This window comes from Hypomesus nipponensis, chromosome 7 (assembly GCF_054491055.1).
Source record: "Hypomesus nipponensis isolate SF chromosome 7, ASM5449105v1, whole genome shotgun sequence".
Classification (NCBI taxonomy): domain Eukaryota; kingdom Metazoa; phylum Chordata; class Actinopteri; order Osmeriformes; family Osmeridae; genus Hypomesus; species Hypomesus nipponensis.
Window position 1 is genome coordinate 9,545,885 of NC_140367.1, and position 71,015 is coordinate 9,616,899.

Here is a 71,015-nt window from a genome sequence, read left to right on the forward strand (position 1 = left end):
ATTGCATATGTTAGCCTACATTGATTATGCATTGATAAAATACATCTCGAAAAGGATTTTGTTAGGCTATATCTTCCCATAATATATCCACTATTTCGGTCTAAAAGTATAACCTGTGAAGGCTATGTGATAGCCTCGAAAAGAACAATTTGTTATATATATATACTAATTATAGGCCTATTATTTATACGACTATAATTGTATGATTCTGCATATGAATCCCAAAACATTCTAACTTGCCATCATTACATAATTAGATAAATCAAGCCATGCAGTGCAAAATCCTACAAAAATATTATTGTAGTTCATAAACTCAATAAATTACGAGCTCAAATCACAATTGTAGGCGCATTCTCCTGCAGTCTATTATGAAATGCGCGCTTTCCACTCTGTCTCTTTAAAGTCACTGGATTGTAGCCAGTAACATGAATGGTGCTGGACACGTGAGTTTGTCTCAATGTGGTCTCTCCTCTTAGCGCCGCAGAATTTCTCATGTTTTCTCTGGCGGCGGTCCAGTTTTTTTCTGTCTTGCTCCCCCCCCACCCCCCACCCTTGTGTTATCCACCCACGGGAGAGGTGATTTTTTTTTTTACCTCATCCTCATTCAGAGTAGACTGGTTTCGTGTGGGCTGTAGAGATGCATTTATAATGCACACCGTGTTTTAGCCGTGAAAAAATCGTGCCCGGGTATAGCTTAATCGGGAAACGTAGTCCTTGCGATTTGTCAGTCAATCGCGGCGCGTGGATTTGACAGTGCACTGTCACTGTTCTCTTCAATGGTGTCCTGCTCATTTGTACCGACAACACCGAATTTCAATTGATCACTGGCTTATTTGACCACTAAAGCCACCCCCACCCACTTCGACAGAGGAGGCATTTTTCTGAACCAAAACTAAAGAGGACAACAGTGCATCTCTTAATAGACTACAGTCAAACATCACCGTTTCTTCCTTTTTTCCCCCCCCTTTTCATTTCTGAGCATCACTAATTTTACTTTGAGAAAAGCCGATCCTTGCATTACAACAGAGGATCCCCCCTCTCGTGATCCGCACCAGGACGTCCGGACTGTGATCTATACTAGAAGGTGCAGGAGATTACATTTTGGTACAAGTAACAATGAGTGCACGCGGTGAAGAAGCCGGTGAAACTTCAGGGACCCAGGAGCCACCAGCAACATCAGAAGCAACAGAGCCTCCGAAGCGGAAACCGGGCAGACCGAGGAAGCCTCAGAAAGTCAGTCTTACTGTTTTTCTTTACCCGATATGCATAACCTGCCTTGCAGCGTATATCCAGTTGACAATCTTGTTCTAAATGCGCTTTGGCTATAAGTGTCCAAGCGCAGAACGCTACCCAACTGGCCGAATCCAATATCTGTAGGTTAAATCAACACTGGCAGTAGATGTGCAGCATGCAGTTTAGCTGTTTTTGGTGATAAGGTTCCGTTTGTATTGAAATGTAAAGCTTGCGCAATGCATGTAAGGAGAGAGAGGTAGCTTTATGTCTTGAAGAGAGACGACTCACAAGTAGAGATAAACAAACCATTTGTGCTGCGCTTCATAACCGATAGACATCCGCTGGGAGACTTATTTTGTTTTGAGAAAATGACTTAATTGGGGAAGTATTGTTAAAATATAGGAGAACGTTTTTCCTTCAACAACGTCAAAAAACTAGATTTTTGTCGTATGCAATTGCACAGGCAAATGCAAAGCTGCACAGCGTTTCATATAACCAAGTTGTTTTAGGCTACTTTTCTCTACATGGACAACTAGGTTTATGCCGTCAACAATAACAATGTTCAAATGCCATAATATCGCTGTTATCAAGGTAGTGCAGCTGGATGAGACAATGTACATTTTATGCTTTATGCTATTCTGCTTTTACTAGTTTAGTATCCTATGTGGTCGAGGATGTGATACAGTATGACTAAAGTGTAAAATATGCTGGAGAGTTTAATTACAGATATACTATACATTGAGTCATTCATCCTGTGACAATCTTTTAAAAGCCTTCATGTGGATGTGTTTATGGATATGATTCACTGCACAAAGGAAGTCATTGATGAGTCACAGTCATTCATAAAACGTGTTCACTGCAAGAATGCAAACAAGAGTACTATCCCATTTCAAGTCAGGACTTCACATTGTGATAAGTTTAGCTCCCTTGAAAATCACAAACAAAATCACTGAAGCAGTTCAAACCCTAAACATATCACATGACAATCACACTGACTGGCAGACCTGAAGTCTGATTCACTCGCAGTACAATTCTACAAGAGTCATCAGATGACACTGGTTCCTGAACTTCATACTAATAATATATCAGTAACTTTGAATAAGAAAATGTCAAGTGCTTAAACCTATTAACAGTCTGAATTTCTTCAGATTAAATGGAAATTAAGATCAGGCCACTGAGTCATCAAGGTATCTTGAATATTCCCAAGAACACATACTGCTTCAGAAAACCCTCCCTCTCTTTCTCTCAGTTGCTTGCTCACTCTCAAAGACACACACAAGCACACACACAGACACACACACGCGCACCCCCCCCCCCCCACACACACACACACACACACACACAACCTTTGTCCCTCTTTTCGTCTTGACTCATAAAGCACCAACCAAATGGGAGACCACCAGTAAATGAGCGCATTGTTGAAAGGGACCCTGTCTCCCCCCACCCCCCACCCCCCCCAAGCAGGGAAGGGGTGGGAGGCTGTGGGGGCTCGGTGGGGTGGGGTTGAGGGGAGGGGGGCGATGTGGGGGGGGGGGGCAGTGGGGGCACAGCTTTGTTTCCTGTCCTTGACGCCCATGTTCATGTTCACCTCCCTCCTTCCCCAGGAGCCCACCGGAGAGCCTGTCCCCAAACGACCGAGGGGGCGCCCAAAAGGAAGCAAGAACAAGGGTCCTTCCAAGGCGGTGCAGAAGGTGAGAACCAGACCGCTGCTGTGTGGCCCAACAGCACTCTGACACCTCAGCATCACCTCAACACCCTGCCATTCATCACCAGTGGAACGCTCGCACGACACACAGGCGCGCACCGTGGCACACACACGCACACGCACGCACGCACTTCTGCAATATCACACGTTGTGTCATTTTTAAGACATCATAATACACAGTGTATACGTAGGTATATCTACATACAAAGTCTTACCCATGGATTTAAGGCATTAGACAGTATTCAAGGTGTGGGTGTGGGGGGGGGGCTTCCAATCTCAGCTTCGTTTTCGACAAAACTCCGATATACTTTCTTTTCGGGCTACGACCAAAACATGACCGACTTCCATTTTTAAGTAGGCGGGAAGTGTCTGTGAAATGTTGACAGTTGCAGGGAGTGTTGTGTGTGGGACTGGCTGCCTGATGTCTTTATTGCGAGCGGGCCGTGTTGTGCCTCTGAACGGTCAGACGGAGGGAGAAGCCAAACCGCAGTGGGCTGAGGCCCGAGCGGACACGTTTCAGCACCACAATAAACAGCTCTCGTCCAAAACAGGGGAGTGTGTATCTCTTTGCTTCTCACTTTTATGACTCTCGCCTCGGAGATTCTCACGTACCCACGCTCACTGTCGAGGTCAAACCCAACGCCCTCGTGGGATCGTGTGCTGCGCGAACGAGAGACAGACACACAGAAGGTGGTCTACCGGGAACAGCATTTACTACAGTGCCCTCGCTCATTCAGAATGACACTGCGTTTACAGTATCTACAGTACGGTGTGGTAGACGACATTTGGTTGCCGGGCGAGATCCTGACGTCTTCATTTATTTCCGCGGATTAAAATGTGTGAAAGACTCGGTGACAGCGCCGTCGACACTCCTTCGCCACCAGGAACCAAACATTGTAAACAAAGTGGATTTCTCTGAAAAAACGGAACCACCGCTACGCTCTCCCGATAATCCGGTCCCGTCACATATGGCTCCGCTATGATAAACAGAGGAGAGATCCGTCTTCCAAGATAAAAGGAGGCGTCGGTATTCAGGCACCGTGGCGATGCTTCTACGGTTGTTCTGAAATCAATCATTGTCACGATCAGATTAGGTTGTGGCTTGGAGTTGAGTTATAAACAAGCTATTAACTTACGTGTGACGAATGTACGCAGGGCTGAGCTCAATGAGGCAGGGAATTCAAATGTATCTCTCGCCGTGATAAATCATTTTATAGGTGTCGATGAGATTCACTCTAAATACTTTGAAAAATGTAAATGGGAAAAACTTGTTGTCAGTTGAGTGAAACACAGAGTCTGGTTATAAAATCCAACCATCTCATTAGGGCTCCCATTATCAAAAACCCAAGCCTCTTGACCGGTCCCATCATGCCCTTTAATATCCCCTCCTGGGGATCGACACACATAGTTTCCATGGAGCAGTCATTGTTGGAACCCGATACAATGGTCCACTCTGCTAATTTTAAATGCTCCTTCCACCAACCCCGTTTGGTATGATGAGGCCGGCCCTGGCTAATAAGCACTGGCCTTGATCATCGCCTTGCCTGCTCACTCACACACACACACACACACATACACACACACGCGTGTGCGCGCACAGACGGCCATACACGCATAAGCGGACACACAGATAGTGAGAGAGACACACACACACCGAGGTGTTCCTGTGTGGCTATAGTGTGAGTGGCCTCACAGGCCTGTCCAAGCCTGGAGGTATGAGTCCTACTGCTGCAGACATGCATCTCTTCCACCCGAGGCCCAGTCGAGACAGGCAAACACACTGATGATTAATTGAACAGGGTGTTGTCTTACAGACCATTAAATCCCCTGATTAAAAATGCAGCTTCCCAAACAGAGAACTGGGATTAAAGTACACAGATTGGCTTGAGGTTGAGGGTTGATCATTGGCCCTTTACTGCCACACCTTTTTACACATGAAAGCAAATCATTCTGGGTGTTCTAGAATCGTCAAAACAATCATGCTTACGTAAGGTAAAACAAGCACACTTTAAAAGGAAGATGTTGCTCCATGTTTGGCGTGTTGCATTCCACCAACTGTCAACTTGTTAGCTATTTTTAAATCCTAGCGTCACAATACATGTTAAATGCCCTCTGGCCTCTGCACTCTAAACATGCTATGAGTCATAGCTCTAGTATGGGTGAGAGGTCACCGTGGCGGGCTAAACTGAGGAATGACATGACAAACACATGAGCCATGGTAAGAGATCCTGAGAGAGGGATGGGGCAGGGATGAGTGTACAATAGTGGAAGGCTGGGCAAAGATGGGGCCCTGCGATTGGGATGTCCGTTCCGTCTTCTGTGGTAAATGATGGTTGCTTTGGTGAGAGGTGGCTTTCACTTCCACTGTTGCTGTTGTCGCGAGCCCGAACGCAAACGCACAGGCACTCACAGACACGTGCAAACACAGCCACACACACGTACAAACACAGCCACACACACACACACACACACGCGTACAAACACAGCCGCGCACACACTCTGTCGGTCATGCAGCGTGATGATGTCTACAGCTTCGTCCTGAGGGCGTCCGGGATCGGCTCTGTGCGGGGAGAGAGGTGTAACGTGAGCCGTGTGCGCACACAGAGAGCATGAGGGGGAACAGGGCTCAGCAGATCCCCCGTCATCGTCCCACATTGTTCTGGAAGAAAGAGAGCAAACAAAACACCGTCCGAGGGGACCTCACTCGTCTCTCTGCGTTCGCGCCGCGGGAATAAGGGTGGAATGTACGAAATGTGCGCACCTCTTCAAACGTTCCGCCGGAAGAAGCGGCCGACGGGAGGGGGGGGGGCCTGGGGGGGAGGCAGGGCCGCGCAAATGGGCTTTCGAGGCGAATCGGTCTCGCTTTGAGCAGGGTTCGTCGACTGATAGTCGCTAGCCTTGTCTGCGCTCGCAGGGGGTAGGTGAAGGAAGCCTCTGCTTGATTGTCTCTCCTAAAAAAAGGCCCGAGTCTCGGGGTGTGTGGATGTTTGGCAGCTCTGGGATTCGGAGGAGAGCGGGCCGCAACGCACACCACCTGTAGGGGATAGCTGACCTGCAGTGCCAGTGACCTGAGACGGTCACATGTTCAGGGTTGGGGTTAAGAGAGGTGGTGTCCTTTACCCAACCTGAGAAGCGGCAGAGAAGCACACTGACCGCAACTGGACCTGTGATACCTGCTATTTGCAGGTCATCTGCAAAATTCATCGTGGCCTTGCGATTCAGGGTCAGGTTTCATTTGGGCCCTTGAGTGACAAAGCCCTTGGGTCTGGGTACTACTTAATATCCGATGAATTATTAAAACACGTCGTGTCTTGTTAATTATCTCTCAATGGTGGAGAAGGGCTTCTTCTCATGGGTATATGAGTCAGCCTGCCGGGCCAAAGCTCTCCTGCTTCCCACAAACGTCAAATTATTTTGTTGTCTTGGAATCAGATAAGAGTGGCAGTACCTTCCCTAAAAGCCAAGAGCCAGGGGCATTCCAAAGCAGGTATCAATTTCACAACAATAAAGGAATGCTCAGTAAATACACTTTGGCTTTGAAATGATAACCGAGTCAGTCGGTCTGGGGCTATGACTGGGTGGAAAGTTATTTGGCGATCATCGCCTAGGCATTGATGTACGGCCAACGCAATTAAAAACGATGCCTCGCAGAACGTGGGGAATTCTCCTAAATCCTTACACACGGCCTTTTAAATCAAAGGGCACTTGTTGAGGCTTGCGGCTGACCAGTAGACGTAGTGAGGGTGAGTTCAATGCGGCTCGGACCATAACTGTCCATCAAGGGTCTTATCTGTGAGGGGACTCCGTCGATAGCGGCCTGCTCATTTCCACTTGAATGGCATAAAATTCTACCCGGTGAAATATTACTCTGCGCTGTCTGGAGAAACTTTTGTTGTGTTGAAATGGAGATTTGTTTTAGGATGGGGGGCAGGGGGGAAGAGGAGGGGGTGGAGGTGTAATGTATGAGAGAGAAAAGAGAAGCCCAAAACAGCGAGGCTCTCCACACACACACGCACACACATACACACACGCACACGCACACACGCACACACACACACACACACACACACATGCACATGCACACGCACACACATGCACACGCATGCCCTAAACTGCAGGTGAAATGCCACACAGAAAAAAATGGCTCGGGGAGGAGATTTACCATAATGATCTTTGATCATTATCTCCATCTGCATGGAGATGAACTCAAGTGCATAATGATTCTTTTCTGTTGACATTGTAAATAGTGGAGACTGTTCTTAATCTTTGTCTGTGGCTGTTTGCTTCCTAGACGGCTGAGGCTACTGGGGAGAAGAGACCTCGAGGGCGACCGAGGAAATGGGTAAGTCCTCTTTACCTCCACCTCCTTTCACATGGCTTCCCGCTACAGAGAACAGAAGGTTCACATGCACATCCAGCCTCTCAACAAACTATTCTGCAATATAACCTCATGCGCATTTAAGGGATTTTCGAAAGAACGATTTTATCCATCCAAGAACAGCCCCGACCCTTGAATTTCTGTTTTTAGCTAACTCACTTTGGTCAGTTCACGGCCAAAACACAAAACAAACAATCCTGTGTCAAAATGTTGTGGTGTTGTGTTTTGCTGGTTGCTTTAATGATGTGGTTTGAATACATAAAACCAAAACACCAGTATATGGTTTTTGCTTGTTGCTTGCTTGTCGATTTGTGTGTTTGTGTGTGTGAGAGTTTGGGGTTGATAGCTCCAAATGTGCGTTATCAGTCAAAGAAAATGTTTATGCCTCACACTAACCACAGGAATACTTCAATAATTCCTCAGACAGCTTGAAGCCCTCAGTCTTTATCAGTTCAGAGGCCACATGTCTGATTGATCGTTGGCGTGGCGTGGGGGTGGGGGGCTAGCCACAGGCAGTTAAAAGTGTCACCGGGAATACTGGAGAGATACCGGGAAATGTGAACTCTCTTCTCCATACACGTCAAGTGTACATTTGCGTGTGTCAAATAGCTACTGGCCCGCTTGTATAGACTAGACGTGGATTGTGGAGTGTGTGTGTGTTTCTCCATTTGAAGCAGTTTGAAGCTGAGGAGAAAGAAGGCATATATTGGACTGAGGGTTGCAGTAAAAAAACAAACAATTATTACGTAAAAAAACCCCAAAATAAAACGTACATCCACAGTATTTTCCGGTTATTTCTATAGTGCCAGTATCCTTATTTGCCATTGCTGTGTATGGGAGTGAACTGGGAGCTGTAGCTTTGTTTGAAGAGAATGTGAAGCAGGCCAAAAGGCCGTTCTGGTATGTCGTCGTAGAGGTATGGGCAATGAACAACTTCCGACTCCGCCTCAAGTTTCTCTTGAAGTACCGTGCCTTCATGGCCTCTGAACACGCATGCCCCAGCTACCATACACAGGACAACACTGCTCGCATTGTCTGAAGTATCAGCTCCATTAAGTAAGGCGCATATTTCCGAGCTACTGGCATGCAATGGGCATGTTTGGAACTTTGAATTGGAATCCGGCAAAGTGAATTCCAGCCATGTACACCGCGAGGGACGTGAGCAGAAGAGGGGCGAGCAAGAGAGAGAGAGAGAGAGAGAGAGAGAGAGAGAGAGAGAGAGAGAGAGAGAGAGAGAGAGAGAGAGAGAGAGAGAGAGAGAGAGAGAGAGAGAGAGAGAGAGAGAGAGAGAGAGAGAGAGAGAGAGAGAGAGAGAGAGAGAGAGAGAGAGAGAGAGAGAGAGAGAGAGAGAGAGAGAGAGAGAGAGAGAGAGAGAGAGAGAGAGAGAGAGAGAGGAAGGGGAAGCATTCCTCCACACTGCATATCAGCGGTTGGCATCTGGCTTGATAGGCGCACTGTCAAAGCAACAGCCGCCGGGCTAAAATCCCCTTTTCTCAACTCTGCTCCGGGACAGCCTCTGAACCCTTGGACTGAACTGATAAAAGCGGTTCAAATGGACTGCCATATCTCCTTTGTAGCGGTGCCGGCGCAGCAGAGTGGCCATGCCCTCGGCGTCTGGAAGGCCCCCAGGTCCACAAGCCTACCGCCCACGTGTACACACATCCACCCACACAGGGGCCCTCGCGGGGCGACGGGCAGCACCGCTGTGGCTCGCGCACTCAGACGGACGGTGACGTGCTCCGGTGACCTTTTTTGTTGTCGCGCCGAACGCACGCGCAACAGCAGCCACGCGTGTGGCGGGGCAGGGTTGTTCCGTTGCGGGAACGGGATCCGATTGGATGATTCCCTCGCCAGCACGGGACTGATCCCCGATGGGACTCTGGCAACATTTTGAAGGGAGGGCGGAAGCGAATGCGTGCACGCCCAGCCCAACGGTAGTCAATATTTGAAAGTGTTCAGAGAGCCATTAGACGCCTGCACGTCAAAACAAACCAGTGCCTGGTGAGTCAGACAGCTTTATTGAGTAAATCGCTCAGTGTGTCAAGGAAGCGTTCAGGAAAGTAACTATGTGATGATGAACTCCCACACAGCATCTTAGAGAGAGAGAGAGAGAGACAAGAGAGAGAGAGAGAGAGAGAGACGCAGAGCGAGACACGGAGAGAGACAGAGAGGGAGAGTGTGAGAGAGAGAGATGAGGGGGCATGGTAAGTCATCCTAAAAGGGGCCTGCTTGTGCAGGCGTGTGCCAGCTACCCAGAGGACATGACACACACTAAGAAGGGCTCATTAACTCACGGACTGCGGTCAGGAGGAGTGAGGTCCGCTCTGTGGTTTTTTCTTTTTATGAATGGGACTTGGAGACCGCGTCTTTCCAGGGCTCCCCCCTCATGTATGGCAGACTTTGTGTGGCTTTGTGAAAGGCGCGGGTTATGATCTGTTTGGTAGCGCTGGTGTGTCACAGATGAAATGTCCAAGGCCCCCAGAGGTCCTCCCAGCCACATGGCCCTCTCTCCACGTACAGGGCCGACTTGTCATGGGCCTCGCTGGCCCTCTCCAGAACAAACAAGTCCGCTTTCTTCCTTCAGCTACCGCTCGCCCTCCTGCAACTAATTATAGCATATCCTTTTTGGCTACAAGGGGCTGATGGAATGTTTTTCTTAGCCTCAACCCCCCACCCTTCAACCCCCCCCCCCCCTCCCCCTAAATGGTTAATAGAAGAAGGTGGCCATGGCCACCAGGAGGGAAAGAAAGAAGTGTTTAACCATATCTGGCCCTGCAGGGAACCAGAGAAAGCACTGCCCTACGAAGTATTGCCAGTAGCAGCAGAGAGAGAGAGACAGAGAGAGACAGAGAGAGACAGAGAGAGAGAGAGAGAGAGAGAGAGAGAGAGAGAGAGAGAAGAAGAAATGAAGAAATGCCACCCTCTGGGCATTTTCGTTTGGTGTTTGCCAAACAACCAGGAAATTTTCTCTGGGAATGGCATGTCTCCCGTCCGCGTTGTGGAAGAGACCGAGTTTCTTGACAATGGTGTCTTGGCAGCTCTGCTTTACACGGACGAGTCCATTTGAAACTGAAGCCGGTGATGTTTTTGGAAGGTTTGGTTGCCAGGTTGGGTCAATTGTTTTCCTCTCTGTATCAGTTTGATAAAGCAATGCAGGTGCATTCCAGCGCAACATGAAACCAAAACAGCTTCTTATGATTGGCAGGCCTCAGGGACAGATGTGTGGAGCTTTTTACTTAACAACACTTCTCATAACATGGGGGTTCAGGTGAGCGCTTCAGGACTGGAACCGTGAACTGGCAATATCGTCAGTTTACAAACGTGGCTTTTTCGTTACAGACACTGTAGGTACTTGCTTTGTTCTACGCTGAGAGGTGACCAAGAGAGAGAGAGAGAGAGAGAGACCGACAGAGAGAGAGAGTGAGAGAGACAGAAAGGAGGTCAACGGGAAGACTTCCTCACCTGGCAAGGGGAAATCAAGCTGGGCCAGTTAGAAAGCCGTTGTGACACCCTACCTACTTGGCACAACTGGCACCTCCACCTCCTGGTGCCCAGAGTTCCATTGTCCTCCTTTTGGTCTGATAAGAACAAGCTGAAGCTTTCTGCTCCCTCTCTTTTAGGCCTTGGGAAGTTGAGAGGGCGCGGAATGTTGACATAACACAGGGGGAGATTTGCCCTCCCCAAACAGCTCTCCCTGCAACTCCCTTACCTTCTGTACTGAGCATGCTGTACATTGGCAAGTGTCGGTTCGTGGGCTGCGTTTCCACACACACACACACACACACACACACCACACACATACACACACGGATACACAACCATGCTCACACGTACACACAGTATGTGTCTGCATCGTGCGTCGACGCAGGGAAAGGTCTGTGAAAGTCTGCGTCTGTTTCAGATATTCCTCAGGAGAAACACAGTATTGTGCATACTAGGGGTGTGGACGACTGGGCTTGTCTCTTATCACACTGAGTCAATATGAGGGCAGTAAGAACAGGACAAGCACATTCTTTTCACGCCAATTTCGGAATTCATTATGAGAGTGCGGTTCCAAATTGTATTGGCTTCTTGGTAGTGAGAAATATGTGAAAGTGACACAGGGTTTTTTCCCTATTGTGGTGGGGCGATGGCATTTCAATTGTTTGTGTATAGATACGCGAGCTGTGCTTCAGGTGAAGCGCTTTGGTTCTGTTTCCATTCTGGTTTAACAGCGGCACTTCCGCATCCCCTGTCCCATGCTTCCCCCCCCCCCCTCGTCTGGCCATACAGCTGGCAGGAACTGCCAAGGTCAGGCTGACCAGCGCTGACCCCCCCCCCCCCCCCTTTCCCCCTGCGCTCATTCCCTCATCCTGCCTCTTGAACCACTCTGCTTGACCGCGTCCTCGCCCAGCCTTCTGTCTCCACGCCCTCCCTACACCCTGCCCTGCCCCCCGCCCTCCCTCCGCCCTGCCCCCCCCGCCCTCCCTCCCTCCGCCCTGCCTCCCTCCCTCCCTCCGCCCTGCCCCCCTCCGCCCTGCCCCCCGCCCTCCCTCCGCCCTGCCCCGCGCCACAGCAGCGCAGGTGCCGGTCGGACCGTGCCGAGCGGAAGAGCTTCCCCGGCTGTCTGAACGGGGGAGTGGGGTGGTGGTGGTGGTGGTGGTGGGGGGGGACTCTGGCCCTGCGTCCAGCTCGCATTAATCAGGGGAGCAGGTCCACTTATATGCTGCCAACTGGCCACCCTCCACAGGATTTTATGTGTTTGGTCCTTCGACAAGCAGACAGGACCACAGTGAAGAGAGCAAAGGACCCTTTTTTTCCTTGCGCGTCCTTCTGTAACAATCGTGAGTTGGCGTCCTGTTCCTTGCCCACTTGGCACCTTATGAGACAGGCCGGCCTAACTCGTTGGCGACACCAGGAAGGACAAAGGATTTATTGACCGTAGGGGTGTCCCATTGATTTCGCCGGCGAGGAACGTCGTAGAGAGATCGCGGCGGACAAAGACGATTCAGAGGTCCCAAAGGATCGAGCCGGAGATTGCCGAAGTCATTTCCAGGCGAGGCCATTTGGCGTTTCATTGATACGGGCCAGACGAGGGAGAAGAGAGGAAAGGCTTCAGAGCGGGATGTCCTTTTTCCTTCCTTCGGTGGTTCCCCTCTCTCCTTCCAGAAGCCGTCCGGCTCCTGGCGTTTTGGAAGGGGACCAGCTCAGCTGCCCTTGAGCTGTCCTGCTTCTCTCCACACAGCTGCCCCTTTGTCCCCGTCCTTCCCCGGGCCACATCCGAGATCCACTCGCGCCCAGAGCACGCTCATTCCCATCTCCTCCTTTTTTTGGACACCCACGCAAAACAGAAAAAAAGAAGAAGACAAGCCACCCGCTAGCTGTGTTCAAGGCTGGCTACAGAGCCCTAACCACTGTGACCCTGCCCGGCGCGACATACGTGCGGAAACGAGGGCGCAAACGGGCGATGATGCACAAGCGCCCTGCGGTTTTGTGTGTGTGTGTGTGTTTGGTTTGGGGAGGGGGGGGGGCCGGGGTGGAGGGGAGAGGAAGTACTCCCATCTCACACAAGGCTTTTCTGCATTTGGCTTTGGGACAGACCCTGCAGGCAGGTGCCAGGGAGCGGGAATCAGAGAGCAGGGAAACGGGGAAAGGGGGTTTGGGGGGAGGAGAAGGGGTTTGGGGGGAGGGGGGGGGGTCTGGCAGAAGGGATGAGCAGCACGATTGGGAGTCGTCCAACAGTCTCGAAGAGGAGGGAGGGAGGGAGGGAGGGAGGGAGGGAGGGGGGAGGGAGGGAGGGAGGGAGGGAGGGAGGGAGGGAGGGAGGGAGGGAGGGAGGGAGGGAGGGAGAAAGAGGGAGCCTGGAAATCCCTCAGTTGCTGCCAATGTGGGATTTTTTTGTTTTTTTGTTGAATGTGTGCACATGTACGGATGGGGGGACAGGGTGATTGTGCTGGGAATTCAGTGTCAAACATTAAAAACCTTTTTATAGCCTCAGCATGCCTCACAGAGAAAATATTGAACTTGGCCTCTTAGGCTTTCTGGGTGAGAGATCCTTTACAGTCGACAGGAGTTCCTCTCTGGGCCTGTGTGTGTGTGTTAGACAGAAAACGTGAGTCAAAAGATGAAACTGTGCAGTGATATGTGTGTGTGTGTGTGTGTGTGTGTGTGTGTGTGTGTGTGGAAGCACCATGCTCTTAGCCCTCAGCATGCGGTAACTGCCACCTCTGCAATTAGATGACGGTTCAAGCCTCATTTACAAACATAAACAAATACAAACGGTGTGTGTAACGAAGCCCTTCGAGGTCAGGGTTGTTCCCTTGCGTTGTGATTAATAGGCACTGATATCAGATATATGGCTACATCTACATGGAACGTGTATTTGTATGCATGGTACACAATAAAAAGTAAGTCAATCCTTGTGGAAAGACTTTCCTCATTAGCCAGCCTAAAATTGGGTTTTCTAATGAGAAACAGCAGAATGAAATACAGGAACATACTTGGGTGAAGTAAAGGACTTTTTTTTTTCTCAGACCTGCAACTATGCACTGCTTGTAGACTGAGGTTTATTTTGTGGCTATGACAGGGCTGGCTGTGAAGGAGAGGGAGAGAAGAGAGAGAGAGAGAGAGAGAGAGAGAGAGAGAGAGAGAGAGAGAGAGAGAGAGAGCGAGAAAGAGAGAGAGAAGGAGAGAGAAGGAGAGAGGGAGCGAGAGAGAGGGAGGGAGCGAGAGAGAGAGAGAGAGAAAGAGAAGCTGGACAGCTCTGCCTCATTCCCTACATTCTCAACCCTTCCCCCTCTCCTCTCCTCTCCTCTCTCCCTCTCTACCCTGGATCTGGCCTGAGAGGCTGAATTCCTGCCAACAGGGGCGTGTGTCCGAGCAGGGAATCCACACACACACGCAAACACACACACACACACACAGGGAGTTTGCTGGGACCACCTCAACGGATTTCCACTGGTGACCTCTGTGGCCCCCCTCCCCTCTCCCCACTTGCCCCCCAGTCCTCCCACTACAACCCCTCCACCCCCGCCTCCACCCTCCTCCCTTTCCTGCTGCAGCCTCTGGAAGCGCTTTAATCATTTCGCTCTGAGCCAGTGGCTAAAACAGCAGACCTGGTAGGTGCTCCGGAGATGAGAATGTAAAAGGCAATGAAGTTCAGAGCCACTCGGGTGAGAGAGGGAGAGAGAGTGAGAGAGAGGGAGGGAGGGAGGGAAGAAGGGAGGGAGAGAGAGAGAGAGAAAGAAGGAGAGAGAGAGAGAGAAAGAGAGAGAGAGGGAGGGAGGACAGATAGAGGGGCCATGAGAAAAGGAAGGATAAGGGGGGAAAGGGCGCAGAAAACACGGAGCCCATACTTGCATTTACTGCTCTCTCACTGACGGATATGCGAGAGAGGTGGAGCATAATGATATGAAGAAGGCTCCTATGCACACTGTCAACTGATAAACTAGAAATATACTGTATGATGGATTCACTGACACTGGCTAGTATTGAATCAAGTTCCTTTAATCATCTTCAAATTGCCTGTATGGGTAAATAAAAGTACACCAAACTGCTGTTGGTGAGAGTGCCCTAGAGTTCGGGAGTGTTTTCTGCAAGCACGGAAAGGTATGTGACATGTGTTATTGATGGTTCGCCCGCCCCACATCCCAGAGCCTTCATCCTGCTCTGGCACCACATGCCCCATTCCCATTTCCTGTTTAAGGTGAGACAAGGCGGCCACAGAAGAGTCTGGGACTCCATGTGAACTCACACACTGACAGGAAGATTCCCTTTCAGGGGGTTTCAACTGAAACATGCGTGCAACTGCCAGACGATTTCCCCTCTCAAATGGTCTAGTCTCATTTCATGCATGGCTTCTGGGTAACAGTGCTTGCGAGTGGTTTCAAGGGGGGGGGGGGGGGGCTGCTTCACCCTAACCGCAATAAAGTTCTCGATCCATCGAAAACATCCTAATTGTTTTGATTTGCTTCCGAGCAAATCTCAGGGGAATTCCTTCAGTGGGATGGGAGGTCATCGCCGATCTGTCGAAACACACTGGAAGTTTGTGCTCGATTTCACACTCTCTTACGGAAGACATTAAATGGGGATTTTTTTTCCTCTCCCTCCCCAGTTGCGAATGGATACACAGATGCCCTCACATGAGGGCGGTCGATTTGCCACAGTTAACTGCCGTGATTAATGTGTGGAAAGATCAAGTTCACATTCATTACATTTCTGAAGCCCAGACAGTAATCATGCAAACAAAGCAGGGGTCTCTACAAATAGACAGGAACACCAACAGAAGGAGCCTGTACCTATCAAGAACATTGTGAAAATATCAACAAAGTGCCCTAATGCTATACAGACACCCTCAGGTGTAAAAGGCCTGAGCAGGCCGGATGAGGAGGCAGCTAAATCAGAGAGAACCAGCTCATGTTCTCGTCTTCACTGTGGTAGCCTGTGGGTATATGCGTGCATCGGATCTCAGGAAAAATTCTCATCAGCAAACGGAGCTTTTTGGGTGGGATTCCTAAAATAGACCCCAACATTCGTGTCATTTCAGTGTATTTCTTGTGCTCCCATTAGGAGACGGGAAGTAAGCTGTTTGAAGGAAGACAGGTTAATCCATAACATGTGCATCGCTCTCTCCGCCTGTAATGAAAGAGAGAACTGACTGCCATGCATGGCTTCTCTCTCACTGAACTCTGCAGCTTTTGAAAAGGACCGCGGATTCATCACATTTGCATCAAATGGCTCCAAGACACACAACATGCTTTGCGCAACTTTCCCATGTATTATGCATCCCAGCACCAGTCTGGAACTCCCACTTGGGGATTGAGATCAGAGAACAAAAAAAAACACAGAGGCAATAAAGTTTGTCTGCTTTCATCAGTTACATGTAACATTTGGTTCAGGTAACAGAAAACAGACCTTTGGCGCAGAGAATTGGAACTGTAAATGTAGAGCGTCCAACTGATCTCAGCAGAGCGACGGTTCAGTTCTGGACGCAGTTCACTGTGAGAGAAAAAAACAACACTTTTAACACTAGGAAAACTAAAAACCTGGAAACTTGCATGGAGGAAAAGTAAAACCTGAATTATTGCGTTCCCCCCCCACTCCCCCCCCCCGCCCCCCTTCACATCGCTCCCTTTCTCCTTTGAGAAACTCTGGGAACTGATTTCACTTCAAACAGCAGAGGCTCCTAAACGGAGCAGATCCAATTTGTCTGCGCCTTTCTTTCCTTCCAGAACACCCCCCAAAACCCTCCTAACAAAAGGCTGCTTGTCCTGCCAGGAATTTTCCACATTCCTCGCTGTGGCAGACATTTTTCTCCTCTACAAAGGGCCCTTCGGCAAATTCCCCCTAATCGCAGGGTTTAGCTGGACCCTGATAGGTGCCGTTCATAGCTCTGTTTGGTAGGGTAGGGAGACTGCTGGTGGTGAGGGTGGTGGTGGTGGTGTGGGGGACAGGGAAAGAGGGCGGGGGGGTGGGGGGGGTTGGTTGGGAATCTTTTCATGATCAACTATTAGTGGATGCATTCCGGGCAGATCACAAAGCCAGCGCTGTGCCCAGCACCCGAGAGAATCCAGGCTTGTTTCCCCCCCCCCCCATTTCCACCTCCAGTTGAACAGAACATGTGGCCTTTATTCTGGGGGAATGATGGGAGGTGGGGGAGGGGAAGTTACTGGGTGGCTCCGCTGTGGGGTCTGCTCACAGAGAGAGAGAGAGAGAGAGAGAGAGAGAGAGAGAGAGAGAGAGAGAGAGAGAGGGGGAGAGAGAGAGAGAGAGAGGGAGTTCTTGGTTACGTTTGCCTCTGCAAATTCTGCGTTTTTGTTGTTGTTAGTCTTCCCCTGTTTCTTGTCTTGATTTTGGTGAGTGCTGATTAAGTTATTGATGACCCAATGATTAAAAGAGTTTTAAATAGGGGCTCAAAGTGCTCCATATTTTTATATCTCTGTTAGCTTGCCCAGTCAAACACTTTGATGCATGTTAAAGCAAAGATCCCATTAACTCCAAGCCCTGCAGAGAAAAAAAACCCCTGTATCCATCGTCTTATGTCAAGCCATTGTCAGCAGAACAGTTGAGAATGGCATGTTCCTACATGGGAGACTGTCTAATTTGGAGACACCCGGAGAATACCAGGCCCCATGCATAGAGAACCTGTAATAAGACTCTCGCACAGAAGGCAATGTGAGTGACATTGACTCCTGAGGTGTTGCCTGATTCCAGATCATGTTTAATAATCCCTCCTTTTCAGTCCAGGCCGTGGGCTGTGAACCCAGCAGCCTGCTCACGTAGGGAAGCAGCCCATGGGGTCAAGTTTAATGACAGAGAGGAGGCAAAGCTTGTCCGACTCGGGGCGGCACACAAGTGCAGAATCCTTCTGGGGTCAGGAACAAGGTCACACCCCGTCAAAAGCAGCCCCAGACCCTCCCGCAGATTGATTTTCTTGTTACTTCCACAGAATTGGGTCCCTGAAGAGCTGTAAAAGTAACAGTTCCCCCCCCCCCAAAAAAAAGCTAGTGGCTGAAAAAAGGAAAGAGCTCTGCCCTCCCCCACCCTCCCTTAAGGAAGGGAGAGAGTGGTTCCAGGGGGCGGGGGGGGGGGGCGCCCCAGTGGCTTGCGGGGTAGAACGTGTACCGCTACACCACGCGGGGGCCTGGGTTCCATTCGGGCTCGTGTCATTTCCTGCACGTATTCCACTCTCTCCCTCCCTTCTTTCCTGGCTCTCTCTCCAACTGTGGTTGTCAAACGAAACGAAACGAAACAAAAAAAACACGGAGAAGAAAAAGAGGGCGGTTCCAGTTGTGTGAGAGGGTGTCAGAGTTCCGACAGTCTGGTGTTCCTGACTCCTGGATACCCCACCCCAGGAGGGACCCCCTCATGGAGGCTGGCTCAGTGACAAACGACAACAGGCCACAGAGTCGCCGGCCTTCAAAACAACAATGGGGGGACGCAAAAGATGACTCGGTGGGCCCAGGTGGAACTGCATGACCATAAACACTCCTGACACAGGGTGGGGAGTTGGCAAGGCACGCCAAATAGCAAGTGTGATTATTTAGCACGTACAGTATGTATCTTGGCTTAGCGCTGCCCCAGCACGCTCCCCGGTCTGCCACTGCCTTGACTTGCAGCTGCTCTCTGGGAGCTCTCTGCCCAGACTACCTGTGCCAGGAGTTGACGGAGCCTTACATCATCCGCTTGGCATCGTCTGCTGCTGCACACAACACACACTCAAGTTGAAACAATGCAATGTGTCAACGATGAGAACTCCCCTTTGGAGGGTTACAGCAGGAGATGGATCTCCAGATTTTCTTTTTTATGGATTCTGTCTTCACACTGCATATCCAGATCTGTGTGGGTTTTGGACGGTACGTGGAAACAGGGTGGCCGAGAGCGGGAGACAGGCTGTGTACAAAAATGATGGATGTCTGGTTTTTCTTTTGCCGGGTTGTTGCTCTGCAAATGGGAGGACGTGAAGGGGGGGAGGCAGACCTCTCCCTCCTGGGCTCCCTACTCTCAGCATCCTGGCCAGGAGGGATGAGAGATGTCCAGCGAGACGGCCCGCGTTCATCCTCCACTCCCACCACCCCCCCCCCCCCCCCCCCCGTCTGGAGAGAGATGCTAACACCCACACAGCAACACACTTGGAATGGGTTCTAAAGCTTGCGTGGGGGTGGACTCAGCGATTACTTGGAAGCTGTTAGGGTTAGGAAAACTTGAAAGGGTCCGATGGCGGAACAAGATTTAACTGCCTGTCAGAGGGGGAGGGGGGGTGCTTATCTGTCTGCGTCTCCCCCTGTCTGAAATGTTTGATAAAGCGCAGGGAGGTACTGTACAAGGAAGCTGGATGCGTAGAACTGTGGCATCTTCTCCACGGTTCGGTGTTCCAGTAGGCGCAGACCGTAGTTCGTTCAGATGGGAAGGCCGTTGTCGAGATGCTTTGATTTAGATGTCTCTCTGTCATTTCCAATTGTGACGTGTTATCATTCCGAAAGAAGTTGGTCTCTCTCTCTCTTTTGCCTCTGGAGAAAATACCACGGTGCAAATCCCAAACCGTAGCGGTTGTATTCCCTCGGAGGCAAGCAACCGGGATCCACGCTTCTCTTGAGAGCAAAGTGGCAAATTGACCATGTCTTCTCTCTCTCTCTCTCTGAAAGTCCTTGTCAGTTGTAAATTCAGAAAGTATCTGAAAAAACATCTCTATGGTTGTAAGACCTCCCTTCCCCCTCCCCCCCTCCACCATTTCCCCTAGGGAATCAGCCTTTGATTTGACCATGGAGGTTGTATGGATTTCTATGTGTATCTTCCACCTTAAAGGCCCATTTTGGAATGCATGTCTAAACTACAAAGGCCTGTATAAATGCACACAGGGCCCAGGGCGGATTAGTTGATGGGGGTCTCCGACGAGGCGATGCCTCATTCCTCAACACTGAACTGCCACTTCCTGCTTTGCTCCCATAAATCTTCAATCATTCCCCCCACTTCTGCCCAGGCGATGGCTGGACGACCACTAACAAGCATATTGTCGGGGTGCAGGGGCCGGCCGGGCGTGTTCAGAGGGCGAACGAGGACCCACACATCGTCTCTCTCCTAGTGTTTTTCTCTTTCTTTGTCTTTGCCCGCAGGATGAGTTCGTAGACATAAAAACCCAAATCCAGAACTACAAATGTGCTTCTCAGGGGTCCACCGCTGAGTAGACAAAGAATCACCACCCCCAAATGATCTCCGTGCCCAAATTGACAGACCTAAACTGAATGCGTTTCCAAACTACTAGAGGCCTGGACCTCAGACAAGTGAAATATTCACCTACTGAAAGTGCTCTATTAGGCAAAGTTGTTAAAATTTTACGGTGTAAATGGTAGGCATTCCGGGTTTTTAACAGGCCCCATATTTTACACAGGATTTAATCGAAAACATATTCTAATTAAATATTTGGTGGGCACTGTACCTGTAAACTCACGTGCTCATTTGAAAAGGTAACATTTGCATTGAGTGAGGAATTGAAAATTCACAAATTCAGAGATTTCTTTTATGAATATTTGTTGTGTTTGGAATAATTCCTCTGATGTTCTTCTCTTTCAATATAACATTATTAAGGGATTTGTTATTGCCTAAATACCCTCAAAAAGTATAAGCTACTGTAAGCATAAACAGCAGGCTGAGCCAGACGTGCTTCAGTATGTCATACTTCCTACAAAAGTAGTTTTCTATCCTGCTGTCTTGTTTATACGTCCATGGAGGTTTTGCTTAGCCATCATGACTAGAAATGACAAATCTGAAAATTCCAAGCGGTCTTAATCCTTGGGCCTGTTGAAGAACTGAACATATGGATTTTTAACGGCTGTGTAGCTCTCCGTACTGCGCTGTTCGTACAACGCACAGAACTGCTGAAAAACGTTGAGGCGTCACAGTTGACCAAGTTCTCGTCCCACATTCCATCCGAGAATGTCCGACACATCCACCTATACAGTCGGTGTTTGTGAATGGTTGAACTGGCTTGGCAAAATGACACCGGCTCCCTTCAAAAGGGGGTCCAAAGGCCACAGACTGCAGTAACGGTTAACTCAGGGCAAACATCAGGAGCACGTTTCTCACATGATAATTTGCACTTATCCCCTGCCCATTAAAGACACTTTGATCTAATGTGCATGACCACCACCATCTTACCAGACAGAGCGCACTACCCCATTAACGGTAAGAAGCAATGAAAATGGAATTGTGGGTCCTTATTTTCACCCTGAAGGTGACACTCTGACAACTGGTCATAAGTAGAAGTGATGGCGGGGACATGGCCACACACACTAAAGTTAATGCATGTATGCTTGAGACAGTTCCACTGTAAGCTGGAGTTGAATAAAGGGGCTCCACTCCCAGGACACATGATAACCAAAACCAGCCCTGTCTAGTCAAAGAAAACCGCAAGCAGAGGAGAGAATATTTACAATTCACTGTTGATCGTGCGGTGGCGGAGTGTGCGTCCGGGTACTATCTTTCCCAGGCTACATGTCATAACATTGCCAATGATCACATTGCAGGGGCCGTACTCAAGTTGGACAAAAAGACATGGTAAAAGGAATCCAGTCCAGGGTATTCCAGGCACAGTGGATGAGGATGAGCATGAGGACAGCTACTGTGCTGGTTAGCAGCAGCAGCAGCAGACCAGAAGGCAGAGGTCAATATGGGTTTGGATGAGGTGGGTTAAAAGTGTGGAGTCATCTCTGATTGGATCAGGGGGTGACTTGTAGATGGGGCGGCGGGTGCTTGTGGAGCTGAGGTGAGAGCGCCGGCGTTCTCGGCGTGGCGGTGTCGTGTTACGGAGGTGATGGGAGGGGCCTGTCATTGGGGGAGGGGGGGACTCCCGGGGCTTCTAACTCTGTGAGACGGGGGGGGGGGGGGGGGGGTGAGCCAGAAGTGGGGCTATCGCACCTTTGTTGGGGTTGCACCACCGCCGCCAGCCCTTTCCCCCTGCATCGGTCTGGCTCAGCCTGCAGGCAGAACAGGCCTTTCCCCCCTGTCGTAGGTCCCAGCAGCTGCCGGACCTAAAAGTGATTCATAGTGTCAGGCCGAGACTACATCAAAGAGTGGGTGCTGCCTTGTGAAAGACAATGCGGTGATTTCCCTTTTGTGTTAAAGGGAGAGGGGTTCGGATTTGGGCACAGGGGAGAGAGGGGGCTCGGCAGTGAGAGGGGCTTCTGTACTTAAGGGGGTAGGGTTTCAACGCCAGCTATTTTGGAAGGGTTCATCTCACATGTACGGCGGAAGGGAAATGAGTTTGTTTCTTTGACGTTTCGAGGAAGAGTATTATTAGCGTGATAGTCAAAGTTCAGGTTGCGCCACATTTTGACAGCACAATGACAAATTAGGACTTGTTTATGAAGTCGGATGCACTGACTTAGAGGTTAGACGACGCATCATCTCTTCCTTCGCCAGGATATGGAAGCTTTTAATTATTGATATACTTAAGCTAATGTGCATTTAATGATTGATATACTTAAGCTAATGCACATTACATACAGCAGCATCTCTGAAAGGACGTTTTGATTCGTTAACGTCTGCATGTAATCCTCTGTATTGTCTAATTCAGCGGAGCAGATATCCTTTGGTAGATGACGCAGGATGTGAGACGGTTTGACGAAAAGAGTGATGAGGTCTGAATAGTTTCTGAACAGCTCGGGCTCCTTTAAAGGTCATGCATTGTGCGCCTCAGTGAGTGGGTGTCTCGTGACGTCGATTGTTCGAGCGGTGGCACGCAGCTCACAACGCCTCGCTTTCTGGAAGATTGAAAAGAACAGACGAGTGCAATGCGTCTTAGTGTTAACAAGTGAGCTGTTTGACACTGAAGATGGATTTACTGTAGGTATAGTCTGTTTCACAAAAGCCTTGTTTACCCAATCAATAAAGGCCTATTGAAGGCAACCATGAACGACTGCTGCCAAATAGTCTCAAAGGTAATTACGTTCTGGCTGATAATTTTAGTTTTTTTTTTACAAAAAAGAGGCAACAGTATCCAGCTGCTAGATATCATGTGGCCTTGCAGACTAATGTGATAAGTAGGTAACAAGATAGGTGTTTTTATCTAGTTTTGAAAGCATCTTGTTTTTTGTTTTTTTATGGTTCCCAGAGTATATTTTTTGGTTGTTCCAGTCCATTTGGAATGTGTGCATCATCTTCCCAATGTTCCTTTATCGCCGCTGACATTCCTTGCCCGAGACTCATCCGGTGTTGACACTGACTCTGTTACTGTGTTACAGCCTGCTGCCATTCCGGCAAGAGCTGGCACAGAGAGCACCAGCTGTTCAGAACAATCCTATGAAGGAGTGACGGTGGTGGCGGTAGTGGGGTGGGGGGTGGTAGGGGGGATAGGCACAGTGGCTGGCTGTGGTTCCAAACACAAGGGACTCTTAATTTCTTTCTCTCTCTTTTTTTTTTCTTTCCTCGATTCCGCGTCCTCAGCTGTCAAGGGCCGGCCTTAGAGCTACTTCCTGTGTGACGGAAGGCCTGGGTGGTTGTGATGTCATGTGAAGGCACAATCCGAGCTTTGTATAAGTGCCTGCTTCCTCACTCGAAAACACACAACTGTGTCACACTTGCTCGTTGTTACACTGTCCTCCGCGTAACTGCTGTCTGGCTGTTTTTGTGACAGAGAAGATAGGGCTGGTATTGACATTATTATGTTGTGGACAGGTTCCAGGGAGGTTTTGGTTACTGTTCAAGAGGATTGTGTCTTTGGCCCTATAAGAGAATAGACAGATATGTGTATGGCCAGACTAGACTGGACAAGGCAAACATGATCTCAGTAGAGCCCCATTCAAATAGGTACATTTGTGCGTACGGTAATTATTTAAGAAAAAAACTGGGGGGAAACGTGTTTTGTACAGGATATGTATATGATAAACCGAGTTGTAACCTGTCTTCTCTCTTTTCTTACAGCCACAGCAAGTGGTCCAGAAAAAGCCTGCTCAGGTATGTGTTCCAATGAGTGCATCTAACCCCTTCACATCATGTACAATACAGCCTTCATTTGACAAGCCAGTCCATAACTCACTTGTTTGTTCTGCAATCAACACATGTAGCTACTGACCTTCAACTGTAAAATGTTGCAAAAGAGTATTGACCAAATTCAAGCTTCAAACTGGGCCAGTAGGATTGTCCATGTTTGGACGTGTGGTACTGTAACGAGCAAAGCCCAATAGAGGATTCTTTACAATAACGGACAAAACCTATTCAGATGTTTTCTTGCTATCATGTGGATAGGAGCGTGTTCATGGGGGGAAGGTTGTGTGTTGGAGAGTGATCACTCAGGGGATGTGAAGAGGCTCAGGGTGTGTGTGGGGCACAGCAGTACCAGTGGTGGCTAGGGCAGTGTTTCAAGGTTCCTAAGAGCCTGGGTGAATGAGAAGAGGGATTCATCCCTGACTGAAGACCTGCATGGACGATCCACCCATCCATGCATGCATGGGCAATCATCACGGATGATGAAAAACTTACTCTGTTACGTGAGGAATCCCTGGCTTCCCCATTTTTCCACAAACGCCCTCCTCACAGGTGGATTTGCAATTTGGTCAAACAGAATAGGTTCTAATGATTTTCCTTTCTTTTTTTTCAAGATTGTAAGATTGAATTGGCAGTGTTTACATTGCGTTGGTGAGAACAGTGTATCTTTTAAGAGACTCCATTGGCACATTTGACAAAAAGGTAGAGGTTCACGCACCTGTTGTGCTTCTCCTGTGCCTGTAAACATCTGTGTAGCCACTGGAACAAGATCCCTCGGTATCAGAAGCTCACAGTGAAGCTGTTTATTCCTCGAAGAAAGCGTTGAGCCAGATGGGAACAGTGAACACAACATGTGAACAGCTCTTTGATTTTGACAGTATTTCATAAGAAGGGTTTTCTTTACGTTTTGCCAACGGGGAAAAAAACATGAATGATTTCTTAGCCCCTTAAGGGGGAAATTCCAAAAGGTAGCTTGTGGCTTTTCGGTTCCCCTCGCACTACCATTTAAATTTCCCCCCGCCATGTTTGACTAGCGCCATTACAAACTGTTAACTTCTTACAGATAATTAAGTATTGTTGTGAATAGCATGCGAGAGCACTTAGATCAATGGGTGGACAAAGCCAAGTAGGTAATGAGTGAGCGAAAAGACATGGCGGTACAGAGGCCCCCCCCCCCACCTCTTTCCCCTCACACTCCAGGAATCCACACACCTCCCTCTGTTCGCTGGTGCGGACCACTTTTCGGTGTGAATGCATAACTGGGCTCTGATTTGTTGCTATGTGGGAACAGGGCTGAGGTGGCTTTGAGCCGCTGAGGGGCTCGGAGGCCCTGGGAGCTGCAACCCATAAAAATGTCACTGAGCGCTCCCACTTTGATAGGCTGTTTTAACTCAGCCCACAACCCCCCCCCCCCCCCCCCCTCCTCTTCAACTCCCCCTCCCCCCAGACAAGTTCCACCACCACCATCATCACCCTCCCTGTACAAAATAAAATGGAACCCTCTTTCATAGCGAAGGGTTCGGGGGGAAGGTGGGGTGGGGGGCATGTGGGACCCGGAAGCTACAGGCTGACCTCTCTACAGAGCCCACGACCCTAATGAGGTTTGTGCTACTGCTAGTTACCAGTTTTCCCAGCCTCCTTCTTATTTACTTCAAAGGGGCAGGGGGAGGCATGCACACAGCCATGCACAATGAACCTGCGGCAGCCTCTTTAAATTACTATTGTTGTTTAACAATATGCCCGTCTCTCCACTTCGGAGGCTCAGGCAAGCTGCGCTTAATGAACATAATGATGGCAGAAACGTTCTTCTTTGACAAATTCCCCCATCTCCGTTTTTTTTTTTTTTTGCGTGTTTTTTTTTTTCTTTTACAACCTCTGAATTCCACCCTCGTGTTGGAACCTGAAGAAGGAGGCAGTTGTGATCCTTGGTTTTATTACCAGGAAATCTGAAGTGTAGATCTCAGTCCTGCATCTCTCAGTGCCATAAGGTAGTCAGAAGGAGCAGACCGCTGTCAGCTCAGAAGCTCTCATCCTGAGCTGGATTATGAAACCAAGCTGCAGTTAGGAAAACATTATATAGAGATGGATCCTGAAGATATTTTCTCACTCTTGATACCTTGCAATATTCGCTTTAGAGAGACAACCACATAGTCCCACCCCGGGACGTAATGGTTGAAAAGAGATTCGATTATTTCAATTTCTTTTGGAAGAACGTGGAGCCTTTTTTAATCGGGGGGTGGGAATGGTCCAATATGATTAAAGCCTTTTTTTGTCTACCCCCCCCCCCTCTCACTCGCCGCTCTCATTCGCCCATGTCACACATGGTAGCGTTTAGCTGGTCCTTCACAGCTGAAGTGTCTGCTGCACTAATGAATGGAGGTTGGGTCGTATAATGCAGACAAGGTTTCGGCGCGGACCTCGTCTGAATGGGTGCACCGCCACGGCCTGGGAAAGGAAGAGGGTTATAAATTGTGTCAGTTAGCCTCCCTGAATAAAATGAAGCCATGTGGAAAATGAAATCCATTTCATTCTGAAAAGCCAGTAGGGGTGTGTTTCTCCCCCCCCCTCCCCCCTCCCCCCTCCCCCCTCCCCTGTTTTCCACGGTGGTCATCCCGGTGGAGTCGGGAAAAGCCTGTTGTTTGTAGAGGCATCCTCTGGAATGGGATTAGGGAAGCTACAGTAAGTCATCACAGCACACAAGTCTGCATGGTAGGAAGACCTGGATTCTGTTAGGGCCGTTCCCCCCCAATGTCACTCCATCCATGGACTACAGTACATTTAGCTTGTCGCCATCCATTGTATCACAAAAAAACATCGCCCCCATTTGCTAATCTTGTGATGTTGTTACCCGAATGGTATTCAGTAAGTCGATCCAGCAGTTGACAACTTAATGCTCTTATATAGCACCGAAGCTCTGGATATGAAAAGCTGGTCCGGGGATCCAAAAGACATGTGTGAGATTTGAGAATAACTGCTCTAAGACGCGTAATGACACTGCCAACGTCTGTCTTGCAGGAAGAAGAAGAAGAGGAGGAGGTGGAGGAGTCGGAAGATGATGACTAACCGACCACAGCATAGAACCTCTACCTCATTCACCTGTCAGGTCTTTCCAAGGGAAAAGACTGCCTTGACCACTTATTTTTGGACTTTTATGGCCTTTCCACATATATTTCATTGGGTTTCATTTACGATCATTTCATCCTTGTACACGATGTTTTCGCCGTTTCGATACCGGGAACCACCCGTATTCCACATGGGCGTGAGCCCCCAAAAAGAAAAGAGGAAAGCTATGACACTGCACCGTTGTTACGACAACATGTTTTTTCACACCGCTGTAAGCACAGAGGTGCAGTGGTTTAACACACAAATAGTACAACTGCGGTTGATCCCTCCCAACCTAACCCTCATGATTGCCTGAGTCGACTGATTCTCCAGGCATCGACGGCGAAAAAAGCAACCTAAACAGTCTGGTTTTGTCGTTCAGAAATTCACTACGAAGGGCTGCAGCTTCTATGTACCAGGCATAGGATCCAAAACAGATACAGTCACCCACACACCCCCTCCCTGTCCACACACATCCATTCACTATCCCAAAAGTCCCATATCAGACCACCAAAGACATGGAGACAGAAAGCTCTCGCCTCAGGTCATTGTTTTATCCATCAGGTCTTGTCGATAATTGGCTTTTGGCATAGCCAAGTCCAGATTTCAATTAAATTCAGTTGAGATTCGTGTGCTTTGCTATGATATAATTTCCCTAGTTTAGATTTGCTATGATATGAGTTTCTCAGACAACCATTTGTAGATAACCATTATCAAATGTAAGCATTGCTTTTGACATTAGCAAGACTTTTACGGTGTTGAATCACCGGTATGAATCACCATGCATATGACAACTAAGCTTTAATGTTTGCTATTGTTCACCTCATATGATATAAGAATCTTATCAGAGGTAATATAAGATTGGTTTTACAATTCTCTTACAAATGTTGTACCTAATGTTCTTTTTTCTCAATTAGGTGAATGATAGATAACAGGGGTAAAAAACACCCATTGATCAACTTGAATTTCCAGTTGATGCCTTAAGTAAGCATTTCAAGGACAGCTTTAATCCTAATGTGCTTAAAGCCAAATTGCCTGAGTTGTGGTAGGTTTCGAGTGATGTAATAACTGTATTTTATATAACAGTTGGATAGCATGACTGCTGGCTTCTCCTCCCTGTCTTTGGTGAACAAACAAACCAACCATTGTGGATGTAGAGATAATCACAACATATTTTATATCCTTATATATTATACAACCAATACTGTCACACTGCAGCAAACTACTGTATTCCACATTCGTATGGATGGCATCAGACTAGCCGACTCATTTGTTTGTACATAATTCTGTCATTTTGTGTCTATTTTTTTCTTCTTTTTCTTTTACAACAAAGCTTTAAATCATGAATCCCGTCATTGACCCTATTACAAAGGAAATACTGTATGTCACCTTGGTATGTCTTACAAAACAAACCTCAAGAACAAAACCACAAGAACAAACCACACTTTACCTCAGAATACACTTGATACCTGAACGTCAGTGTGAGATAGGAAGACTTGCCTCGCACTGTAACCCCAGGGATCCTCGTTGAAGGGGTTCTAAGAATCATGATGATATGCAGGCACTTTTTCAGTCACTCATGCAATATCTCCTCACCATTTCAAACTACCTCTGATTTCTGCAACCAGCTAACCAGCTCATGAAATTCACGCTGCTACACACAAGACAATGCATGGGGATAGCAGTGTGTACTGATGGGTAAAATGTCAATACCGTATCTTATAACTCATAACAATATTCTTGTCAAGGTGAAACAGCTATTTTCTGCAAAATGTTTTGTGTGAGTTGGGCAGGCAATTTCCTGAAATCAGCAGTCTGTTTTGTTTTTCCTATGTAATACTCAAACGCAGCTAAGGGAATAAGTACTGTTTTGTCTTCTTCACATTAACATTAGAGTGTATCTAACAATTGTAACAGAACACTTTCAATCTGTACAACTGGGACTCTTGTTAAAACAAAAAACGGTTAACTTGAATATATATTTGTACTGATTTACTCAATGGTTTATTAAGGATCAAGTGCTTGTATGACACGACATGATATTATTACGAATGTTTTTTTTGTTTGTTTTGTTTTTGCTCTGAATTGTAGATTAGTTTTTTTTTTCCTGAACTATGTACTAACTATATATGTACCTCAAACAGACTGATGAAAATGGACTAATAATCAATTGACAAATACCTACCTCCAGTCTTGAAAAGGAATGATTTTGCCGGGTTACTTTCATTATGATTTTTGATGATAATGTATGATGAAATGAAATCTTTATTAGGACTGCAAAAGATCCATACTCAAAAGTATTTTTGTAACAGTTTTCACTTCTGAACTAAGAACATTTAGATTTCACCCTGGGGAAGAAATAGTCTTGAAAAAATCTTGAAGACTTTCAGGTTTTGAAATAGATACATGTATGTTTGAGTTTTGTATATCGTATTCATGGGTTTGTTTTTTTGGAAAAATTAGTAGATATTGATATACTTGATTAGCTATTTTGTGTACTTTACACAAATGTGATTTTCTTTTCTTGTTGAATGGTTAAAACCAGATGTATGAGAAAAACTTCTTACGTAGTGATGGAATACACCATTTTCCGCTTCTCTCCATGGCAAACTTAACATGGTATCCTCAACTGGGCCTGAGGCAGCACCTCAGAGGGAGCTAGGTCTAAACTGTGAACATCATGCCCTTGCCATTCACACTAGTATGAATTAGCTATTTTCACTTCAATGTATTCAATGGCTAATATGGAGCCAGAGTGCTACGTCGTTTTCATGTACTGAAATTATCACAGGTATCTTCTCTTTTCCTGGATCCTCTCATAACATGACATCATTTTCTTCTCATGGGAAATTTGACACATTGCCAAAATAAGGTTTGTGTCTATCACATGGTTTGGAAAGTTTTGCATGTTTTCAGAGTGAATACCCATCAGTTGGGAGGGCCATAATCAAGTTATTATATAATACACAAAGAATGAGGACACCAGAAAATAATATGAATGTTTACACTGTCCTAGGTCTGTGTTAACAAGCTAGAACAATATAACAACATAACATTCACTCTGTATTTGGTGCTTTCCTCAGAGCTGTAAAGCTGTTGATAACTGACAAAGTCACATAACTTTCCACCCCAATATCCAACTATAAAAATAAATGACTGGTGGAAATAACTGCATACCTGTGTTAGCTGGCAAAGGCATGATGTAGCTTTGAAAGCATGGCTTTAAAACAGATGGGTTTCATGGCTGAGACCAACATAGCCACAGCATTTAAGTAAAGAACATAAAAAAGGGCAAAATGTTGTGGCGCACATAGCTGACACTTATCACTGAGGTAATAGTCATCTTGCATTTTTTGGGATCTTTATGAACTTTGAATTGTATTTCATAACCGTGTACTTGAGTTCAAAGGATAAACACCAGCCGATATTTGCATAGTTGACCTCAATGTTGATATGAATGTGCGTGGAAGCCACTGTTGTTGTGCTTTTAGCTCTGGGAGTCTTAATGAAGTTCATCTTGTATCTTCATGATAACATGTTCTAGTACAATCGAATACACATTACTACCTCCAAAAGAGCCTCCTGTTACCTCATTCTCAAACTTAATATCTGCTTCAAATCCAGGTGGCCTAGAGAACAGGGAGAACATCTATACATTTTTATATATATAGTTTTATATATATAGTTTTATATATATAGTTTTATATATATAGTTTTATATATATAGTTTTATATATATAGTTTTATATATATAGTTTTATATATATAGTTTTATATATATAGTTTTATATATATAGTTTTATATATATAGTTTATTTTTGTGGGGGATGAATTTTATGAGACTGTTCTTCTCTGCCTCTCCACCGTCATTAGGTAAGACTGGACATTTAACTTTAAAAATATATTTTCTTACATTATGCAATGTTGCGTAGTTATGTTAGCCGTGGGGTAGAGGTCTGGAGAGAAAATATAATTGTTTTCTCAATCGAACTCCTCCCTCTGTATAATTTCAAATACCTTCTACAGTATCTAACTTTTATCGCTTTCTCTACCCACCTAGTATTGCTGTTCTTTGACTACACTTCAGATTGCTCGCTTTGATAAAGCAAAAAAAATATTTCTTTATAGCTATTCACAGCCTTAATCAGCACAATAAAAATGTCATCTGTGAACTCTTTACTGTGTTGAGTTTCTAAAGTTCTTTTCATAACCATTTTTTTCATCATATAAATAATCTACAGATTATAAATACAATGTATGGATTTCACATCAGTTACAGATTCATCCAGTTTGTGTCTACAGAAATGTATGGAAAATGCCAGAGAGTTGTACATAAGTTGTGTGCACAATCTTTATTTACTTTGCGAGAACATTACTCAACATGGATTACTGTACACGGCTATCACTTGGCATTTTCTAAGACAAAACATCATCACAGGCAGGGAAACTTGCTTTCTCTTGACGTTTATTATTTTGAGGCCTGTAGAATCTTGTCGTGGCAAGACCTGGAAAAAGACGGATGTTTCATGTTAGTGAAAACACACACACACACACTGACTACAATCAGTGTGTTTGAGGACCTGAAGGTTACAGGGGGGTGAGCGTGCGTCACTCAGAGTCTGCTGTTCTAAAGGGTCATCCCAGGGCATGAGTGACGAAGCAGGCCTTTCTGTCTATTTCAATTCCCTTCACAGGGGCTCAGGGTACAGTTTTTGATGGGATTAAGCATTTATAACCATTGTATTGTTTCTTCCTATTGTAACCCCCCCCCCCCCCCTCCTGCCTTGCCCTCACCCACCCCCATCCTCTATATTTTCAAGAGCACTCCTCCCCTCTGTAACATCTCTCTCTCCCTCCTGCCCCTTACTTATTTTCTTGGGGGAACTGGTTTGGGAGACGTGGCCACCTCAGAGCCCCTGCCCTTTGACCCCGACGGGGGTCTGCGAATCGCGGCACGGTCCCACATCAAAGGCCTCCCGCGCCCTGTTCTCTGACAAGGCCCGTCACTCATCAGACAGCCCCCCTCTCATGCTCTGTTGTTAGTGCCAGCACACATCATAAAGCCTTGCACTAATTCCTCCCGATTGACCCTGAAGAGGAGGGGGCAGGCGGGGAGGGAGAAGAGTGGGGCCTCCCATTCGGAGTGGGGACAGGGGAGTCCACCCAGCCTTAAGAAAGGGTCTTCTTCAGCTCCCCTTTGACTTATGTATATCGTTGGCATGGCCTAATCGCCCACCCCCTCTCCCATCTAACAGAATCTGAGAATGGTTTGCATTGGAGGGAGGGGCTAGCAAGTTGAAAAATATACTGGCACATTGCAGTGAGTGGGACTTTTAATGACCGGTTGCAAAGGAATGGGTACCTGATAACAACCAACAAGTTGGACCAAAGAAACACGCTAAAACGACTCAAACCGACTCAAAGTTATGCTCACCTAACCAGTACAATTTGTTCTATTATTAGAGAATGTCTTCTGTTTTGGTACATTAAACAAGTAGAGAGCTTCCATGATAGGCCAGAGGCTGTCCAGACCATCAGGACCATTGCACAGACACTCACAGGTTCTCACACGCAGCAGAAATATTGACAGTAACAATGAGCAGGATCTGCGACAGGCACTGCGTGATAAACCAAAGCTGTACAATGCCCCTGCTGTAAAAATACGCTACCCCCTCCAGCCACTTCCCCAAACTCTTGAGTAAATATTTAACCTAAATATCCCACTTTTTGTGTCAGGAAGTCCAACTTCCGGATATCCTCAGAGAAGACGGAACGGGACAATCACTCCCCTGGCCTCTCCTTCACTTCCCAGCCCATCCCAGGCTTGAGCTGCAGACCTGGAGGTGTTGCGGGTGACCTCACGTGATTTATTAGCAAAATAACTAATCTCGTTTACTGGCTCTCACTCTACAAAACCTACCTCAGCAACTGTCCAGATACTTTAGGGTCCCTGCAACAGAACAAAAAACATACGCTTTTTTTTTTTCTTTTTTTTTCAAGAGAAAGTTAAACAACACTTGAGACAGAACATCGTCCATTATTCCAATGCGGACCACAAGTGTAAGGGTGACAGAGGGACAGTCATATAGCATCCTAAGTGAGGAAGTTATATGACAAGAGACCACTTCAGAAATTCCTCAATATGTTTTATGAACACTTCATCACATTCCGCAGACAGATCTACTTTGAGGTTTTTAGAAACATCTAGTCTGCTAAGATGATAAGGGGCCCCTTGACAAGTGTGAAATTGCATTTCCCATATCTATTTCTGATTTTTTTTTTTCAGCCCCTTTGTTGTCCCTCCATGCTGGGTCAGTGATCTCTGAGTGGTCTGCTCTCCTAAGTGTCTAAGAAATGCGAGGCTGCAGAGGATGAGTGCTGGGTCTTGGTCTGCTGAGGCCACACTGGGGCTGTTCACTTCCTGTAGACATGTGTTTGGATTGGGACGTCTGGGTGTCTGGCCTGGAGGAAGCCCAGAGCTCATCCGCATTGTCGTGTCCCCCCCCCCCCCCCCCCCCACTCTGTCAGGATGAGGTTAAGGTTACCCTTCTGTCTTCTGACTGGCTTATCACGCTTATCACAATCACACAGCCATAGAAACACTAGCAACGCACACACACACACGCACATGCGTGTTATAGGAGCATGCAGACGCGCGTTCACGCGCATGGTTCAATGCCCGTGAATTTAAAGTATGGATCATGATCAGATCTATCCTGATGTAAAGAGAATATTTCACTGCTTCCTTTTCAACTTCCTGTCATCAGTCGCTCTGCTTCACTCCCACACCTCCAGCCTGCATCCTTCCTTTATGGTGGAAAGGGAAGTCTGACACGTCACCTGACACAGATTGGAGCTTTATAATGAATGGAGTCATACCCATTCCAATGCAGACGCATTGTGAAAGTGGAATTAACTAAATAGCTCTACCATTTTCAAAACACTATGTTTTGATACATAACACTCAAAACAAATCTTCACGTGTTATGTACACCCCCTAAAGTCATATTCATATATGTCAAGGTAGTACAATGAGGTATATTAGAGCAATATTTCTTTAAAAAACATCAAATAAACAACCATGGCACATACAGTCCTGCAGAAGACCGCCAGGTAAATAAGGTGTCTCTCTGTCTCAACTCCACCCCAATCCCAATAACTTGATCCCCGGTAATTCTTCTAAATTACCAGTTTACAAGTATGAGTCAGGTGACATGAGAGACTCTTTCCAGCCAGCTATCCTCCTCCTACGTACCAGAGAGTGGGCGGATGGCAACATCTCCAGTTCCTACTCTGACTCAAACCCCACAGCAAAAGCCTGGACTGGGTGAGTGTGGGCAGGGAGGTGTGTTTGTATGTGCGTTAGCACATAATGACAGAGTGTCTGTCTGTAGACGACATGTTGTGAGACTGAAAAAGTGAATGAACCCCCCCGTCCCCAACTAAACATAAGAGAATGTGTACGAGTGTGGGTGCGTACACTGCACGCATATGTGCAAGTGTACAGAGGGCGGGTGCGCGTAACACATGGTTAGCTTTGAATCTCTTTTGAATGTTTATATTGTAACAGTGGGGCACTGAGTCATGCACAGAGCGCTGGCTGGCTGGCCGGGTGGCTGGCTGGCTGTCCCTTCCAAGGGTTGGGCCGGATGGTTGCTATGTGACTCAAAGTGCTGTCACCAGGATAAGCTCCGCGTGCTGCGGTAAGATCCAGGCCAGGGGAACACAGTCATCGAGGAAAGATTTCCCCCTCACTCGTCTCCGGCTCTGTGACTCATTTTGGTTTCAGTTTGCCCCTTACTTCCCTTCTCCTATGCCCTCCCCTCCCCCCTCCTCCTTGGCTTTGTAAATGACCTCATTTTAATGAAGTACAGACTTAGTGGGTAGACGGAACCACATAGGCAGGAACCTCCCTCTCCAGTTGGTGCATAAAACCACCCTTAAGTGGACTAACTTGCACACCATTCACATTTCTTTTGGAATCATAGACGGGCTTGTTGGCTATTTACAGATGCCTCTGTAACTTGTCTCACATTGAGATGAGTCCCATGCATTTTATCTATTCATCATATTAATCTATATGTATGCAGTACCAGTCAAAAGTGCGGACACACTTTGTGTCACAAAATGCGTCCAAACTTTTGACTGGTACTGTATATAACTTATATCAAAATATTCACTTTTAGTTTGTGAGAAGAGTACAACTCTGAGAATGTCCAATTTTGAGGCTTCAATTTTCATGCAGGCAACAGATCTGAAAAGGAATGTGAAATTGTTATGTTGTAATGAGGCCCACTGCATCAAATGAGAGTGAAACCTAAAGCAGGATGCTGCTATCCTATCAAAGGTATCCCATGACCAAACAATGAAGCAAGACAAATGCAGAGATTTTGTAGACAACAAAATACTTCAATGCAAGATTATACAGAATTTCGAACAAGGTCATAGTGTATATAGCCGACATGTACACCACATGGGATGGATATTATAATTGAGAAAGCAACACGTGTAATCTGCAGTAGGCTATGTCATTCGAGTCGAGAACTTGTAAGGAGGCATTTTGATTTCGCTCCATCAAATTATTAGGCGATTTAGCCTGCACGGCCTATAAACAATTGCAATTCAGTATGGTGGGCGCCATTTCGGTAGTCGGACTCGTCGAATCAGGTTGTCTTAATGAAGTACTCGATGTAAATCTTAAGCCGATGGGTTGACCTGTGCCTATATAAATAATACTAATAATAATAATAAAAGGTCAGCTTGCCGCTAAATAAGCAATTTCCCAATTTATACGACTAGCCTACCAATTGAGGGCAAATTATCTAGCAAGCACTTTATTCTGCTTATTTGCAAATCAGGTTAAAGCAACCAATATTTGATATATACTCTACACGTAGGGTTCTTTGTTCAACGTTCAAAATATGCACAGTAAATAGATAATTTGTGGGGAAAATCCTTGTCTAGAAAAGTGCGCATAACTCAATGAATTTTAAAATCGGTATTATACTGGCATCTAGTGGACTGTTGAAAGGACTGCGTATTACAATACACCGGTCACTCAGTGTAATCATGCAAACGAACCTTCGAAACATGATGGTCATTGGTTCCTAAGGCTCAATTTGCAGTTGTTCAAATCCTGATGCATTCAAAGATTTTACGATTCCTTTGTTGGCAGAACAAGTCTAACCGTCTACTGTGTACATTTGACAATATTTGGCAATTTTGGACACTTATTTGAAATTATACCTGCAAGAAATGCCTTCTGTCTTTACAGTTGACATTCATTTATATTATATCTGGACAAAATGTCAGCCTTCTGGACACTGGCCAATTCATTTGAAATTACAGCTCTAGAAAGAATTAAGAGACGATGCACCTTGATACACCAAAAGATGACTGAATTGCAGTTGTTTGAACTCGGGCCAAATCTGACAATGCTTGCCATAGAAGAAACTGCTTATTTTGTATACAGTGAACACTGAACATATCATGCACTATGTGTGTAAAAGTTGTATTTTAATCAATATTGGGGGACTGCATTGGACACTGTATAACATCCCATTCATATTGATCATTCAATGGACTCACGCAAACAATCTATCTAAACATGACAATGCCTGTGGCTCAGTTTGTTAAAATGTAGCATTTGTAAACTAGGTGCTTGTGGTTCAAATCCTGGTTTATGCAGTGAGTAAAATTTTTGCTGGTTGAAATGTGCTATTACGATTCCTTTGTAAGCAGTTAAGTCTAACCCTCGAGCATGTCAATTTTACAATATTTTGCAATTTGAGGAGGAATACACCATTGGTGCTTGCAGCTATATATGATTTGTGTTTCAAACAATAGTCTCAGACGTGTTCAAATATAAAGCCTATCAACGTTTGAGACCACACACCCTCCTGCTCTCCTTTAACACCACAGAACCCTCAACAGCGAAGGGAAAAGTACTGTAAAGGTAGAGCGACGTTCAGCAACCCTTGTTTTATATAGACTTTCACATAGACTATAAAACACTACAAGGCCTCCCAAACGTCTGCATAATATTGTGAAGGAGCTCCATGGAAACAGAGATGGTGGTGGAATGGTTTTGGCAGAGAAGCCAATTCACAAGCCACAGTTCGCATGTGCCCCTGCATAGCTCTGGAATGCAACAATTACTAAAGCACGTAAAACTTCCCAGGGGTCAAATCTCACATGCTCGACAGCAGAGAGACAGCTCATCCAACCCAACACAACCTTAATAGTAAGGAGGAAATCCGACTTGACCAATGGTTTCAAAGGGATTAGATGCTGCCAAACTATGTATAGTGCAATGTACATTAAAATAAATAACATGATAAATAAAAACGGATATTTCTTGTCTTCTGTCTCCTACTTTGTAGACCCTTTTCACTAAATTACTGCTTATTCCAGAACTGGGTTGGCATTGTGATTCAAAACACATTTCTGTTTTGGCAATAAAAAGCATTTATCCTTTAATACATCTTCAGGTTAAACCTTTTATCCGAAGTTTATTTGACCAGTACTGCTTCTGGGTGGTCTGGCACAACGTGCTTCAAAGATATGATGTGTCTAAACTTGTATAGTCTGTTATTTGGGCAGGGGAAGTTGTGTTGGAAGCTCTTTAAAAAAGAATAATCCTTTTGGAATTAATGTGGTTTATGTTATACTTTTCAAAATGGAACAGGTGGTTCATAAATGTACATATCAATAGGGTACATAAAACATATCTTTTATTTTCTTTTTTTAAATTTATTTTACATTTCAAACATAAATCATAGCTTGATGATGCCACTCTCAGAGCTTACTTGTGATTGGTCAGTCGAGAGGGGCGGTGACAGTGGAGCGGAAGTGACAGTACAGTCGGGAAGAAGTCCCCTAACCCTAACTGTACGCAAAGCAAGCCAGTACCAGGGCACCAGCTTGGCACTTACATTTCGTCTACATTTACAAGTAACATTGTCCACTATGTCTGCAAGAAATCCGGGAATGGACCTCGGTAAGATAGGCTTGTTCGTCCCCCTAGACCAGGATAATGTAGACCATATTACCTAATTAGCACGTGGATATCTAGAGAGGCTGCTAGCAAGCTAGTTGTGAAGAGTCAGTAGCGAATGTAACTTGCTATGTAGCATAATCGATGTTAAGTTATTCCCCTTTTTAGTTTTTATTGGTATAACAGCTATGAGTATTATTTATAGCATGTTTTTTTGTAACAAGAATGCATGGATGTGAATAAACCATAGCACATTCACGTGTGCAATCGAAGTACACTGTCACTTTGGATACTGTGTCTGTCGTCTGACACCTTGTTAATGTTTAGCCAAATAACTTGCTGAGCTTAGATGCAACACTGGGCCATATTTTAAGTCTTAGATGCACGTATAGTCGAAACACTTAATAGATAAAGCACCCTAACCAACCTTCTTGCACTCTGGTTAATTTGATGCACATGACTGCCCTGACAGTGTCATGTGACAACTACCGAAATCCTACTGACAGTTACTGCAGTAGGTTCAGTAGTGAGAAACTCGTCACAAACTGAACCGACAGTAGAAGATCATTCCCCAGGAAGTGGCCCCTTAGGAAGCGCTGTCACTCTAACTTATTTCTATCCCTCTCTTTTCCTGGCAGACCTTGAGTGGGTCTCCAAGGTGCGTGTGAATACCCAGGCTGTTCTGAAGAGAGCCCAGCAGATCCAAGGACATAAGCTGTCCAAAAAACAATGGCAGGTACTGGCAAACAGTTTTCATGGTCAACATTTTCACCTAGGATCCCCCCCCCCCCCCCCCCCAATACTTCCACTATAATTGGTTGTGAAACATCACCCTGTGTCTACCTTAGGCTGCGTGGTTGCTAAGGGCAGTGACGTGCATTGATCTAACGACCCTCGCCGGCGATGACACGCCGTCCAACGTCCACCGGCTGTGCTTGAAAGCAACTCAGCCGGTCCGTCAGGACCTGCTGAGGAGCCTGGACATGCACGACAAAGGTCTGTCCTCTTCTCAGTGGAGACCGGGTTAAGAATTTGTGTGGCCATTCACGATCCTGTCTTGGAATAAAGTAACCGTCGCACACTTTGGCCTGATATACAGCAGTGTTGTCCCCATTTGTTGAACTTCAAAACCTTATTCAGCCACTAGAGGGCGGTATTGCCTTTTATTTTTCTTTACGAGCTATACTCCTTTGACACTTGGAACTGTTCTACTGTAACAAAAATGGAAATGTAATTCCGGTTCCTCTACAGGTGTGACTACTGCTGCAGTGTGTGTATACCCATCCCGCGTGGCAGACGCTGTCAAATCACTGAAAGCTGCCAATTCAAGCCTACCTGTTGCCTCAGGTACAGGACTGATACAATAATGTTGTTACAAACCAAAGTTAACTCAGTTTGAAAATGTTACATCATGAAACTTCAAAGGTACAATACTTTCAGTTAAAAAGATTAAGGTTTTTCCCCCTATAAACTTGTTGTGAGGGCTGTTTAGAAACACAGACAGGTAAGTGCAAATCCCATTACAGACAGTCGCCTTCGAGGAGGCGGGTCTTCCTGCTTAGCTTTTTTTGTAAAACGACTGTCAACCAAACTCAAACTGGAGGAAAGCATGGAAGTTCAGACAAGAACTGGGAGAGCTGTTGCTATTTTTTGAATTCCAGTTCACTAAAGACATGTTCTATGATTTTTGTATTTTATAAATGTGCCCAGTGTATATTTAAAGGAGTGTCTCAGCATATCCAAATGTATCCTTATTAAGCTCTACTGGTGTACCCTGGTTTTTGAATCAAATTTCCCTATTCAACAAAAGACATACTAATCTACTCAAACCTTCCTCTACCTACTATCCTTTTCTCCAAGTTGCTACTGGTTTCCCAGCTGGCCAAACGCCTCTAAAGACCCGCCTGGAGGAGGTGCGCATGGCGGTGGAGGACGGCGCCATGGAGATTGACATTGTGATCAACAGGACCCTGGCTCTCACAGGACAGTGGCAAGGTATGTCATCTTCCACTGGCAGGAAGACAGATAGGGGGCGTGTCTTTCGATACAGGAGCTCTGACAAGTGAATACTCCCTGGGAAACACCTCCATGTTTGCTTTCATTCTTTTTTCCACCGGTGACATTTTGTATGTGGCTCTTTGGGGAAACAGGAACAACATTGATGTCATACCACGTCGATGGCCTCTTTGTTTGCGAGACTCACGTTTGTATGTGTGTGTGTGTGTGTGTGTGTGTGTTTCCTCTCTGCTAAGCTGTGTACGATGAGATTCGTCAGTTCAGGGCAGCCTGTGGGGAAGCTCACATGAAGAGCATCCTGGCTATCGGAGAGCTGGGCACCTACACCAACGTCTACAAAGCCAGCCTGGTGGCCATGATGGCTGGTGAGTCGGACACTGTTGGAGTCTGGTTGAGGTTTTTCCACTGTGTGCAACCATATTAGTTTACTATTATGATATATATATATATACATATATATTTATTTTTTAAAGATATGTTTCAGTTTTTAGATCTTAGCAAACTGAACCTGTATGTGGATGACTAGCCATCAACACGTTTTTCCCAACAATACATGCAGTGTGTGGTGATGTCCAGAGTGCAGTGTGTGGTCATGTCCAGAGTGCAGTGTGTGGTCATGTCCAGAGTGCAGTGTGTGGTCATGTCCAGAGTGCAGTGTGTGGTCATGTCCAGAGTGCAGTGTGTGGTGATGTCCAGAGTGCAGTGTGTGGTGATGTCCAGAGTGCAGTGTGTGGTGATGTCCAGAGTGCAGTGTGTGGTCATGTCCAGAGTGCAGTGTGTGGTCATGTCCAGAGTGCAGTGTGTGGTGATGTCCAGAGTGCAGTGTGTGGTGATGTCCAGAGTGCAGTGTGTGGTGATGTCCAGAGTGCAGTGTGTGGTGATGTCCAGAGTGCAGTGTGTGGTGATGTCCAGAGTGCAGTGTGTGGTGATGTCCAGAGTGCAGTGTGTGGTGATGTCCAGAGTGCAGTGTGTGGTGATGTCCAGAGGGTGGGGCTCTTGATTATGTTTTTTCCTCTTTCCTTTTGGTAATGTAGCTTGATTCAACTCTCTCCTCGCTCTCTTACACACACACACACACACACACACACACACACACAGACGCGTACAGACTGTACGCTTAACTAGCCATCACAGAATAAGCCGATTACGCTTCCAAATTGTCAGCGGTCCCGATAGAGATCATTATTAAAATGCATTGCTTTTGTCGCCACACTGGCTCCTTAATCTCCCCTTGTTCCTATGAATTGCGTATGAGATTCCTGAAATTGAATGATAATTTCACCTATTAATCTCCGATGCCGGCTATTTTACTCCGCTCTCCCTCCTGCAGTATCCCCCTGCCCGCGCAAATGAATAGAGCTTCATTACCGCCACCCGCGTTTAATAACCGTTATCCATTATCTAGTAATTAACACTCCCCATAACGAATCTTAAGGATTATGCCAGTTTGAGGGAGAGTGGGAAAGAGAAAGTAGAGAGAGAGAGAGAGCAAAAAAACCTGACTGGAAAAATACATAGAACATGTCTTTAATGAACTGGAAAATGTTCATCTTGTTCTCATCGGTAATGAACAGTCATTATGCACCAGGGAGGCAGAAGGGGACGATTTTTTACCAGGCCACAATTTGTGGTTCATCTATTAAAAGCGTCATTCTGTCTTCTATTTTTATCAAGAAAGCTGATAAAACATAATTGCTTCTGAAGGGAGGGGAAAGGGAAAAATGAAGCTTTTTGTTGATGAACGGTCACACACCCTCTGTGAGCTGCCACGTGCAGCATATGGCCTCGTCTGGGCACTCCAGGCCACCGTAGTTCTGTCTCTCCTGGAGGGGCTCGTCCTCAACACCCTAAAACACACTCTACTGTATCTCTACTGTTATCTTCTGTATCTCTACTGATATCTTCTGTATCTCTACTGTTATCTTCTGTATCTCTACTGTGATCTACTGTATCTCTACTGTTATCTTCTGTATCTCAACAGTTATCTACTGTATCTCTACTGTTATCTTCTGTATCTCTACTGTGATCTACTGTATCTCTACTGTTATCTTCTGTATCTCTACTGTGATCTACTGTATCTCTACTGTTATCTTCTGTATCTCTACAGTTATCTACTGTATCTCTACTGTTATCTACTGTATCTCTACTGTACAACCTTTTTACCTGTCATCCAAATGTTCGCCTATCTGAAATCAAGACTCCCCCTGCTCTGAGCCTTCTCCCAATATCTGCTGTCTTGCGTTGCCTAGAATTCCACCTGAGAGGTTGATAGGCCTTCTGGCCATAGAGTGGTATGAGAGAGCACAACTCACACGGTGCTTTAATAAAGGCAGTAAAACCCCCATGTTATTGAAAGTAACACAACAGACCCCATGTTTCTTTACAACCAACAGGATCAGACTTCATCAAGACCTCCACTGGGAAGGAGTCCGTCAATGCTACGTACCCCGTTGCCATAGTGATGGTTAGGGCCATCCGTGACTACTTCCTGCGCACAGGCCATAAGGTAAAGTCGAGGAAAACGATGGTCTGATTCATACTGTTCATCTGGCCTTGGGTTGACACCATTCAGTGGACTGAAGAGCAGTCTAGGGCTGCAACAACCAATCGATTAAATCAATTAAAATCGATTATTAAAAGCGTTGGCAACAAATTTCATTATCGATTTGTTGTGTCTTGCGATTATTACGCCACTCAATAAGTCGCGGAGATGTTTGAGTATCAAAAAAAGTTTAGTTGAGCGCGGAGTACAAGCGGAGGTAGAGGAAAGGCCATCGGAGAGACGTTGTTTAGTAATGTTGTTATAAAACACATGGTGGAGAAATCAGTACGACTTAAGTCATAAGGTGTGGGTGCATTTCACACTAAATACGTCAAAAAGGTGTGTTAATTGAAGTTAGTTTCATATTTGAAATTCGTCTCACATTCGGAAGACTTTGCAGCGTCGCATTAGGGACCGAGCGAAAACTACCCATATCATTTGGAAAATTGTAGACTTTTACAATATATTTATGAATATAAAACTTCAAACAAACACCAGAGTATCTTAACAATGTCTGGTATACTTCCACAGCCTTTACTTTTTCAATTAAGTTTCAAATAAAATGATAAAAAATCACTAATCTTTGAAAATAGCTTAATCCTTGCAAATCTAACTTTTTCAAAATTGTTTGCCTGTTTGTGCACATTCTGAAGATTTTTTGCACTGTGAATTTGCACTCTGTTTTTGAATAAAGGGTTGGAAATTAATGCTTAAAAAAAAAAAAGGACCAGAATAATCAAAAAAATAATCGACAGATTAATCGATTACTAAAATAATTGTTAGTTGCAGCCCAAATAGCAGCTATATGTGAAGAGCTGTTTAAAGAATTACATTTCCCCTCAGAGGTCAGCTGGAAATGGGAGGGAACATATCCCTGCAATTTCCTTTGAAAAGTACAGCGCAGCTGGAAGACTTAGACAGAGCCTGGTCTTTAAATAAGTTCTCATGAGCCCTCATATGGAGTTTTACCCTGTGTAAATCTCAAATGTCAGGACTATCAAGGCGATGTATTTGTCAGCATATTTATTTTGTAGCAGTGAAATGAAATAATTATATATTAATGACATTAAAGGAAATATCCTTTTCTAAGACATTATTTGTAAAGAAAACCAAAGTGTCCATCCTGACGCCCCTAGGTGGGCTTCAAGCCAGCGGGGGGGATCCGCACGGCGCAGGAGTCCCTGGTGTGGCTCACCCTGATGAAGGAGGAGCTGGGGGACGAGTGGCTCAGCCCGCACCTCTTCCGCCTGGGGGCCAGCAGCCTGCTGGCAGACATCGAGAGGCAGGTAGGGACTGCTCACGACTGCATGCACATAGACACACACACACGGACACACACACAGAGCTACAAGCTGAGATGTGCAGGCACACAAATACACAGGGACGCAGACACCTGTTCACATCACACACGGGCTCTTTATATTTTATTTTTTCGGGCACGCATTTACGAACATAAACCCTTTAGCAGAGAGAACACATGGAGGACCTTTTAGCACGAGCCTCATAATGTAGCCAATGATGACTAAAAGCACAGGCGCGAATGGGTAGATGGAGGGAAAAGTGGAAGGCATGGAAGGAAGTGGTTGTTTGAGGTGAACGTCAGTTACGGTTGTTAAAGTTTAGTACCGCACTTTCCACTTTCCTTGACTTGATTTCCTTAGCTTTTTAGCATTAGCTGTGCCGTTGGTAAGATTTCGATAAGTACATCATTATCATCCCTTATTTGCCGTCTGGTCTCTCTCTCCTCCGTCAGGTGTACCACTACGTGACTGGACGTTATGCAGCCTACCACGAGTTGCCCATGGCTTGAAACCGTCTGGGACAACATGACAACATCAACCTCAACTCCTCAACCCAGCTTTCACTGTTCAGATGACAATGTTACACACACACCTGAACTGAGGCTTCAGAATTGCTACTGCAGGACTTGATCTTGATCATGATTTTGTTTTATAGGAATGTGACCAAATTACGTGAAGGAAGGACAGTGGGTTGAATACATGCCTACGTGTAGTTTTATTGTAATATATCACTTAATGTTCTGTGCCTTGGCATGCTGCACGTGAACCAGTGTAGCTTCAGTATGTCAGTTGTCATACAATCAAATGTGAATGAGTAAGTCCTTGATGACTAATAAAAAAGCGAATGACTAGAGAGATATATGGATGCAGGGTTGTTTAAAGAATCGTATATTATCAACATAAAACAGTATTCAATGATACCCAATTCAATTTAGTTTGATTTCAGTAATATATGTACAAAAATGCGTTTGGACAGATACAGATCTTGCCAAAGGCTGATAAAAAATAGTCCCAAATCAGTGATGGTTGATCTGTATGTGTTCTGTTTAGGGACTTCTTTAATGGAAATAATGACTTTTGTTATGGTGCATACATCCCACTTTTTTTCACGCTCCACTTTACCCTGCTCCTATATTTCAGCTAACATCCCCCAAGGCTTTTGTACCCCTTATCGTGAACCAGATCTGCTGTGTTCTGACTGAATATTCATGGTGTGAATGATTTTCAGTGCTCCCACCTGTTCCCGGGACAGCAGTGGAATATGTTACTGGGCTTCCTTTGGTCTAATTTCATTAGCGAGAGGCCTTGTGAACAGAGCGGTGTCGGGGATTAATTAGGGGTTAAGTGAGTTTAAATGATGTGATTGAACAGCTCCCAAATTCGAGGCTTCATTTGAAGATGGAAAACTTTCTTCTCCTTCCTTTTCTTCCTTAATTAAGATATCACAGGCCCTGACCTTGACTGGAACAGAGGATAAACCAAGTGAATGAATTGTGGAATGGGATACAAGGCGTCGGAGGGACTGAGCAGGTTGAGTGGAAACCTTAGGAGGGGATGAGAGGTAGAGTTAGGACAGATTGGATGGGCTGGGAATAAGAACCAGTGCTGGGTGAATTTATGCTAGTTAGGATTTTTTCCCCCCGCCGCAGAAGAGTAATCCCTTTGTACATGGATTCTCTGCAACTTGACTGAATGAATGACCTGTTCTAAATAATCGAATAAAAGCTTTAGTGTCAAGAGCACATGTTCATTATCTATGCTGGTTATGGTGGTTCGATGACAAGCAAGATTTTCTCTAACTGATTCCCTGGCATGAGCCATAGCTTAAGTGGATTTGATGAAGTGGCCAGACATTAGTTACAGGTTGGAGCCACTATGGTGGAGAAAGAGTGCTTTCTCCTTTTAGTGTCAGGCATAGTGCGAAGGAGAGGTGGGAGTTAGAGTGATGAGGAGCCAGGGCTCTGACTGCTCCTCACCTTGCTAGGCTGTGATGGATTAGCTCCACTTACATAAAGGCATGTAGATCATCTCAAATCTAGACCATCGGGAGGCATCCGCTCTTCCTGATAAGACGATGGAGGAATGGAGGCCGAACCCAGATTGATTCACCCGTCGGTCCTTCCAGAGAGCGAAGGAGAAAGGGTGTGTGTGTGTGTGTGTGTGTGTGTGTGAGAGGGAGGGAGGGAGGGAAATGCACAGTGGAGGAAGAGAAGGAGATACAGAGATCATCCCTCTAACTCAAGTGATCACCTATGGGCAAGGTTCAGTCAGATTTCAGGGTCATGCTAACAAGTTGCATAACTTTGGTTAAAGAATGGCACCTGATCAAAAGAGCATCAGGGGTGTCAGGGAGTTAAAAGCCAGGACCCATACGGTATGTGAGGAACAGCAAACTATGCTTCAGAGGAGACTCACTGGTTAGTAAAGTGAGCTGAGTTGAAGTGAATTGGCTAGTCTGCTCATGTTGCTGAGCAGTGCACATTGAGCGGCTGGAAGGTAGGGCTACACCAACACACCCAAGCGAGGGCCGAATTTGTCAAAAGGCCGGAACGCCAGTCGCTCACAACTGACAAATCGGCTCGCTCAGATTGATTGGTTTTCTGTTGTTTTATTCATCAATGTTTTTTTTTCCCCCCCTTACCCTTTTTTGTTGTTGTTGTTGTTGTTGCCTGGAGCCGATGTGAAAAACGACACACTGCCGGGCATGTGGGCCAGCAACGGAGTGTATGATGAGGGAGAAATGAACGACCATGGGTGGTGTCAGTAATGCCTCGACTATCCATTATCAGACGGGATTCAAATTTGTCATGCCATTTGTGGGTCCATAACTTGTCTCAAAAGCAACACATTGTATGTGATTTTATAAATTACCAAGCAGCGAGCTGGTGTGTGTTCTGGCTCGCATGGCTTGGCTGAGGAAATATATCACTTTGTGATTGATCCTCATACTGTTTATGGGGAATAATTTCTAAGTTGGTCAAATGAGTGGAGAAAAAAAGGATGCAAGGAAAGTATTGATTTAAGAGACAGACTACTATATGTGAAGTTAAAAGGTGGGTGTTTGAAATGTAACGAGAGGGATCACAAGCAAAGTGAGAAATTGTACCCATTTTTCATCTTCTCCCATGTTTAAATGAAAATTATTCCTATTGCCAAATTCCCGGTGCACATGAGAAATGTGTCTTTTCAGCCCATTGCATGTTATAATGCAATGGGCTCACGTCACCAACGTGAGTACGTGTAATCAGTAATTCATGTATAAAAGCTTTGACGATACTTTTGATGAACCTCTCATTTGGGCACATCCATTCCTCAGCCACCTCGTTGTCTCCCCTCCTCCAATGGAGCGATGGCAAAAGCCTAATGAGAAAATACGGGGAAATAAAAGGAAATGTTAATGTGTGAGATTGATGACCACCGAATATGTCCACGCCGGTCATCTGTGATGGAACGCTGCAGGCCGTTATTGATTAGGGGTGTCTTATCAGCGTTGAACACATTGATTTGTCTCGAAAATTGTTCAGGGGAGGGAGACGCTGGCCTCATGCACTGATTTGACAAAGCGTGCTTAAAAGCCATTTGGCCTGGGCTGAAGGGGCCTATAAAGGGCAAAATAATCAAACATCACCAGATCTGGACTTGGGGAGAAATCGGGGGTAATATCAATGCGCCTGACTAGCTGATTCCATATTCAGGTGACATTATAGGGAGAAGATTACCTCCTCTACAAAGGGGTCAGGATAATCAACATCTCTCTTCAGTGGGCCAAAATACGTGTCCTGTGGAGCCACCCGACCATGCAAGTCTGCGCACCGACTATGGGAATCATACAAGTTTTATCACAGGCAGCTAGAGAAATCAACCACTGTCATCAAGTGGGACTGCTCAGAGATCCAAGCCCACCCTAATTCAAGGTTAGGACAGGTGATGCAGAGAGAGAATAATTGGCCCTCAGACGACAATGATATTAATGATACAATTAGGGCAGGCTTTTGGTGTCTTCTGTGGGAGAAACAGGTTGTGATAGGTGATACCCGGGGACTTCACTAGTGTCAGTCCAATCCTTCTGATGCCGGACTGATCCCCATAGAAGATCGAGGCGAGCATAGACTCATTTCCCATGGTGCACCTTCTCTTTGAGTGCTGACCTTGGCGCAGGGCTCCCTCGTGGCGAAGAAGAGATGGAATACATGTTTGAGAGATCAAAACGGACCAGGGATCACCTGTCTCCATAGACGTGGGACTGCAGAGAGTTCTAGAACTCTCTAACTCATTATACCTGTACATGTTGATTACTGCTGATCCAAAGCCACAGAATGTTAATTTCATTTGAAATCAAATGTAATAGCAGATAATTTCTTATCAATATGCCGACAAATAATTTTAAGGACTGGTAGTTCAAGAACTTCTACATTGCTATAATTCAGAGCAAACATGTTCCTGTATTTCTACGTTCTAAAAAATCCATAGGTTTCACCTGAGAGCAAGATACAGCCTAGTCATTTTTAATTTAATGAACTGTAGTTAGATGTTTATTCTTTCACTCGTGTGAAACTAATGCTCGGAGCCATGGGACGATCAAGATCTGATTCCCCACCTCAAAAAAACCTGCTTAAAACCTGCTCTGCATCCAAACTACACCGGGAAGAAAATTATATGAAGTTTTCGAATAAAGAAGGTATATTCAGTTATTTATTTATCCATCTGTGTGTGCAAACACAGTAGTCCTGCATTTCCTCCTGGACACACCGTAGCAATGTTCTCTGTGTGGGAAGCAACCAGAGGGGACGAAGACTGTGTTTCAGACCAACTGCTTTCAACCTCATCCACATTCCATTCTCCCCACTGGCAGGTATTGGGGTCTTTGCTGGGACCACTGCAGGGACAGACTTCAACCCAGCACTATGTTCTTGCTGTACAGGAGAGACCATTCCTTATCTATTTTGGATGATACAGACCCAACCTTAAGAAATACCCTCTGGCCCCAGTGAATGATTGAGGTACTGTACACAGGCCAGATAGGGAATCAGGGAAAGAGAGGGAGCGAGGAAAGGATGAAGAGAGAGAGTTGCAAGTTGCATAGTTTGAACTGTTCTGACCATCTGCCTTTAGGTATACCAGGCCTCACTGGGAGAGTCAACACACACACACACACATACTTCTTTTCAGCGAAAGAGCCAAACAAATCTGTTTGCGAGAGTGAAAGAATACATTCTTTGCTCTAGGACTAGCCCACCAACACTAGCCCAAAAAAAGAGCAAAAAAAGAAATAGCAAATACATTTTTTAGGGAGTAATATTTATTCGCTGCCCTGTAATGGGTCAATAGGATAACTACTTTTAAGGATGCCACAGGGACAAAGAAGGTACATTTGTTTCATGGCCTGTAATACAAATCTAAAGGAACATGAACAGAATAATTGTTCGCAATCGGAAATCTCAATGGAGTCATCAGAGCTCATCGGGAGCTTTTGAAGTGAAGGCTGACATTGGAGAAACTGAAGGGCAGGGAGGGAATAGAGGGCCAGTGAAGAAGGATGAAGTCTTCGTTCTCTTCGGAAATTATAAGTAGAGGTTTCAAACCTCCAAAGTTTCCAGAGAATAAATGGATGGTGAAGGGAAGAGGGCGCAGGGCATTCTTTTAGTATGGGAATACCTGATTTTCTGAGAACTTCGGAGATCATTAAACATAAAAAAAGTTATTCTTCTAGCGAACTGGGACACTGAAGGGGTCTACACTACAAGGATCCAGCACTAGACCTTGTCGTTTCCTTGAAAACAGGACCATCACAGGAGATGGTTTACGTGAGTTGGTTTCCCCCCCAATACAGACCTTGAGAATGAAACAAAAAACAACTCACTAGGCACACTGCAGCACATTATCTATGGTGCATTCGTTGTCAGGCGCTTTGATGCCTGCAGTCTCCCCCCAATAGCATATAACACATTATGTGTGATGCTGATTGCCTTGTTGTGGTCTGGATCCAGCGCTGACTCTCAGTGCATGCTGGGTAAAACGGTAGGGGAGGCTGATTAGGGTTGGATTGCCCTTAAGCTCCAGTTAGCCCTATCTCGCCTCCCCTTGGTTTTTCTCCTCTTCTAAATTGGTTGCATTGTGTAGCCAGGGTTACATTGTGTAGCTGGTCTAGGGTTCAATACAAGTCTTGATGCAATGACAAGCCAATCTCACACTCCCTCTTTAAAGTAATCCAAGTATATGCTGTGTGAAAACATATTCTAACCCTGTTAAACAACCTCAAGTTTTTTGGGGGGCAGTAACTGTCACATGAGCACAAAATGGCACACAGTGAAAAGAGACTAAGACAGTTAAAAATAATAACAACATTTTTTTACAAAAAACTTGAATATAAACATTTGAGACTCTTTTTTCCAGAGATATATCAGGAAATAACAAACTGGTAACAATTAAAATAATCCAATCCAGTGTGTGCATCTTTGGGGAATATAAAGAAAACTTTTTTTATCAATCAAGGCGATGACAGAATTGTCACAGGCTCTTTGATGTCGGCGGAGGGAAGCAGCCAGGGACCTCGATCGAGTAAATAAAACATGGCGCTTTACTTTGCCTGTGCCAGTTAATAGGGCAGCCCCGCTGATCAAAAGAACATTAGCTTTGATTAATCAATCAATGCCCCAGTGGCCCTCGTCCTGTCAATTGATCTCGCTGGCAGTCAGAGTGCTGCATAGAGGTCAGTGCTCGAGTGGGTCTCCTCAGCATGTGAAATGTTCTCCTGTATTCTTCACACTGCGCCGCCTCCGACTCAAATCCGCCCGCATCGATTTCTCTCTCATTTCTTTCTTTCCTCCTCTTTAAAATGCTCTTCCGTTCAAAGGTTATTCATTTAGAGAGAGGGAGTTGACTCATTCTGTAGTTCACCCACTGGTGTGGTGCTTTGATGACTGAACAATGGGCCCAGATGATTGAAAGCCCAAACATCGGATACATTTCAATAGATGAGTAATGTTGGTCCTCTTAATTGGAAGGAAGACAATAAACACGGCTGGCCTATGCAGACCCCCCCCTACAACTTCCCAATCCAAATATTGCAAATCACATTCAGCTCAAGAAGAAACTCAAATCTCTGGATACGTCTTGATCACTCTCTACCACGTCTCTTACAGTACTTTGAGTGACTCCTCAGAACATAGTGGGGGTGATGATTACCAAACAATCGCGCACATCCCATTGAAGTGCTCCATGGTTCCGTTTCAAAGAGTCGTAGTGTCTCTCCTCGCCCCTCTCGGTGGCATCATTGCTTTTCATGTGGCCTCGTTCTCTTGGCAAATGCAAATGAGCATAATTTCAAATGACAAACGAAAGTAAACTTTCTTTCCGAGTTGTGTGTGTGTCGAGTTCCCAGTGGGGGACAGGGAGCCGGAGAAATCCTGCTCTAATTCTGTCATTGTCAAAGTTTGACATAAGCGATTGTTCAGTCGCCTTTGTTGAGTGATACACTGCGTAACAGGGTCCCAATTCCTCCACGTTATTTTTTTTTAAGGAAAACTCAAGACATCTATTCCTTAAAGGGATGTTTGGTACTGCTTATGCTAAATATTATAACATTCCTGCAGTGATGTCTTTTGTTTTTGGCTTTTATCTTTCCTTATCCACAGGAGGGCTTTACCTTTGCCACTGCACCATGTAAAGGCATCTCGGAAATAATTTAAGTAGCCCTTTTTGAAAACCTAAGACAAGTCAAGAGAATTCAGATTCAAGATCAAAGAGTGTCACTTCACCGCCACTGGGGCGAGGACTGACTTTCTCCAGCTTTCTACTCCATGATCAAGTAGGCTGTTTTGTTAAAAGACCTGTCCTGGTTCTCAGTGATTTGCCCACAACACGGAACATGTCTGCATATTTACTGCCAGGTGCATGTGTGAACAGCAAATTAAGTGTCAAGTTGAATGATGTACTTCGATGGCGACCGCTACACAATGCCTCACATTATGTTGTGTCACACCGCCCAGCACTTTTATCACCATGAATAATGAAAATACTGTGTCAACAATGGTCATTTGTCCGCCTGTAACATTTCTGTAAATTGATGTGTGCTTGACTGGGGCTGGAGGCCAGCGGAGGAACATACATCACGGTGTTGCATTCCATATCACAGCCTTGCATATCATTTATGAGGTCACGCACTAACCAGGGGGAAAAAGTTTTTCTTTAGACTGTTTCGTCTCTCTTCTCCTTTTCTTCTTCTCCCTGACATAAATCTGGGGAGGAAAATTCTCAGAGAAGAACTTATTTAATTTCATCAGCACTCCTGACTGACAAGCATTATTACGGATAAAATTATCTTGGTAATTATCCTGCCCAAAGGAGATTGATATCCCTTTGTGAGCGTGGAAAGTGAAAGAGGGGAGGTCGAGAGAGAAAGAGAGAAGGAGAGAGAGAGAATGAGATAGAGAGAGAGAGAGGTAGGGATCTTGGGGCCGTGGGTACGTTTCAAAGGAAGGAGGGAAGAGCTTTGTTAAAATAGCGCCCTAATGAGGCTCCGCCCCCCTGCTGCGTGGGGGCCTCGACGGCCTGAGCACCCAGAGTGCACGCTTTTGTTCTCCCAAGCGTCGGCGATGGGGGAGTGTTGCCGAGGCTGCCGCCGCCGCTGTATACACCTTGGCCACTTACCGGGGCCCGCCGTCCGCAATTATCTCAATTTGCACAGGGAGCCTCGGTGGCGTCGACCCAGCTCCTCGAGATTACCGCCTTGTTTTCCGCACACGCTCACTCCCTACCTCCGACGACGCCGAAATAGTTTGATATTACGAGTTGGCGATACACGTGTGTGTATGTGCTGGAGAGGCGGTGGAATGTTCAATGGTCTTGTTTCCGGATGATGCTGTGGCGGGGGTAGGTATGGTGGAACGGAATGGTATCATCCAGTTTGTTGTTGTCAAGACGTGAGAGAGAGAGAGAGCACAAGACAATATGGATCTGCTGCTTAAAGTCCCCTTCACTCACCACCCAGAGAGCCCCAGCCTCTACGCCAGGCTCTTTCACCATTCACGCTGCCTCAAACCAAAGAAGAAAGGCCACATGGGGGAATGTCCTAATCCCATTCAACCTATCTATCCTCATCACAGATCTGATAGAGGACTAAAAGAACCCTGCCATGTACTGCACTGGGCAAAACTGTGTCGTCGTCAATCTATTTCAGAACGGCACCCAAACAAAAACAAACGCACAGTGGCAGTCAGGATGCTGCGTACGACATTACGTGCGCTCGTTACAGTGCGGACAGACTCATTGGCTAATGAGAGGCCGCCAGATTGCTAGGGAGAGATCATCCATAAGGATGTCCTTCTGGTCCCTTCTAAAACAGGCTCGGTTCTCACCATGTGACGAAGAGCCTCTAATGCTATGTGAGGCCTCCTTATTATTCTCTAAACTCCGCCGGCTGGCCAGATGAAGGGAGGAAGTAAAAGGCAGAGACGGAAAGGATGATGACACATCCCTAATCACTTAGAGCCGCGCGCGCACCTACGTGAGCGATTTAGCTTTCCTATTCACGTCCGCCATCAACCCCTTTTTTCCTTTCTCAAAAGGCTGCCCCGGCGAACGAGGGACGTTCAGGCTTATCAATGCGCATCCCTCGCTATCTATTACACGCGTGGAGCGTTTCAATTATGGCGGTGTTTCATAACAGGGGGGGGGGCACCGGGGGGGGCATTGGCAGCGAGCAGAGGCGTTTGGCTGCGATGATTGAGTCATTATATCTTCATCATGTTCACGTCTTTGTGGGGCTCGGTGTATGTCCTTGCGGTTAACTCACTAGCCGTGTCCGCCACTCACCAATCCCATACCGCAAATGCGTAGACAACGGCTCACCTTTACCGTGAATGGGTTATCAACTGCATCCTCTGACACAGGAATCAGAGGTTGGAAAATCCACCCATACTGAATCAATTCCCACTCGGTTTCAATTGACTACACCATGTATATGTGTATGTGTGTTGCTCTGAGGACCACGAACCAAAACGTGGACCCCCTGGTCCTTCAGAGAATTCCCCTTTCAAAAGGCCTCTGACCTTCAAACAGAGGATGACATTGCTTTTAAATGCTGTCAGATGTGAAGGACTTCAAGGAGAATATCCAGCCCGTTCCAGCACGGAGCCTCTCCTTCATGTTAGCTCACAATCCCCTTGCCTCCTACAAACCCAGACACACCGTGGTGCCATAACCTGTCTCTCTGTTTAGCCTCAGTGGTCAAACCCAAGGAGGCCGGTCCAGGCTAGGTCGAGGAACTACAGGGCTTTCAGAGGTCGGGTGATGTATTGGGGTATTGGTAGTTGGGAGACGAGACAAAGCCTTAAGCGGCTTGCCTAATGAGCAGCTGTGTGGCCCTCATTAAGAGAGCAGAGCAACCGCTGATCCTTAATGAGCTTCTTCATTAGGAGCCATTTGGAAGGGAAAGGTCCACGGGTAGCGTGTCTCAGGATCCCAAGGCTTGCCCTGCACACGCACAGGGGCCCGCCACCTCCATTAGGGGGAGGCCATTATGCACATAGTTAGCATGTACGTATGTGTGAGAGACAGCGAGGGAAGGTGGAGGGGGGGATAGACTACGGTGTGAGAGAGAGAGAGAGAGAGAGAGAGAGAGAGAGAGAGAGAGAGAGAGAGAGAGAGAGAGAGAGAGAGAGAGAGAGAGAGAGAGAGAGAAAGGGAGGGGTAGAGTAAGACTCTACCCCATCATTAATGAGATGTGTGTGCGTGTGTGTGTGAATGCCTGTGTGCCAGCGTATGCACATGTGACTCTTCACCACAAGCTTATGTGGGAGTGACCCTATCAGAGGAGGGTACTGCAGCAGTCGAGTGCACAGATAAGATGAGGTACACAGTTGCTAAAGCAATAACATGCACTGGATCCGTTGGTAGACAGATACTAGACTTCCCACACCCCTAATAAAAGCCAAAAAGGTCCTCCACGAATCATTGTTTCAATTTTTAAGTCCATGATGTTGCCAAGCCAAAGCAGAAGCATAATCAAACAAACATTTTCACTGATGCTGTGATGATACTTGTGAAAGATTGTGGCCACAAATTCAGGTATTGGTTGGTCATGATTATCCAGACCATAGCCCCTGACATAAATGGAATGGTTCTAGACCAGAGTTGGTCTACTCTACTTGGTGCCATTCTGGAACCAGTTTTCCGAGGCGGGACTTTTTTTTTTGCCGTTGGAATGCAGAGAACTGGTTTAAGATTGGGAACCAACTCCGAAACAGCCCCTCAAACTGCCTTCAAACTGCCTTGGGTTATGTTAGACAAAGAGATAAGACACTGGAAGGTGTTTTCTGTCAAACCAGCATGAGACTGGTGTCTATCTCACACCTACACCTCTGTGGGATCTTGATCAAACCAAACCCTATACGACAAGTTAATCACTCCATATCTAGGCTCTATTCCCTCCAGGTTTGTGTGGACACATTCACACTCATCAATTCTGCCAATCAGGGTCACCTTCCAGACCCTGATTGCACTGCGCCAAATTTACTGCGCCCCACTGTACCTACGCAATCCCGTGTACTCAGCATTTCACCAGCATTGATTGGCCAGCCGCCGAGCATGTGACAGCACTGAAACTAATGCGGACACCGTCGCTGATCAATAAAAAAATGTATGTGCCTGAAACCTAGGAGGCATTCCGTAATGAAATCAATACCCGTGCTTGGCTTTTGGCATTAAGATCATTGGCCGGCCTGTTATTTAGTCATTGTTGTCCTACAACCCAGTGTAAGCTGGCTACCATAAGAAATCAATGGCTCGGTGTCGCAGCCAGCATCCCAATTACTGGTGAGGATACTGGTGGGAGGATCAATGCAAGTGTTTGCCATTACAGGTCCTTGTGGGAAATCACACTACATATTTTTTTTTGAGGGCTTATCCAGACTCACCTGAAAAAAGCACGATCACTGTGATTCAGAAATGTTATACAGCCACCTGTGGTATTCAGGTGTTTTTTTGGGGGGAGAAAGAAACCTCTGGGAGGTTTGGATCTAAATATAGGTAGTTGGCTATGGCTTGAACTACAGAGTCTGATAAACATGGTGAATATGGTATGATGGCTTAGTGGGTGAGTTACTGTGATGGCTTAGTGGGTGAGTTACTGTGACACTACATCACAGTAAACATTTACACTGTGATGCTTTATCAAATGTGTGATATGGGTCTATCTTTACACAGAGATCACAAGGCGTCATTACATTTCTCTTGAGCCAACAGTGAAACTTCCTTTTAGCATATTTCTTCAACAGCCAACACTGTTTCTAGATTAATATCTAAGAAACCTTGACCGACATGAAGGTCAGTCCTAGGGGTCAGTACAGCACAGTCCCTATAGACGACCAAACTCCCCTTATTGACACAGAGGGAATAATAGTGAAGCAAAGACAAGTAGATGTCACCAGACTGCAAATAGATTTAGTTGGATTGAGAAAAAAAAGAAAAGAAGTCTTTCGGTTCTAAGCTTGTCGACTGTCGTTATCGTCGTGGTTGGAGATGTATCAGCATGTCATCTGGAGAACGAACCCTGAGGCAAAACAGAGACATTCCCAACATTCCTGCTTCTCACAGGCAGGCAGGCACCTCTCACTCCTCACCTTAACAAGACATATTCTACACTCCCAGAACTGTAAATACATTCCCACCTATCTGCCAGGTTTATTTGCGATTTCCTGGGGAGAGGGCTGGGTTGAAGTGTAGAAATAACGAGATTGGGCTCTTTAAAATCAGTTTTCCCACCTACCTCAGTATATCAAAGCACAGCAGACTGGCAAGATGTCACTCTTCACTCAAGCAGAGAAAAAGGTGTTGTCTGCACCTAGTAGGCATTGCAAAAGAGCAGAGACATGCCACGCGGTTGATTAGAGCGCTGTCACAGGTCTTTTTCAGAAGAGAATGGTTTCCACTTTGCCTAGCTGGAGTCTAGACAAACTAGACAAACAGACTGTACAATTGGTGTGGATGTAAAGGAAATGAGAGATTCTCTAAATGATAGCTCTTAGGCAATGTTATATTTGTATACTTATATTGGTTTTGGTATGAATCTAGTCTTGGCAACTGTTTTGTTGTTTTAAAAGGCCCTTCGCCCTTCCTGTTTCTTGACTTGCATTCACCTCAAGTATTTATACCTACAATATAAAAAGTACCTTAAATGCTTGTCATTTTCTGTATTGTTGTGTCAAGGCAGTAATCTTGTGTATCATGCTGATGCAGTATGAATTGAGATTTGTGAAGCTAGAGCAGGTGGCAAGGCAAACACTAAGGATCATGCCATGTGTATTGACTGTTTGTCATGGTGACTCAGCATTGGCTGAATGCTCTTTGGAATCAACCTGAGTCACAGTGATATCAAACAAGGAAAACAGTTTACCTTCAATAGTTTTTCTGGGGCATAGAGCAAAAACACACACTTGATCAGTTGTAAATACTGTACAAACAAGCTATATATGTATATATATATATATATATATATATATATATATATATATATATATATATATATATATATATATATATATATATATATATATATATATATATATATATATATATATATATATATATATATATATATATAATGTCTAAATATGCTATCAATATGCTATCACAACAGTATGAAGCAACTCAAAAAGGTGTAGTCACCGTCTCCAAAAGTTGCGCAATACGATTATGGCCTTAAACCAAGTGTCTCAGTGACACTTCTTCCTGTGTTAAACGTGAACAGTCTGCGACTCTGACTTCCTGCTGACATTTGAAATCAAGGATTCAAGCATTAGGTATGATTGTTTTTTTTATATATAAATTATATTTTTAGTTTCTCAACAAGTATGTCTATGAAGTGTGGGCGGGGCAAGACGTACAGTATCACCTTTGCAGTCGCGCAATACAAAACATGTTTATATTATTTTCTACAAGACAACAGTTACAGGCAATACATGTAATTTAATGTTTGTCTCACAGTGTTTTTAGATTGGCCCAGACCTTCTGCACGCGTTTGTATTGGTTTGCATAGGCTATTTGTAAATATCTAAATGTGGGTAATTTTAGCCCTAGAGAATGGGTATGTTAACATTAAATGTTAACAATTGTTGAATAGGCTACGGATTTTGTTTTATTTTTATTTTTATCGATTTAAGCTGGGGCTAGGCTATATTGTCTTGTTTGCTGTTTTTATTTTGAAAGCTATGTGTACTACCCATGATAGCACAACCCGACAGTCAATTGAAAGCACAGAAAGTGAAACGTTAAATGTATACCCCGAAGAGGCACACGGGTATCTGTTGTTATTCTGCAATAATAAGATGTGGTTGGTGTTAAATTCGTTTTCAAGTAACGGTTTACATACGTTTATTTAATGGAATTGGAGCTGCAGTCAGCTAGTGTTCGGCAATGGTCATGCTCTGACACTGAATTGTGTTGCTACTCTAGCTCTAACATATTTTGTCAGACACAACTGATGATTTAAGATGTATTGGAATTCCTAACTCGTTAAAAAACATCAAATATGTTAGAGCTAGATGCTACATTATTTGACCTCTGAATTCAGACGATTTTAGGGTTATTCAGACACAGTAACATAGCCCATGCACACGTAGCCTGACTACTGTATTGTATGATTGTATGATTAGTTCTCAAATGAACTGTTCATTTTAGCTTATGAATTTGTCAAAAGAAAGTTTTGGTTAGGCTCGTTCTTGTTCAATGAGAGTATAGGTTACAGTAAATTAAAATAATAATAATTCACTGTAGTCCTATGCATGTGAAAGAGCAAACTCCAAGGAAGGAAGGGGAAACTCGTTCATAAGCCCTATTTTTGTCCTTCAGGTTAAAGAGACCAAGAAGAGTGAGCAGTCATGGCACATCTAATTGACAATGAGGTCTTCCTTGCCTTCTCCACTTACGCCACCATAGTGATCCTGAAGATGATGCTAATGGCTCCAATGACAGGCTTCTTTCGTTTTAAAAACAAGGTATACTTTGGACTTAAACCAAAATGTTGCTACTTAAATGTATTGCTGCAAATTATACTCATATATACGAAACTGGCATCATATTGGGCTGTTTTCTTTCACATCTTCCGCAAAGGCATTTTCAAACCAGGAGGACCTTTGGTTGGCTAAGAATCCAGAGGAGAAGAAGAAGATGTTGCGGCCCGACGATCAGGTGGAGCGTGTTCGGAGGTAGGCCTACACCGTAAAACAGACCATGTGACCAGTTGGAATTTCATGTCACCTTAACATGCCTCTCTATCCAGATGCCACCAGAATGACCTGGAGAACATCATTCCCTTCATCGTGATTGGCTTGCTCTATGCCCTGACTGGGCCAGACCTGGCCACCGCTGTGCTCCACTTCCGGGTCTTCGTGGTCTCCAGGATCTGCCACACGGTGTCCTATGTGCTGGTTCTGCCCCAGCCCAGCAGAGCTCTGTCCTGGATCACGGGCATGCTCGCCACCTTCTCTATGGCCTACAAGGTCCTCAGCCCCCTCCATCTTTAAAGGCCACATTTTGTCTTTGGGATGACACCTGTGCACACACACCCTTCCTAACATGACTAAGACACACAAGCTTCATTTACAGTACATCAAATGAAAGTATATTAATTCAAATTCTCATTCAAAAAAAGATGTAATTTTGTACTAAGCAACAAAGTTATGTGACGTTACAGCAGAGTTAAAGATACAATAGGTATGATTTTTTCAGATATTATTTTTTATTAAGCATATTATATTTAGCTTATTATTTTAAACAGCCCGCTACATTCCAGACAAGTATGTCCCAGCAATCCTGTTCCAGCCAATCGCATTTGGCTAGGGTGACTCCTTATCTTATTTTGTGAAACCACTGACAGTTAATCTCGAGCTGGATGAACACGCTAAACGGGAACTGGGGGCGCTGTTTCTCATACTGAATTTATGTTCTACTATTACCTTGTGCAGCTCTAAATAAACATAGACGTTCAATATTATTTTTGTGTAGAGTCATTTTTCAATATATCGAGACCCGCAGCACTACAGTGTGATTACAGTACACATTTAAAAAGTTGGCAGGATTTGGCAGCATTACAGTCTCACCAGCAGGCTGCGTAAGTAAAATGTGGGGAAAACCTAGAACATCCGAGATTTATGTGTACCTTGGACAGAATCGCCCACAGTAGCACTTCCGGGTAGTTTTGTACTTTTAACTGTTCTACGAGGACGTGTAGAGAAGGTAAGCTTATAATTGCTCAACTTTTGCAATCAAGTGTAACTAGCAGGTATTTTCTACGCATTGTATCATGGGCGACAACAATTGGCCCTGCACTGAACGTTCTGAACGTACCGCCTACCCTTCTTCTTTTACGGAGTTGCCTAAAATCATATTCCGCAATTGGCATTAAATCGTCAATTAAAACTTTGTTAACGAATAACTTTAATTCCGGATACGTACATAGGAATGATCAATGGTTGTAGTTAATGTTGCGTTTCCTTACAGGTTATCAAAACTTTGGTAATCCTGCAACTACTCTACAAAGACAAGCCATAGGAGTCACTTTTTGATTTATTGATGTCCTGTAACGATAAAGCTTTTCACTGCATCTTCACTCCAACCAATAATTTCTTAATAGCAATTTGTATTAGCCTAGAACCTACACCACACAAAGAGGAATGTTCAGATTACAAACCCTAACACCCTACTTTTTCAGTCACATTGCATGTTGCTTTTTCTCCCTGCTCTTTAGTCTGCAGCATAATTACAGAGAAAAGATGGCTGAGCTGACCCACATGATTGACAGCGAGGTCTTCTTGACCTTCTCTACCTACGCCACCATCGTCACCCTGAAGATGATGCTTCTGTCTCTTCTGACCTCCTACTTCCGCCTGACTAAAAAGGTTCCACCACCAAAGGCTTTCAACATGGACGCTGAGGTCTACGTGGCTGTCAGCTAAAAATCTCTCCTTGTCTCAAACCGACTCCCTGCAGGTGTTTGCAAACATGGAGGACACCAGTTTGGCCCACTCCACCGAGGACAAGAAGAAGATGATCCGTGTGGATCCGGACGTGGAGCGTGTACGGAGGTACGGGACCCAGTAAAAGCTAATGATGACTAATAGAACACGTCTCTGGCCGTAGTACATTACCAACGCAGAGTCATATCACTGATGCCATCTTAATGATGATAAATGACTTAACTAGCAGCATTCTGCCTCATTCGCTTTCTCTTCAACAGTCAGAGTACTTGCTTAAGGATAGTAAGTAGCGAGGTACTTGCAGATGTCATATCAACAGTGTTATGTGTTTTTGTCTCTCTTCATCTCTCTCCATCTCCAGATGCCACCAGAATGACCTGGAGAACATCGTTCCCTTCATCGTGATTGGCTTGCTCTATGCCCTGACTGGGCCGGACCTGGCCACCGCTGTGCTCCACTTCCGGGTCTTCGTGGTCTCCAGGATCTGCCACACGGTGTCCTATGTGCTGGCTCTGCCCCAGCCTAGCAGAGCTCTGTCCTGGGTCACGGGCATGCTCGCCACCTTCTCTATGGCCTACAGGGTCCTCAGCACTGCACTCTTCCTCTAGAGACACCAGTCCTGTGATGGGATGGAGCCTACAAAGGCCTCTTCCTTCTTGTGACCCAACTGAATGTGCTTTTAGAAGTTGCATGCTTTTCAGGATTTCAAAAGTTTGAGGGCATTAGAACCTGCATCAAAACCAGACCTGTAAAGTTCAATCATGTGAAATACCTTGTTTTGTACTTCTCCAGACTAGAACTTTTATTGTGCTTTTTTAAACATTCATTTACAAAAACTTGTAAACTTGGAGGCAGATACCCCTGGCCAACCATGGATATCGTTTTTTATTCAAAATGAAAATATAATAGAAGTTGATACATAAAGTTAACTTTTCTCAATGTTAGTGTGTGAGGCAAATGTGTGCTCAGCCAACGGAAAGATAACAAAATATATGAAAAATTAAAACCCCTGGCAACAGCATTCATGTGGTTCCACTATCTAACCTTAGTGTATGTTTAATAATACACAAGCCTAACAATGAGGGATTTTAATATTACAAATGGTATTGATTCATTTATTGGTGAACTAAAAAGTAAACTATTTGCTCCCTTATGTCTGCAGGAGAACTGACAGACACACACACACACACACTTGAGTATTGCTTTTCTCCCAATGCTGTTGTTCTCCCTCCTAGGGCAGCCAGAAGTTGTAATCATCCATGTCAAGGGCACCGGGAGCCAAGACCCCCCTGAAGTCCCCCCTGAACCTCCTAATAAAGTTACTTTCAGTGGTCCTTAATCCCTGAAGTATTTATTTTTCCCACTAGAGGGAGACATTTTAAAAGTCAACTGATGGTGTGTGCTCATTAGTAGTTATTTAAGTACCAGGTGCGGATCATAAAAGTGCCTCAGCTCCGGCAATTAACTTCATTAGCTTGGCTAAAACATTCTCCAGCACAGCCACCATAGAGCTTTTATTTCATTTCCTACCGACGCCCGGTGAAGAAAACATTGCACTGAAAGTCAAAAGTATTTATGCCTAAACAATCTTAATGTAAAAACCGAGACATGCCACCTGAATCCAGGCAAAAAAAAACATATGTTTAGCGATCCTTCCTAACGCCTTACAAAATACACCGTAGCAGTCTCCTTTGCCTTTCGCTCATGTAAGTCTAAACAGTGGCTACAATTCTCAGTGTACAAACGTGCACCTGCCAGATGGTGCTATGATGAATGCTCACTGCCACGAATATGAAGGTGACTGGCGTCAACACAGCTTCACTCCGCCCCAAAGTACTCCAACCCATGGGCGGGCACCGTAAGTGGTGGAGGGACCTTACCATGAAGGCTATGCTGGCTGCTGGCGGGCTCTTTGCATGCGTTCCTGTATAAGCAGGAGTTTTATGGAAGCTCATTTGTTCTGGGCCCTTGCCCCTCCAGGGTCTCTCATTCCTCAGACAAGTCAAGCATTTCACAGCAGGGGAAATAACTGAAGGAGAACCCCAAATATGGCCTGTTACTAACTACCTTAGACCCACCCCTGTCACAATTCATCTGGCCCTAACCTGTCATTGACTTCTCTGTGTGTGTGCTATAATTTGCAGGACTATTCTGCATCTACCTGGTTTCTTCTCTGTCTCTGTCTGTCTGTCTGTCTGTCTGTCTGTGTGTGTGTGTGTGTGTGTGTGTGTGTGTGTGTGTGTGTGTGTGTGTGTGTGTGGTGTGGTGTGGTGTTTGCATGTGTCTACAATATCATCCCTCTCTCCATCAGACTCCTCCACTTCATCCATACGTTCTACCCATGCATCTCATCAACTCCATCCATCCATTCAGCATCTGTATCTATTCCTATCTGCCCACAGCTGAAGAGACTCTCTCTCCCCATCTGCTCTGTCTGTGTTCCATTAGCTGTCATATCTCTCAGATCTGCCCTGTGCCTTATTGTTCAGCTCGTTAACCGTACAGGGGCTTAATTAGGCACAACTTCAAAGTCGCGCTCCACACCGGCGCCGAGGTGAGGCAGAGATTTATATCATACAGTACAGTGCTACCTCGGGTGTTGAAAAATTAATGAACGGTTAGAAGAAATCCGACTTACGGCTGGCGCGAAGAATTATGAATCAGTCTTTTACCGCCAGGTGGACATTTTGAGGCCATGTCTTGATGGCAGATGGGGGTTGAGGCTATGTATGGACTTCTATTCAGAAACTGTCCTGCCTTTATCTTGAAACTGGATTAAGATGTCACTCAAGCACACGAGAGCACGTTCTGTACTTCCTCCTTCTAGATAACAAAGCAGAGCTGTGTCATTGCAAGATTACAATATACTGGTTCTCCAGAATTCTTTTCCCACCTCAGGAAAGAACTTTCGGTAGCCACCTCAAGCACTTGGGTCCTCATCGTGTCACACACAAACTGGCAATGTACAGTACTGAACGGCCCTACAGGCCCACAACACATTTTCCTTACAAAAAACACATACACACACACACACATACTCAATCTACACATGCAGGCACACACACACACAACATTCTGACACAGACTGACCCCCGTGGCTAAATGACTGCTTTTCATATGTTTCAATCTGTGAGCTAAGCGTGGCTGGGGTCAGCAGATTGCTTATGCTGATCCCAGTGATTGGAGTGCAGGTGATTACCATAAGCAATTTAAATGTTATTGATTTAACCTCCTGCACGCTGTAATTGAACACCTATGCCAAGCCCCCTACCTCTACCCTTTCCCCTTCTGTCTCTCTCTCATTCAGATTCATTTCTCACCTTCTCTAAGATCTCACCATTCCCAGCCTTTCTATTCTCAGTTCGCTCTCTTTTGCCAAATTTGGGCCTTTTTGTTAGATCTGTTGGCTAAGGAAGTGGTGGAAGGCCAATCAATAGTCATTTTGCCACAGTACCAATGGAACTGTTCAATTAATAACCAGCAAAGGATAATTGTGCATATGTGTCTTTGTGTTTGTACCCTGCTGTAATCATTTTCCAGTGACAAATACCAGGCTTTCTTTTTTTGGTATTCATAAAAATCTTTTTCAGATAATTTTCCTCTTCAATAGCATGGTAATACTATTCACTAGCTCTCAACATAAAAGCCTAATTTCTTACTTAATTATAATTTACTGCCTTTAGATAACATGGACTGAGTGGTTGTAAATTACAGCCTGAAATTGACAAAAAAAAAGTACCACACTGACAATTTTTCATTAAAACATTTCCAAATCTGTTTTCATATCTTCTTCATTATACTCAACCATAATGGAGAACTAGATTTGGTCCTCAGATCAATTAATAAAGGGAGCCAAACTCCACCTGGGAGACACACTCGCGCATTCTCCATTTTTCATCAAGCCCCTACCATACCTCTGGAGGAATCGCAATTTCTTGTTTTAATATTTTAGCGCACTAACTTAAGCTTCGGAGTTCTCTCCAGGTAGCGCACTAGATCATCTTGACATTTCAAAGTACTGAAACCTTTGGAATAAAGTGTTTTTTATTAAATTCTATTCACATAATTTATGCTTGTCAGGCAACCTACCTTGGTGGCAGCTGGGGGGAGTTTGGGGAGACAGAGAAGGGAGAGAGAGAGGGTGGGGTGCCATATTTCATCATCCCCCTGAGAGAGAAGACCTCAGGCTGGCACAGTGTGTGACGGGTCTGGATGAGTCCTGTGGTAGACATGCAGCCTACCTCTCAGCTCACATGAACAGTCATTGTTTACTCTCTCGGAGTCTCTCTAGAGGAGCGTCTTGAGGAGCGCACGCCTTACTGTACGTCTCTGTTGTCAATACCGAGACTCACGCTCTTTACCGAAACAATGTTGTTTTAACCCGGGTGAGGAACCTCAGGTCTCCAAGAATGTCTTCATGTGGGGATCTGTGTTTCTGCCTGTGGATCACACTCTGACCCCTCACCCCAGACCTGTGATCACTGATCCCCTGGGCTCCGAGGTGAGCTGCAATGTAGCCCGTGACCCGGTGCATCAACCATTGAGTATATCATGATGTGGACCACACACACACACACACACATACACACACTCGCACTCACACTCCCACGTACACAAAGGCTCAAACCCGTCAGACCACACACAGCCACCAGGGACAGAGCCTCTACACAGCACGTCTGCCAAACTGTGGCTGGACAGGGTCAAGATCAGGATGGATTCCTCTGGTCACTCAATACCTGGACATGGGAGTGGTTAGCTTTGGACAAATATGATTAACCCTCTTTAACCTTTTGGTTTAATTTCCTTGTGAATAAAGGCCATGTACCATGAGGGAGACGGGGGAAGAAACCATCTGTGAGCAAATATACATTTTGTTTAACATGTTTTATAATGTATGGGTCTAAATAATCTGTTTGTATTAAACTGAACGTGATTACTAATGGAGACTATTAAACCTGAGGAGTATGATTCTCTTCGCTAGTTTTATATTTAATGTGAGAGCAAAACTTGAAAATATTGTAGTAGAGAAGTGAGTTTTAACAACTTCCTAACATTCATCAACCTTTGGTTGGAAAAAACCCGTCATTGTATTGATTCATGCTTTTATGTTTTCACACCAGTCTGTAGCTTGCTGTGACACTAGCAGAGCAAACCAATAACCAATTTGCAGGGTTGTAGCATCAACATGTTTCATAGTTCCTGTGGGCATACCTGTAAGGCATATCTCCAATGTGGGGCCTTGTGCTGTTGCCCGGAATATGGAAGGAGATGATTTAACTCTTCTGCTAGCACCAACTACCTTGAGTGTTTGTCTTTGGAGAGCAGTGGTTATTGTTAATGCGTGTGACTACAGGGTGTCTGTGTGGGTCTATTTGTGCGCACGCGTAAGCCATGACTCTCACTTCCTCGCACCTGCATTAATTAAAAGCTCACTTCTCAGTGACAAAAACAATAGGCCTCTCAGCGGAACCAGCGAACGCCTTCAGCGAGACGTCAACGTGACTCCAATCAGAGCACGGAACACAACGAGCTCCGTTACAATGCAGAACGGACACGCGATGCCGCAACTGCAGTTGACAACACAACCAGGCCGCAGGAACGCGAAGCGAGACTCCCCCCGAGCACGGAGACCAACTCGAAACCGGGGCCTGAGCCATGCCATTCAAGCAGCCCTGTTTGGAGTTAGTGTGTCTCTTGGAGGGAAAATCAATAACCTGGAGGCAAGCTAATTAACTGCAAATCATTCAGCCCCTGTTTCAGTGAGACATAAATGTCGCTGTTATGAGTTGCTGAGTTAATAATAGATAAATCTGCCCACTTTTATTAAACGAATAAAAAGCTGGCTTATCACGCAGGTCAAAGTTCGCCTAGCTGGAATGAAGACAGCCTGCTGAGCAATTATTTTTATATTAGATCATTAGTGATTTTTTAACATAAGTTAGGAGGTACGGTACAAAGCCCTGTTGATATTAATTCAGCAACATTATACTAAACATAATTTCAAATGTTCCAAAGATACAACACACACAAGAAATTTGCTTTAGTGGAAGAAAGTTACACTGGTAGTAAGACATTGGGGCAGCAGTTCAAGACAAATTGATGAAATGAACTTGAATTACCACCAGTATGTCATCATTTGAGCATTAGGCTAGGTCTGGGTGATATAAGCTTTGACAAATCTCTTACTTGTAGGCCGTGAGTCAGTACAAAATGATGTCAGTGTCTGAACTGTGTTGCCAGCCAGCCCACTGACAGATAAGATGGGGGAGTGGGATGAGGAGAAAAGCTGTCAGGGAAATGTTGCTCATACATTGTGAAAATGTCACATCTGCTGCTGGTGAAAGACCGGGACTCCTTCGAGGGGAGAGACCCCCAATCAACAGCGTAGGTGAAAGAGAGAGAAAGAGAGAGAGAGAGATAGAGAGAGAGAGAGAGAGAGAGAAAGAGAGAGAGAGAGATAGAGAAAGAGAGAGAGAGAGCGAGTGGCGGGCGGGCGGGCGAACTCAGTTTCCCTACCCTGTTAAAGTCCAACAGAAGGAGCCAGGGAAAGATGGAGGCACAGCTTTACACAGATTTATTCGGTCTCCACGTGGTGTTCTCAGACACTCGCCCTGTGGCGCTCGCTCGCCAATCAATAATTGAACAGACCGAGGATAATAGCTTCTACACAGACACCGCACACTTTCTGAGCATGGCCGAGCGCGAGAAAAACTCATTTGGAAGCTAAATAAATTGCTGCTCGGATTCCGAAAGGTTGCTTACCTGTCTCCTTTTCTGAAGGACGGGCAGAGCAGAGGTCTTGAGTGTGCACACATTAGCCCGGTCGCCGATTTCCTCTCTGCTGTTTTGCATACCTCGTGGGCGCTGCATTAATGCTGCATCTGTTTCCCTGCCCACTTCCTGTCGCAGTAATTCTTAAGCGTTTGACCCGATCCCTCATCCTGCAGATTAAAAAATATGCCCGCTCAGGCCAGGTCCCCAAGGTGCTGCCCAAGTTGCTGTGGACAGTGCTGCTGATCCCATAATGAGATAGTGAAATACTGTGGCATAACTCCTCAGCAACGCGGCTGGCAACCACCGACACTACCGACAATGGGCTGAGGCCTGGAAGGCTTTGTAATTCTGAGGGGGTAGTGGTGGAAGCTGTGCTGTGTTCTTTGAGTTGACATGTTGGGCTGCGTTGTTTGTGCGTCGTGTGTTGCTGGCGTGAGCTGTTTACATGTCTTGGGTTTCTGTAGGCTGTTGCATGTTGGTTGTTGGTTCTGGGGAGACCTGATTGATGAACCTGCAAGGTCTTTGGGATAAGACGCATTGAAGTTTCTCTTCTGTGAGAGTTTGGTTCTTAGGTTGGAAAAGCTTGCATTATGTTCTCACTAAGGGCTTGACACACTGTTCCCCTGTCATTTAAAAATGTTCAGCACTCTAACTGATGCACTGGAACACTTCAGACACAATAATAGGTGCCAAAGACTCTTGCATAACCTCACTTTGTCGCTCCCTCTCAAAGGGGAGTTCAGAACAATCTCCTTCGCTGAAAGGTTTGAAGAATGTAAAAGATGGTGATCCCAAAAAATACCAAAGTTCCTTTGGTATAACACTCGTCAAGAATCCTGGGTTACCCAAACTTTTGTAATCCACTGAAGACAAAAAAAACCCTTGCCATTCATGAAAACACAACAGAGTAGCCTATTTGAAAAGACGACAAGAATGCCTCCCATCGGGCATGTCAGGTTCTGCCCTCAGACAATTCAGCAATTACGCATGTGAGGTTGGAGGTATTGTTGGCGGGTTTTTATTCGGCTGATGTGGTAGGAAGTGTTTCAGATCGTACTGTCCTTGAGGTGATTGAAGCCAGGGGCTTGGGGAGGAGAGAAAGAGAAACAGACATAGAGAGAGGAAGAGAGAGTCCAAACTAAAATCAAAGGATGAAACAAATGTCGTTAAGAGAGGAGAGAGCGTGAAAGAGAGAAACTACAAAAAGACAAAAGAAAGCGAAAAAGTTGAAGACAGGTAAGGAGAAAGAGAGAGAGAGAAAGGAGAGAAAGAGAGAGAGACGGTGTTAGGTAAGGAGAGAGAGAGCTCATATTGTATGCTCTTATTTCTTTACTTTTCACCAACCTTGGCAGTGGAGTCTGGGGCACAGGGAGCTAGATTAATTTTTGACGATGGGATCGATAAAGAGTTTTTTTTCCTCCTCCCTCCCATCTTCCTGACACAGACACATCTAATTTGTTGTTTATCTTGTTCTTATTGAGTTTTGAACATTGTTAAATCATACCTTTCAGCTGTTTAATTTCACCCAGCGCAAGGTCCACATTTCCCACGAGTGCACAGGCTTCTTCCACCGTATCCGAACTGAGCAGAGGACGAAAAAGGAAAGGGAAACGAGAGAACAGGAGATATACAAAAGAGAAGGAGAGAGAGAGATAGAGAAAGAGAAGAGGAAGACACCCACAGGGTGATAAAAAAGTATTTCTCCATTATTTTTGGCCTCTCCCTCTCTCTCCTTCCTCCCTTCCTCCCCCCTCCCTCTCTTGTGGCTTAGGTGCCTCTATGAAATGCTGATGTGGATTCTGTCTTCCTCCCTCCCCCTCCTCCTTCTCCTCCCTCAGGTCTTTCTTCTCCATCTCTTCCCTGTGGCAATAGATCAGATTTCCTCCAGGGAAATCATTACTTGGCATCATTACCATTCTCTACACTTTTATCTACTATCCCTTGTTTCCTCTCTCCATGACTTGATTAAGTTTAGGAAGGGGAGGTGAGAGGAAGAGAAAAAAAAACACAACTTAAATGCCCCTAAAATATCGGTCTTTGCGCAGTTGCTTTGATTAGGGTACTTTTGGGGCACCGCTGTGAGTGAAGAGTCCTGAGGAGGCTCCTGTTGCCTACCAAATGTACCAAATGTTTTGTGGATTCGAAATATCGGTGAAGATGAAGTAGAGCAGATGTTCCCGTTTGCCTTTATTAGCAGTGGTAATGAATTTTGTAGGCTGCTGACTCAGCGGAAGTTGTTTATAATAACCCTAAACAGGCACAAACCTTCATGCGCTAGTGAATAAAGAAATAACGGAATTACTCAACATTTCCCACATATTGTCAACTATTTGTAACGCATTTTGGGGAATTAATTTAATAATTTATTAATCTTCAACTAATAAATAGCATTGGAAAAGACTTCCTTGTTTGATCCGACTGGCTGAAATGTGTAAATTCAACATTACGGTCTCTTCTTGTTCGAAATGTGGCTTAAATGGTACTGGTAAATGTGCCCTTACTCACAATCCATCTATAATACATAAGCCTAAGGTTTGGTCGGTTGTCCCTGAGGGCCATCTAATTCAGGTTGCCCCTCCAGGCTCAGTGGGGATGTTAGAGCCGCCAGGGCCCAAGAACAGGGCCTGAGGCAGGGCCCGTTTGGTCCAGGCTTTCCCCGGGGACAGGCCTATTCAAATGGACCCGCTGGTGTTTCTACTTGTGAGTGACACAAATACAAACCTCCTTCTCTCTTTGGCATCGCTCTCTCTTCCTCTCTCTCTCTCTCTCTCTCTCTCTCTCTCTCTCTCTCTCTCTCTCTCTCTTTCTCTTCCTCTCTCTCTCTCTCTCTCTCTCTCTCTCTCTCTCTCTCTCTCTCTCTCTCTCTCTCTCTCGGTGTCCTCATACGGCACACACACACACACACACACTGTTTTTATAACTCTATTTCACGAGCGCACACACACACACTGTCTCAAAAGCTCTATTACACCTTCTTTCTCTTATCTTGCCATATTTTTTCTCTCTCTTTCTCTCTCTGCCCACATACGGTACCTGACCCCCAGCGATTTAGACCCAGGAAGTGCAGCATGTGGGCGTGCTTTTCCAAACCATGCAGATAGGGTCAAGGGTCAATGGTGGAGGCGGGTAACAGACGTCTTTTGCAGGCATTTCTAATGTAAACACATCTGACCAAAAAAAAACAAACAAACAAACAAAAAGACCAGTGCAGGAAAAACAGTACATCAAATATTGAGGCTGTTGAAGGAAGATAGTGACTTTAACATTATCGACATGAACAGATTGTCTTTGTGCAACAAACCTGCGTAGCACCACAATGGCGCGGGCAATTTGGATCCCTTAAGAGAGCGTTCTAGCATACCACACAATCACTGAATGTCACAACAATAGCTCCGGAACGACAACGGGATCCAAAGCTGCAGAAATATGAGCTAACGGCGATGGTTGCCTGCCGTTAGAATGATTTGTCTGACAACCCTCACAAGCTTCACTCGCTGCCCATTTCTCTTTTGACAGATCAGAAATGAAGCCCCCTCT

At 45.5% G+C, this 71,015-nt stretch overlaps 4 protein-coding genes across 5 annotated transcripts; all 4 read left to right on the forward strand.

The window, feature by feature from the left end:
• The first annotated feature begins 630 nt into the window (after positions 1-630).
• hmga2 (high mobility group AT-hook 2) lies at positions 631-29,603 on the forward strand. Its single transcript, XM_084702119.1, has 5 exons — positions 631-1,233; positions 2,838-2,924; positions 7,230-7,280; positions 23,712-23,744; positions 26,790-29,603. The coding sequence occupies exons 1-5, from the start codon at positions 1,117-1,119 to the stop codon at positions 26,835-26,837; spliced, it is 336 nt and encodes a 111-aa protein (XP_084558245.1). The 5' UTR covers positions 631-1,116; the 3' UTR covers positions 26,838-29,603.
• An 8,114-nt stretch (positions 29,604-37,717) lies between these two features.
• dera (deoxyribose-phosphate aldolase (putative)) lies at positions 37,718-44,590 on the forward strand. The gene is made up of 9 exons (XM_084701939.1): positions 37,718-37,875; positions 38,511-38,608; positions 38,721-38,868; positions 39,124-39,219; positions 39,733-39,867; positions 40,125-40,253; positions 42,282-42,394; positions 43,567-43,716; positions 44,184-44,590. Exons 1-9 carry the CDS (start codon positions 37,845-37,847, stop codon positions 44,238-44,240), a joined length of 957 nt encoding a protein of 318 aa, XP_084558065.1. The 5' UTR covers positions 37,718-37,844; the 3' UTR covers positions 44,241-44,590.
• Positions 44,591-57,440: 12,850 nt separating this feature from the next.
• LOC146276690 (microsomal glutathione S-transferase 1-like) lies at positions 57,441-59,722 on the forward strand. Its single transcript, XM_084701805.1, has 4 exons — positions 57,441-57,530; positions 58,579-58,724; positions 58,840-58,934; positions 59,009-59,722. Exons 2-4 carry the CDS (start codon positions 58,608-58,610, stop codon positions 59,250-59,252), a joined length of 456 nt encoding a protein of 151 aa, XP_084557931.1. The 5' UTR covers positions 57,441-57,530; positions 58,579-58,607; the 3' UTR covers positions 59,253-59,722.
• Positions 59,723-59,827: 105 nt separating this feature from the next.
• On the forward strand, positions 59,828-61,725 carry LOC146276691 (microsomal glutathione S-transferase 1-like). 2 transcript variants are annotated; one of them, XM_084701804.1, is made up of 4 exons: positions 59,828-59,964; positions 60,476-60,626; positions 60,718-60,812; positions 61,066-61,725. In XM_084701804.1, the coding sequence occupies exons 2-4, from the start codon at positions 60,501-60,503 to the stop codon at positions 61,310-61,312; spliced, it is 468 nt and encodes a 155-aa protein (XP_084557930.1). In that variant the 5' UTR covers positions 59,828-59,964; positions 60,476-60,500; the 3' UTR covers positions 61,313-61,725. The 2 variants fall into 2 exon arrangements, with proteins under 2 accessions (XP_084557930.1, XP_084557929.1); XM_084701803.1 differs by lacking the exon at positions 59,828-59,964 and adding an exon at positions 60,225-60,243 and having other exon boundaries at positions 61,066-61,464.
• Positions 61,726-71,015: the final 9,290 nt, after the last annotated feature.

Excerpts from the sequence above, each read along its gene's own strand:
- hmga2 (XM_084702119.1), top strand. The coding sequence starts at position 1,117 with ATGAGTGCACGCGGTGAAGAAGCCGGTGAAACTTCAGGGACCCAGGAG. Across the intron at positions 1,234-2,837 it reads GACCGAGGAAGCCTCAGAAA|GAGCCCACCGGAGAGCCTGT; the intron begins GTCAGTCTTACT and ends CTCCTTCCCCAG. Across the intron at positions 23,745-26,789 it reads TCCAGAAAAAGCCTGCTCAG|GAAGAAGAAGAAGAGGAGGA; the intron begins GTATGTGTTCCA and ends TCTGTCTTGCAG.
- dera (XM_084701939.1), top strand. The coding sequence starts at position 37,845 with ATGTCTGCAAGAAATCCGGGAATGGACCTCG. Across the intron at positions 37,876-38,510 it reads AAATCCGGGAATGGACCTCG|ACCTTGAGTGGGTCTCCAAG; the intron begins GTAAGATAGGCT and ends TTTTCCTGGCAG. Across the intron at positions 38,869-39,123 it reads CCTGGACATGCACGACAAAG|GTGTGACTACTGCTGCAGTG; the intron begins GTCTGTCCTCTT and ends GTTCCTCTACAG.
- LOC146276691 (XM_084701804.1), top strand. The coding sequence starts at position 60,501 with ATGGCTGAGCTGACCCACATGATTGACAGCGAGGTCTTCTTGACCTTC. Across the intron at positions 60,627-60,717 it reads ACTTCCGCCTGACTAAAAAG|GTGTTTGCAAACATGGAGGA; the intron begins GTTCCACCACCA and ends GACTCCCTGCAG. Across the intron at positions 60,813-61,065 it reads GACGTGGAGCGTGTACGGAG|ATGCCACCAGAATGACCTGG; the intron begins GTACGGGACCCA and ends CTCCATCTCCAG.
- LOC146276690 (XM_084701805.1), top strand. The coding sequence starts at position 58,608 with ATGGCACATCTAATTGACAATGAGGTCTTCCTTGCCTTCTCCACTTAC. Across the intron at positions 58,725-58,839 it reads TCTTTCGTTTTAAAAACAAG|GCATTTTCAAACCAGGAGGA; the intron begins GTATACTTTGGA and ends TCTTCCGCAAAG. Across the intron at positions 58,935-59,008 it reads CAGGTGGAGCGTGTTCGGAG|ATGCCACCAGAATGACCTGG; the intron begins GTAGGCCTACAC and ends CTCTCTATCCAG.